Below are 60,948 nucleotides of genomic sequence, written 5' to 3'. Positions count from 1 at the left end.
TCTTGCAACAAGGGCCATTTGGAAGGCACAAAGGTGCTAATATTGATCAAGCCCTGAGGGGCCAAGATGGGTGTACATCGGGGGTCTACAAATGGTCACACCTTTAGTACAGTGGGGGGAAGTTTTAATCTTCTGATTGGTCAGTTTGAATGTCTCACATTTGGGTTTAAGTCACATGGTCAAGGAAGGGATAAAAGAAGATTGTAACTGTAACTCTGGTCATTTTTTTATGCTCTTCTTTTCTTGGGCCCTCTCTGGTCCTCCTTCTGTCTCTCTCTCTCTTCCTCTTTCACTCTCTCTTTAACTATCTCTTAGGTAACTTTTTCATACGTGCGGTGTACAATTAATGGTATATGATTTTATCATCTCATACATCTATTTTGTAATTATTTTAAGTGTAACCATAATCAGATATTGTCATTAAACCCTTTCAATTACAAATGATGTGCTAACTAGTTTTGATTTAGTATTAACATTAATGTGCTCCCTATTGCAATACAATATTGTCACACTATAGCAATGCTCTCCCACATATTTTGCTATTATAACTGCGCTTATTTCTGTCGTTGGTATAAGTTGCAGTGGGTGGTAATATACAAGAAATGTACAGCTTTCTACCATCTTACTGATAAAGTTTCTTTAGTTGCTCGGCAAACCTTACAGTCTGAACCACTGTAGGAGTTCCACCCTTACAATATCTTTTCATGTGACAACACTGAAGAAATTACACATTGCTACAATGTAAAGTAGTGAGTGTACAGCTTGTATAACAGTGGTCAATAAGTGCTTGTAATCCTTAGTAACAATCCTTTTAAAGAACCCTTAGGCTGTTGATGCCTGAAAGGCCCAGCAGAGGGTGTTTATTGACTGTATTCTACAACTGCAAAACACTTCGTTACAGCTTTGGAACAACACAAGGGTGAGTAAATGACATTTTTATTTTTGGGTGAACTATTGGCCTCTAAGAGTCACCACACTGTTTATTTCAAATGATGTAAAACTGAATTTTTATTTAAAACATGTAATGCTGATGAGAGGAAACTATTCACAATAACCACTAAAATAGTTTTCATGCATCATACATCAAAAAGGCAATACACTTTTCAAAACAAAACAAAAAACACCTAAAACAAGCTAATTAATGAACATTTTTCACTAATTACAAATCACAAGAATTTATCTGCAGGTCATTTATTTCATTTTAGAGAGCTCTAATTTCAGAATAAGTGTAGTAATGTAGCTCAGGCAATGTATTAATTCAGTTTCAAATGAATTCATATTACTTGAAAATATTTCCTTGGATTTTTTTAAATGCCTTGTGTATATATATATATATCAGATCGCAGGAGGCCTCATGCACACTGTCAGTGAATATTCAAAGAAAGCTGGTGACTTTGGGTGACGTGAGTGACCGCGACCAACCGATACACAGCAACTGACCACATTTAGAGACAAAACTGCTGACAGTGTGAATGAGGCGTAAGGAGTGAATTCACTAAGCAAGTTGGACCACTTAAGTATGTAGAATTTCACTGCAAAAATCATCTTATTCACTAAGCATCCAGTTTCCAGGCGCTAAATGTACTGAATAATGCTGTGCAGTAAATTATTTAAATTAAGTCACTGTCATTCTTCTCAGAGCAAACATGCCTTATAGCATGTCAAACAGGGTCAATGTACACTCTTTCTTTTCATGAATCATTTTCTACTAATTTGATCTTGATGTGAATTCCATTGAGTGATCTGAGCACTACTTGAGGGATCATCTTCGGGGTGTGTTTGGGGTCTTTAATGAGGCGATATTTCTTCAGAGTCAGCGCCACCGCTACTTTCATCTCATTCATGGCAAAGTTCTGTCCAATGCAGTTTCTGTAATCAGATATACATCAGAAGCTTTATTAGCTGTTTATCTGTACCATTTCTTTCTTTTAATAAACACCATATCTTTTTTCTATCTGAAGCAAATATTTTTGTATTAGTACGAAATGTATAAATTCAGAACAATCTGTTTACAAGTCAGACAACACCGTTTTGGCAGAGTTTCCCAAAAGCATCGTAAGCTTAAGTCCACCAATGGAGCAATGATCAACTTAGGCTTACGATGCTTTTGGGAAACTCTGCCCTGGACGGTTTTAACGTAGTTTATTCAATCACAATCATAGGAGTTCAGAAATAATTTTAATTCAAAGTTAAATCAAGTCATCCAAGAGCAACCTGAAATTAGTTTTCTAATAATAAGGTTTCTAAAATACTTACTGAGGAAATCAAATTCTAAAAACATTTTGTGTCAGTGCTATGAACGCCAATGCAAGCATATCCTTATAAAAAATGAAGAACACTTTAGCAAAATGTTTAAAATGAGTACTTATTAGAGAAATAAAAAATATTTTGAAATATACCTAAGTGCTGAATGTAATGTTTTTCAGACACTTAGGGCCAGATTTACTAACAGCTTGCACCAGCTCAAACCCTTTTTTGGTGTTAAATTAGCAAAGAAAAGATGTGGACAGAGTTATTTTTGTGGCTGACCTTACCAGAGTTGGGGGTAATGCATTAAAAGTGATGTGAGATATGTAATCAGATTACTTTTTTCAAGTAACCAAAGTAACTCATTACTTTTAAATCAATAGGTTTTTTTAGAGCAAGATATCTGAGTTACTTTTTTCAACAAGTAACGCAAGTTGCTTTGTTTTCCCATTTATTGACCGACAGCTCTCTTGTATCCATGTTGAGAGAAATCGTAAGTGCAGAGGCATTGTGTGTGCTGTGTGAACATGATTATTGTAGTTCTAAACTAATTTGAGCAGGCATTTACTCATTTCACTCAGTATTCCTCAATATGAAATGAATAAAAACAGTGAAATGAAAACTCAGAATATTATGCAAACCACCAATAATTAATTACTTTATGCCAGTGGTTCTCAAATTTTTGTCATGCCTTGTCAAACCTTTAAAACACTCCACCCCTTATGTGTGTGAATTACATGTGCATACATATGCTTCTTTAAGGCACGCCATTAAAACATTCTAATTTAAAATGCACGTTAAAGAAAAAAATGTATTTGATATTTTTACAACGTGTGCTTTTAAAGTACATTTAAGTTTGTTAAGAAACAGTCATGAAAGTCCACTTAGCCTTTATTGTGTCCTTTATTTATTAATATTATGTTATCTGCAAGTAAATATGCAAATTCAATACAACTGTTTTTCCCAAGTAGCTAAGCCAACTTAGTAAATCTTTTCAAACAAAATCACTGCTAAAATGACCGCCATTATCAATTGCTTTATTGCTGTTTATCAGTTGCTGTATTGCTCTCATCAGGGATGAACTGAGGTCATTTGAAGGAAAAGTTCACATAGGAAAAGTTCAGTTCTTTATGCAGTTCTTTTCCAAACAACAACAGTTCATAGTGATGTGTGTCAAGCTGCATTTATCATAAATGTAGTCCAAAAGTTTTTATTAGGGAACATTTTAATTCACTGAAAATCTTCCTAACTTCCATTTGCATCTGCGTTCAGATTCCAAAACAGTGTGCTTTGTGTCAGGATAGGACAGCACTGATTGCAAAATGCTATTTATATATGCAGAATGGAGAATGACATTAAAAGGCTGCAGCAGAAGGTACGATTTTTAATGAATAATGAGTTAAATTTCTGTTTGTTCATCTACTATGCATACGAGTTCAGAAATCTTGAAATAAAGTATTGTGACAATTATAGCATAGCAAGTATAGGCTACTTGTATGGTAATTTGATGTTTTTTGAAGCATGACAAACGTGATTACTATGAATTGTCATTGTACAGAAAAGAGCTCCTTGACGAATCTTACTTTTCTGTTGGATAGCAAAAACTGCATGCAGGTTTGAACTTAAATTTTCTTTTTTGAGTGAACCACTCTATATTTTTCGAAGAATCAGCATTACTAAGCACCTCACTGCTATTTGCTCTCATGAGGGTTGAACTGAGGTTAGAGACATTCTACACTCTAAACTCCAAGCCAAAGAACAGCTCTATTCTGTGTGACTGAAATGTGAGTGAATGACCCACTTGCTAAACCGTTCATGTCTCTTCAGCACTCGCCGGCTTACAAACCTGGGTCCAGCAGAGAAGGGCACAAAAGCATGAGGTGACCTCTTAGCAGAGTTCTCAGGCAGAAACCTCAATGGATCATACACCTGTGGACAACATAACATTTTAAATACACTTACTGACTATAAATACAGACTTTAGAAATGAATGAATCTCTGTTTTACTTGTTTTGTTCTCTTATAATATTTTCTTCTGGTGAAGTAAATTTTACAAACATAAAATTATTAAGATTAAAATAATGGTTTTGTTCTGAGTGAGGGTGTTTTGATGATATTATAGTGGGGTCCGATAGTATGAGACTGAAGTCTGTGATTTAAATCCGTGACTCTTTGTTTTCACACAAGATGCATCTCAAATCATGCTGGAGAACATGATCATCAGGTTTTGTTCATGTAGCTCCAGTGCTGCTTTCATTAAAGCAAAAGACAGACATTTTTCAACAAATCAGGTTATGCTGAAATAATGTAGGCCTATTAAAAAAATAAAAATGCAAATAGAGCACTTTCACAATTTGCCTCCGGCATTTGGACCCCATTGTATACTTTTTTTTGTTATTTAATTTTTCATTCAAGATTCTGTTGTGACTTATTTGCGTGATGTTATGTAATGAGCCATGCATTGCATATTTCAGATGTAAAGAAAGCACTCATACATATGGATTCTCCCACACTGTGGCATTCAAGTGGATCCCATAAATGCTAACTCCAATGGTACTACCTATGGAAGAGAAACAGTGTTTTACGGCATGCAGTTATGTATTCGTTCAGTGTCATCCTGGATAAGACAAGTAACTGAACAACAAGCAGCTAGGTTAATGTTTGAACAGATGTTCTCTGAGTTAGAGGTCATTGTGTTTGTTTATAAGGGTTGAACAGGGTTTAAAGCAGTAGGCATTATTTCAAACGTCATACTTACTAGTTGCCAAAACAATGAAAACATTAAGCAATATATTATATGAAGGACTGCCTTTGCAAGTTTGTCCATGTTGTCTAATGCTGTTCGTTCTTCTCATAAAATGCTGTAGTTTTGCGTCTGTTGCATTTGGCTTAAGTTTTTGGACCATTAATGAAATCGAGCAAAAATGTAAACTCTGTCATCAACTCATTTTTATTTTGCTCATTAAATATCTGGTCCTACTATATATTAAGGGTTACTTGATATACGTTTTACTTATTAACCACCATTTACTACTACTAATTACTTATTAACTACTTTGTACTAAGATTTAAATGAATAATTTGATGCCACGCACTTATTTTTTTAAAAATACCTGCATGTAATAATATTACTACATCTATAAAAAACTTCTGTAATTGACCCTTCACAAAGACAAGCCGTGACGCTGTCAGGCCACACGCAGTGAAAAATACATCGCGGAGCAAAGAGGACACTGACAACACATCAACAGACAAGACAGAGCAGGTTATTTATGATATTAATCAAAGTCCCATCTTTCAAATTGTGTAATTTTTTAAGAAATTCAAACAATAAAAACCGTTTTGTGGCTCTTTAATGTGTCGTGACAGATTGCTGTACCGCCTCGGCTCAAGCGGCTCGTGAACCGATCATCTCTTCTCACTAGTTAATTTATAGCATCAAATAAACATGAATGAACATCAGAAGGAATGCCGTTTCAAACGCAGAAAGACGTCAGTACACACCATTTTTCAAGTTCAAGTCCACCGAGGTTAATCTACTACTGACTGCTTTGTCTGACAAAATGGCGGATTTGGCGTTATGATTGGTTAGATCGCCTGTCAATCAAACTCCCGGCGAAGGGTCAATTGCATCTATAATTATACATTTGACCCATTTGACCTCAATAGCAGCAAAATTATTTTGCAATACAAGAAGTACATTGTACCAAACTTTTTTTTGGACCTAAATACATAGTTAAAGACACCTAATATAAAGTGGAACCAAATGTCTTCTTGCATTGAAACTAGAAGATGACCAAGTGACTGTCATGTGTCAAAACGTTAAAAAAGTACTATAAAGTGCCATAAAAGTACTATAAAAGTAGGATATGATTTGTGCACTTGTCTTCTTTAGTCTTCTGATAGCAATTGTGTGAGGAACAGCCTGAAATATCAGCCATTATTCATTCAAAATCACAGTACTTGCACACTGCCAGAAAAGCCTTGTTCAGACTGTCAGTTTTGGAGTTTGAGAGTCACTGGATGATCAAAGAATTACCTTCAGGTACAGTCCGTCCATCAAAAAAAGTCAAGGGTTTAGTCAACTTTCGTGATATTCCCGGCACAGGAGGGCAAAGCCGCAGAGATTCTTTAATGCACATTGTGGTATAAGGGATTTTATTGAGGTCTTCCCTGAAACAGAAGGAGAAACAGGCATTACCAATGACAGCAAGGCATAATGAGGAAATGCATAGTGGGATTTGAGTTGTTTGCTATCAATATAGCATAGCTGAGCCAAAACGGCTAATATAGTATTTGTATTGTATATTTTTAAAGGTCCCGTTCTTTGTGATCCCATGTTTCAAACGTTAGTTAGTGTGTAATGTTGTTGTTAGAGTATAAATAAAATATGTAAAATTTTAAAGCTCAAAGTTCAATGCCAAGCGAGATATTTTATTTAACAGAAGTCGCCTACATCGAACGGCCAGTTTGGACTACATCTCTCTACTTCCTTCTTTAATGACGTCACTAAAACAGTTTGACTAACCTCCGCCCACAGGAATACACAAGAGTTGCGTTTGTAGAGTGTGTTTGTCGCCATGTCGTCGAAATGCTGTTATTTTCATCCCGCAGTCCAATCACCTTTGTTTGGCCTTCCCAGGAACGCTGTACTTAGAGATCAATGGTTACAATTTATGTTTGACTCGGTTCCCGAAAATTATAATTGTGGTATCCTTACTGCAATAGTTAATGTTGGACTGCAGTGCACATAATGGCCACAAGAAGGGACTATGTTGATGTATATGGCTGTTTTCCGTATGATGTACTCTTCTGAGTGAGTGCTAACGTTGTACATTTTCTGTCGCTGCTTGTGGAGATTAAAGAGTTCAGTCTCTCGCAAATTATTGTCTTTTGTGTTCATTCGGCACAACACCACAATAATCCACATGTAAAACTATGTGCAGCACACGTTATGGTAAGAGGCGTGACCTTTCTGGGCAAGGAGCGCTAAGCTGCTGTCGAATCACAACACAGGAACCGCTGGCACAATCAGAACTTGTTACGTATTTCTGAAGGAGGGACTTTATAGAACAAGGAAGTCATCAGTCCGTTTTTATGACAGTGGAAACAGCGGTATACAGATAAGTAAATTATGTGAAAAATACTGTGTTTTGCACGCGAAACATGAACACATGTTATATTGCACACTATAAACACAATCAAAGCTTCAAAAAAAACACAAAAAACGGGACCTTTAAGATAAAAAAGAGACAAAAATACACATTGTGTCAGTGATTGTTGCTATAAAATGCTAAAATAAAATGTCATACAGTACCTGCCAATTGTAAAGTATTATAATTCATTATATTATTCAAAAATGCTTAAAGATTTATTTTCATTGAATTTCCAGCAAAATATCTTGATATATTTGTTACTAGGACTGTGCAATTAAGTGAATTTATGTTTTGATTTTGGCTTCCAATGATTATGAAAACATAACTGAGATAAAATGGACATTCAGTGAAGACTATGTAGTGTTTTCTTTTTACATTTGATTACTTTATTTAACTTATGTTGCAGACTAGCTGAACACTATACCATTAGATAGACTTGCATTAAGAACTTTAAGCATTGTTTATCTTTTTTCTACTGTATTTGTCATATTTTTATATATTTTTATATGTCAGATTTTTATTGTATGAGTGACTATTTACTTGTCTTTGAAAATAGTTTGAGGACTTTTTTTCTTGCATTAGTTGACCTAGTATTAGTATCTGCTGTGGTATAGAAATTGGTAGGGGGAATTGTGAAATTTCCAATGTATCTAAAATTTTGTTATAGCAACCTTATATACTGAAATCAGCACATACACTGCTGGGTTAAAAACAACCCAAGTTGGGTTGAAAATGGACAAATCCAGCAAATGTGTTGTTTTTTGATTCAGCGAATGGGTTAAATGTTTGCCCAACCTCCTGGGTAGTTTTATTTAACTCAACTATTGTTTAAATGGTTACACTTTACAATAAGGTTTATTATTTAACATTAGTTATCTACATTAGTTAACTGCACTTATACAGCATTTATTAATCTTTGTTAATGTTAATTTCAAAATCTTGTTAACAGTTCATGCACAGTTAATGCACTGTGAACTAACATGAACAAACAATGAACAACTGTATTTTCATTAACTAACGTTAGCGAAGATTAGTAAATACAGTAACAAATGTATTGCTCATGGTTAGTTCATGATAGTTAATACATTAACTTATGTTTAACTAATGAACCTTATTGTAAAGTGTTACCGTTTAAATATTACTGTATTGCTTGCTTAAAATGAACCCAAAGAATGTTGGAAATTAACGCTTATTAATAAGATTTATGAATAATAATTAAACAAACATTAAATTGCTTATTAATAAATGTTCACCTTATAATTATTAGTGCTGCTTCTAGTAATTATGTGTCTGTTTTTTTAATTTCCAACCTATTTTGGGTTCATTTTAAGCCAGCCATATAGTCATTTTTAAACAAGAGTTGAGTTAAATAAAACTGGCCAGAATGTTGGGCAAACATTTAACCCAACCACTGGGTTTGTCCATTTTCAACCCAACTTGGGTTGTTTTTTACACAGCATTGCATAATGCGTAATGTCAAAGATGAACAAAAACAGCTAGTGCTCACAAAAGGGCATTCACCGGTCTATCTGGGTTCAGAGCATGGTGAGTACCATTGTATGTACACAGAGAGACATCATAAATTTTAGCAAAGTTGTTGATGGCTAAAATTAACTTCTCGTCTATCTTGCCGCCAACACTCCTGTACAAGATGTAGTGACGGATTACGCGCACTTCACTGACTTCACTCCTATAGGTTGTCGCTCTCGAAACTCACACTTAATTTGCATCAAGTTAAGCATATCTCAACTTTGTCGCGTCACTGGACACGCCTACATCCTGTTGTGGCCAATGGTCACTAGCTGCGTCCCAATTCAGAGGCTGCATCCTTCAAAGGCCACAGAAGGTGTGGGACGGTCAGTTTTGCCAACTATTTTCTAAAGAAAGTAGCTAAAGCCTGCCTGAAATGTTGCTAAATGGCTAGATGACGTCACACATCAGTTAGCATATTCATGATGTCATTTTTTGCATTCTGCTTAATGTCAGCACGTCACATCTGTTTTCTCTCCTAATCCGCGCTTGGGGACAGTCTAGCCTACGGAAGATTGTTCTTGTTGCCTACTAACTGTGACAGCTGTTATTGACGAGCAGCAGTAACGACTTTTTATATTCAACTTTCTGAAAACAAAACATGGTTCACAACTTGTCTAAATATGTTCACCATGTTCACACAATTGGCCTTAGAATGCCGCCTTTGAAGGATGCAGCCGCTGAGTTGGGATGCAGCTCTCCATTAAAATGAAAGGGATCAAGTCGCTTTGTATCACTGGCGGTGTGAACTGGGCTTTAATTGTGTTACATAATTGTGATTACAATATTGACCAAAATAACTGTGAATATGATTTTTGCTATTTTGGAGCAGCCCTATGTTACTGTGACAGACCTACCTTTCCCATCATACCACTATTAACAAACCAGGATCCTACACTTGACACTCTCAACTGTCCAACACAACGTCACATGAGTCGAGTGATGACAGTAATGACAGTACCAATCCAGCATGTCTTTTCCATCCAAAACTTGCAAGATCTCCTCCCTGCATTTCTCCTGGTGCTCAGGGTTACATGCCAGATTGTAGAAGATCCAAGATATTCCACTAGCTGTAGTATCATGGCCTTCAAACATGAATGTGTCCACTTCAGCCCTGATATCCTCATCTGACAAACCCTGCTGATTCTCGTCCTGAGACCGACACACAAAACCGCAATCTGTGACATCAATAATAATACAATTGCACTGTGTAATAGGTAACAAAATGTTAGCTATAAAGGATTTTCATTAAGTAAAAATATTGTGTAAGTGCTTGGGAAAATCATACTCGGGCGGACAGAAGAATATCCAGAAAGTCCAAATATCGTTTGTTTTTAACAATGCCCTGTTCCTTCTCAATCCTCAAGACTTCCTTCCTCTTTCTGATAACTTCCGCTGAAAAATATTAAGAAATTGAGATGACATGATAGCTTTGCTTGTTTTTCACTACCATTCAAAAGTTTGGGGTTGGTGAGGGTTTAAGTCTCTTATGCTCACTAAGGCTGCATTTATTTGATCAAAAATATAGTAAAAACAGTAATGTTGTGAAATAGATGCACAATTTAAAATAACTTTTTAATTTGAATATATTTTAAATGATCAAAGCTGAATTTTCAGCATCATTACTCCAGTCTTCAGTGTCACATGATCCTTCAGAAATCGTTCTAATATGCCAATTTGCTGCTCATTTCTTATTATTATCAATGTTGAAAGCAGTTTTGCTGCTTATATTTTAGTGGAAACTGTGATACCTTTTTTTTTCAGAATTATTTGACAAACAGAAAGTTCAAAAGAACAGGATTTGAAATGGAAATCTTTTGTAACATTATAAATGTTTTTACTGTCACTTTTGATCAATTGAATGCATCCTTGCAGCATAAAAGTATTGATTTCTTTCAAAAGCAAAACATAACCTTTTGTTTGAACGGTAAGGCCCCAATATACTTTAAGCGAAATTGAAGTCAAACTGGTGTGAGGTAATTTCGGACAAAATCTTTCCGGAAAAGTTTGAACTAGCACTGGTCCATGGCTGTTATATAATAAGTAGGTGTGTCTCTAAAGTTCAAAGTGAAGAACAAAAACGAACTTAGCCATGAGTATATCGGGGCCTGTAGTGTATATTCAGGTTAGCTAAGATGTATACAGTAGCACGTATGGATAAAACAACCGCCCGATGAGCAGACCCAGATATAATCTTTCACAAAATGTGCAGAATTCTGAGAAATGGATTTGTCAATTTTGGCATCAGCAATCATTGTTTTAAACAGGCTTCCTGAACATTACCAGGTCTTTCATTGGTCGGCCAAACTGATGGACTGGTGAGGCTGCTCAAATCAAATGCATAGTTTTTTTTTCTTATACACTGCCATATTACACAATTTCGAGAGCCTCATGCAATTCAGAGGCTCAAAATCACAGTTAATCTAATTGTTTTCAGATTACATTTACAAAGATTACATTATATCCGCTGTGTTTCTGTGGGGTTCTGCGAGTGTGGGCTGCTCATGAGGTGCATGACTGTGGCTTGTCAAAGAAACAACACCTGTATGACTTTGTGCTATGTTGGTTGCCTTCCTGAATTTGTATCCATGTGGACTAAGATGAAATATGGCCTTGCTGTGATATGGAAAAACTCTGAACCTGAGGTTCACCAGGTGGCAGAGGTCATACACTGCCTGGATGTATGGGTTGGTTCCACTGCAATGAGATCAGGGAGATTTTACTAAAAGGAGATGAATACGTACAAACAGACTAGATAACAGAGTATTAACTGACCTGTCTGTCTGACAGTTGCTGTTACAGCTGAATGCGCATTTCATGATGCTGTCCAGGGTCATGAGACTTACATGCTTAAACAGTTCAAATGACTCTTCTGATTTAGCATAAACTTCCCACTTATCCTTAAAGACAGAAAAATAAACTTAAAGTGTATCATATGTCACCAACATTACCCCACAATAAGGAATTTCAAACAGGTTTCTCAACCCAGCCAACAAAAATATATTCTAAGAACATTTTGCTATATTCCCCATTATGTTCTCTGAATGTTTAAAATGTCCAACGTTTTTGATTATGTGGAGCATTAGGGAAACATTCCATTTTAGCATTTTAAAAACATTCTGAGAATGTTACTTTTGAATGTTCTCTGTAACATTTAAAAAAACCTTAGATGAATGTATAAATAATCTTTAGTGCAATCGTTTTGAAAACATTATTAAAGATGAGATAACTTTGAACACGTCCTCTGGAAGAAAGTTTATTCAGAAGTTTAAAAGAACCTTACTAGAATGTTAGCCAAAGTTCTGAGAATATTCCCTGTTAGCTGGGAAAAAATGCTTTCGTCTACTGTTGTTTGACAGTCCCACCCCAAAGTTACATAATTGGTTGTGCCAATGCTGCTGCTTCAGGTTGTTTGAGATCAGTGTTGCCAAGTTAGTTTACTTTAACACTGTTGCAGGGGTTGTTTTTCATATCCGCGGGTTGAAGTGACCCCAAATAACATGATATTTAACCCCTGGAATGCAAATTTTACCAAGGGAACCCAACCAAAAATTGGATTTGACCCCCCGAAATGCGATTGGGCTAGTTTTGAGTAGCAATTGGGTGGGTTTTGTTGTGAAAACCTGGCAACCCTAGTGGAGATGCTCAAACGAACAGAGAAATGATAGTGCCACAGAGACAGTGCTGACAATTTTTTGGGCAAACTTACTAATGACTTACTAACAGTTGTGTACATTATGCTGGGAAAAGATAAAGAGACATACATACTTCAACAAAGCTTAAATTTTGGTTAACAATTTAGATTTTTGGGTGAACTATGCCTTAAACCTACAAGCATGACTTTGGTTGAATCAGAAATAAGTTTCACATAAGGCTTCAAAACATCATAATGGAAACCAGGAGTGAGGAGTCGTCTATGCCGAAACCATTTCTGTCCAGTAGACACAAGCAAGCCATCGCCTGAGGAGACAGTGAAGAGTTAGCTGCAGTGATTACTAACAGGGTGTTTCTTTAACCACAGCCACTTTTATGTCCCATGGGTAGATTTTTATTGGAACTGTTTTTACACTACATTTCAAATGCTGTTTATGTATAGATTTCATTGTTTTACTTTGGTTTCCTAGAGATTTGGAACCCAGAGATAAAATGCAAAAAACAATCAGCTTTTTAGTTGAATTACAACTGTCCTTTAGATGTCGTCATTTTTGCAACAAGCAACATTTTAGTTAGTTCGTTTATTTGTTTGCCAAGGTGACAACAGTGAAGAGTGAAGAGATTGATGTGAAAAATTGTGTGAAAAATGTGTGATGTATGAAAAATCAATGTAAAAGTCACAGAACAGAACATCTTTAATTTTTCCACATATGCTGAATGCTGAAAAAATATTACTTAACCCACTGGTATATTTCACTTGGGGGTCACACTTGTGTTGTTTGTGGTAAAAAAGTGGCCAAACACCTGAAATTAACTTTTTTTAATTTTCAGTAAAATCAATGTAACATATTTTTGTTCAATAATATTTTTTTAGTTTGCATTTCGAGAGAATTACAACTTAATATATTTTATTTTTTTAACTAATTAATATTTTAAATTATTAATTTATTATTATTATTCAATTAAAGCAGTATTTCATATTAAAATAGAGACATTACCATTAAAATCCAATTTTTTAAAGTAGATTAGTGCCATCTGGGGGAGTAAAAAAAGAAAAACATATCTGCCATGGTGTCACTAGATTCCTATATAGCTCTATATAAAAAAGGCTTATAAATTCTCTAGTTGTTTATAGACTTAAATATTTATTTTTAAGTTGTGGATTTGGATAGATATTTAGACATTCTAACTACTTTTTTGTCAAGGTTTAGTTTTTTAGTTTTATTTATTTATTTATTTATTTGAAATGTTGATTTGAAGTGTCAGTTTTTGCATTATTTTTACTAGTCAAACCTGAACACAGAAGAAGACATGTTGTAACACATAACATCAACATTCAATGAAAATGTAACAAAATGCTTTATCAGAGCATAATCAACCTGATTTCAACCTCAAATCAACCTGATTTCAACCTATTTAAATCTTCTGGCTCGATTTTTTCCATATGGTTACAGCCAAACCAGATAATTTGTGTGTATAATATTGTGTTGTGTGTGTATCTGTGAGTGTGTCTAAGTAAGTCTGTTGGTGTGTCTGTTTTGTACTCTTGATGTTTTAGAGTCTAACCTTTCCCTTGCTGTCCATTTTTTTACTGATTTGTGGCTGAATAATTGATTTTATTTCATGCATTTTAAAAAACTCGTTTTGTGTTACAATCACACCAGTTCATTTATGTGAGTATATGTGTGTCTAAGTGTGACTATATATATATATATATATATATATATATATATATATATATATATATATATACATAGTGACTTCCAAAAAAAAGTAATTATCTTTCTTACCGTTCCGGTGAAGTAGCAATTTTTTTAAAATTTCAAAACATTTTTTTTGTTGTTTAAAATGACAGAACAACACCAGATCGTTAATTTTGTGAATTTTAGGATACATAAAATGGTTAAAATACAAAAATAAATTTTTAATGAGACTGCCATTTTATTATAAAATTAAAATGTCTATTTACATAAAGTGCAAATAACCTGTTGGCAGAGACTATTAACACTAACTCTGCCCACCAGTGTCTGATTGAGCCAGAGAAAATTACAAAAGAAACCTGTCTGATAACAGGATCAGTGACTCGGAGAGTAAGATGGGTAGCCTTAGCTTTTGATGCAGCAGAACTCATTCTTCTCCCTTGGCTTTTTTTCATTGCATATCAGCTCTGAGAGGCGTTTATTTTAAATAAAATTAATATTCAAAAAGTGGAAATAAAGTGCCTAACATGTATTTAGTGAGAATAAAGTGTTTAACGGGTAGGGTTAGGTGTAGGGGAGGGCTTTAGGGACAGTAATGTCACAATAAGCCTGCATCCGTTTATGATTTAAATAAATATAATTATACACACTGAATATGTTGCTATTACTGCATACTGTTTTATAGTATACTACAATACACTGATGAGCAAATAGTAAGCCTATCTGCCACAATTTACACTAAGTATAAATAGCATCTAACAACTGTTTACACTTAGTGCAAAGAAAATACTGCTATTTTCATTTAGTGCAAATGGCCGCTGCCGAAATAGTCACCTCTGCCACAGAATGAATGATGACTTGAGATGGTGGAAATGACATTTATGACAGTTCAGAAAAATGAACAAAAACAGAATTCTCCCATGGTGTTTGTATATAGACCGCTGGACACTGTTAGTCAATAAAGTAAACTAGTGAGGGTATGAGTGTGTTTGTGTTTTAAGGACATTTATTTTCTAAAAATTCCCATAGTTGAAGAAACACCCAATAATAAACCATTAAATAATAGTCTGATTAATGTATATAGGCTTAGAGAGAGAGAGAGAGAGAAAGAGAGTGTAATCTTACCTAACCAAGGGATGAAAAACTTATATGCATAGTCATCTTTGGGTTCTGTGAATGAAGCAAAATACTCATTTTTAAAATGCTTGTTTTGGTTATTAATGTTCAGGAAAGAATTAGTGTATACTATAAATCTAAAAAGTGTCATTCAAACAATCAGAGATCAGCACCTGTGGTAGTGAGAATGGTCTTCACATAAGATGGGTGGTGGATATTCAAAATGGACAATGATGGGCCAAACCACAGTGGAAAGGCAAATTGATACTGTTCAGTCCACTTCATAATCTTTTCCAAATCGTGTCCATCCTGGTGAAACTATAAATGTAAAAAAAACAGATTGTGCAATTGTTATCAACATGTTTCAAGAATAAATTATGCTCTAAAATTATTAATTTCACGTGAATTCTTCCAATTGCTGCTGAAGAATGTGAGTGCAATGTAAGGCTCTTCTGTTTATTGCCTTACAAGTGAACTGTGTAATTGTTGAGTTGCAGTGAATAGACAACGGCTCATGAGGTTACTGGCCTCGGAGATAAGGAGGTCAAATACAGGGGGATTTTTATTCATATATTTTGTAGTAGGCCTACTCGTGAATTGGCAACAAAAAACATGCGACAACTTGCAGCATCATTTATGTCATGTACATCAGGAGTTATCCAATAGATATTAAAATATAATGATATAAAATATATTATGATATTTTAATTTTTAGGAGTCTAAAACTCACAAAAATTATTATTAAAAGTTATTCAAAAGGTGTTTGAAACCAACATAAAAATCACTAGTAAAAATGCATGACTGAACTTCAGGTTTAGCTTATACACAACTAACAGGGAAAGTTGGCTAATGTTCTGACAAGATTCTCTCAAAGTTATGAGCAAACATTCTTCCAGGAACATTAATAACATGTTATCTGGTCTTAATAATGTTCTCAACACGTTATCACAAAAACATTATTTTATTTACAGGCTACATTGTTCATTGATCTTTTTTCCTGAAATGTTTTAGTTGGATTCAGAATGTTCAGAGAACATAACGTTCATATAATGTTTGCAAAATGATCAAATGTAATGTTCGTATAACCAGGGGGGAAAAAAGGTGTTTTAAACATGTAATGACGCTTTGAACGTTCAGAGAACATTCAGAAATAAAGTTTTAATATCTTAGAACATATTTTTGTTAGCTGGGCAGTTGCTGAGACACAGGTATTCATTCATATCTGTAGTTGTTTACCTCCTTAACGTGTCCGAAGAGCCAGTGTGCAGGTGGTCCTGGAAACGGCTCCATAGTTCGCATCCCCCTCCTCCTCATAATCAGTAATCTAACCACTGTCACCAAACACACAAGAAACGCGAGTGTGAAGACATGACTCATGGAGAGCGCTTCCAAATTCACCGGGAAAATCCCGTAAAGCTGCATGGCACGAGCTGTCAGTCCCGCTCGGGTTCTGTTCTGTCATTGATCCTGATGTGGGAAAGAGGAAGTGGTAAAGAGAGAGAGGGGCGGACTTTCTGCTGGACATAACAAACAACCTTTTATACAACAAATAAAGAATTTCATCAGGTTTCCTGATAGCAAGTTGCTGTGAATACACTGTAAAAAAAAAAAAAAAAAAAATCAGGTAACCAATCAGGAAATATTATGTTGTAGGCTATTAGGCCAAGGTCAGGAAATGGTTCCTATTTGCACTTGACAATTATATTCTTATCTCTGAATGTTTTTAAATAACTTTTGTTGTTGAATGCTGTTAGCCTCTGCAGGCTACTTTACATAATCGTGTTTATACTGAGGTGTAAAGAGTACCTAAACCATACTTGAGTAAATGTACTGATACCTTACATTGAAAATGACTCCACTACAAGTTACAAGTAACCAATTCAAATACGACTTGAGTAAAAGTCTTAAGTACTGATAAAATCAGATACTTTAAGTATTTTACTCATGCTGAATGTAGGCTCAGAGATGCACTAGGCCTGAGAGACATGCCAGTGAAAATAAGAAACAATTGATTTGTAAGATGAGAAATCAAGTTTATTTTCTAAAATCAAAATAAAACTGAACACCTCAATGTTTGCAATAAATCAAGGTCGACACAACAACCTTTTAAATGTCTACAGACTCTCAAGTCTCAGTTAAGCTCAAGTGCACAAAAAGGTCATAAGTAAACCAATATCCTTCAAAATGGTCTTGTCAATTTAGCGGATAAATTATACAATGTTAAGTAAAAGTAGTCAAAGTCTACTGCAGGGATGGACAACTCCGGTCCTGGAGGGCCAGTGTCCAGCAGAGTTTAGCTCCAACCCTAATCAAACACACCTGAACCAGCTAATCAAGGTATTTAGGATTAGTAGAAAGTTATTGGCAAGTGAGTTTTTATCAGGGATGGAGATAAACTCTGCAGGACACTGGCCCTCCAGGACCGGAGTTGTCCATCCCTGGTCTACTGTATGTGTTGGTTTGAGCCTCATCACCAGCTGCAGTCATTTCCTCTTCTAATAAATCAAACACCTGTGATCAGAAACCTCCTGCTAATGCACTAATACAAAGTAGCCAAAAAGATACTTAAAGGTGCTAAAGAGGATGTTTTGTTTTATATATTTTTGCAATATTACTTGAAACTGTCTTTACTAACTGATAAAAGACTATTTATTAGGTGCACTGAAAGGAATAATATTAATATACATCATATGTGCACGAGGTAGGGCCTTAAAAACATCAGCCGATCGCATAAACGATTGGCCCTCTGGCTTGTCAATCACTGCCATGACGTTCCTTGTGAGAGACGAGCGCGGCTTGGAACACAACTTCTTTAGATTTATGGCTTTGACTTTTCTCACAGTTTTAGAGTAAGACATACTATTTTTGTGCATTTTTTAATAAACTTAAACATCTATAACTATTTTTTTCCCATTTCTCTTTTTTTTTTTTTTTTTTTTAACAATAATCTGCCAAGTGTCGTAAAAAGAGACCAAAGTTTGAAAAAAAGTCTGTTCTTCAAAGCAGTCAAGATTTATGACAGTTTATGTTGGAAATGTCATTTTCAGGTCTATGAACAAAAAGTGATTAACAGGTAATAAATGCATCATAATTATTCCATAAATATAATTTAGTTCCATAAAATGTCATAAAAAAACCTAAATATTAAATAAAACATATTATCAAACTAAAAGAGTAAATATAGTAATAGTAAAAATAGTAAAACACTAAAATAAATCATTTTTGACCACCGGCCAAGCAGCACCAGAAGGTTAAGCCATCAACAATATACAACGCTTCTCACATCAGTTCTTCTTTCAAATATTATATAACCATAGTTAATGATATTTTTATCTGTGTGTTACACATTGTACAATGTTATAATGTTTGATAAAGTTACTGATTAAAATGGTAAAGTGTTATCAGAATGAATTGGCAGGATTTTATATACACAGGATATAAAGATCAAGAGCTTAACAGCGGTGCAAAGAGTAATATGATATTAAACATTTCGGCTGATAAAAAAGGCTGCTAGGAGTGTGTGGTATGGTTTCAGCTGACTCAAAATATTTCTGTAAATGTGTAATATTTTAAACACCCAATAAATCATCATTTCTGCATGAAAACATTTGTGCAAATGCTTTACATGACAAGAGGGAAGGGCCTAATGATGACAGAATGATCTTTTTTTGATGAATCACTTATAAAAAAGAAGTGTGCTTGAGTGTGCATTTGTAGTTTACTTACAATGTTAAAAGTATATTTTTTAAAAAGAAACTACTTGCAGATAATATAATATTAATTAAATAAAAGGCAATTTAAGTTAATTTAAAGAGAGTAGGCTACACTTTAATGACTATGTTTCTTAACACACTTAAGTACACTTTCAAAAAGTGTAAGCATGTCAAATTTGAGATTTTACTTTAAAGTACATTTTAAATCATTGTTTAATAATCTTGGTCCCACTTTACATTAAGTGGCCTTAACTACTATGTACTTACATTTAAATTAATCATTTGATACAATGCACTTATTGTGTAAATCCATGTTTTTACATTGTACTTATATTTTAAAAACACCTGCATGTACTTACATCTGTAATTAATTTCTGTAATTAAATGTATAATTACACTGTTGACCCATCCCTTACACCTTACCCCTACCCTTAAACCTACCCATACCACCAAAGCTGTTCAATTCAATATGAACCCAATAAGTAAACTGTACTTATTTTTTGATGCAAGTACATAGCAGTTAAGGCCACTTAAAGTGGGACCATAATCTTTTGTCATGCTTTAAAAATGAATAAAAATTACGTAAAGTACTTGATTATAATTTTATTAATATTGATATTAAAATTAGGTTTACATTACATTTAAAGTTAATATATTTTAAATGTACTAAATTGTGACTTCATCTTTTACAAATGTATTATTATAAATATATTTGAATATATTACATACAAGTTTCAATAGAAATGACAAAGTATATTTTAGTTTATCATAAATGCTTGTCAGTACATTCAGCAGTACACCATATTTCAAAGACATTAGAGGTAATGATGAAATTCCATGTAAAGATCTAATAAGAGTCCTAGATAAGTGGGTCATAAAACACACTTTAGTTTAACTAATTGTGTTTAATATGAATTTAAATTATAATATTTTCAGTTAACTGTAAATAACATGCAATTAAGTGTCTGAAAGCATCACACATACAGTACTTCGCACTTAAGTAATTCTTAAGTATATTATTCCAGTAATAATTACTCTTTTTAAAAATATATTAATGTTTACTTATTTTTCATGAACGATCTCTTTAAAAGACAAATTTAAAACAGATAACAATACTTTATTCAGCCTTCAAATAAACATTTCCCCTCTGTCTCATCTGTCCACTGTCTTCATTTCTTGTTCTCTGTTAAGAAAAGAATAGTGTGAGTTTGTGCATTATCTGACACACAAGCAAATTCAGAAACCTCCAATACGGCAGAGAATTCAGCTGAACTGTTCAGTTGACGTCCACTCACATGATGTAGCACTGAAGTTATCCTCTCTTCTCTCCTTCCAGCTGATGATTTTCTTGATGTTCTGGCATCCAGGGGTCACCATGAGCGCGTGATACGTTTGCATCATACGGAGCGCTCGGGCACTGCCTGCACACACCTGAGCCTTCTGCAGCCTGGGCACTGATGCCAGATTACATGCAATCTCATATGCACGTTCAAAATGTACACAAGCTCCATCATATTGCTTCTGTGTACACAAATAAGCACAGAGACACACTTAAAGTTAAAGAATGCTTGTATGCTAGGTGTTATGACAGAGACACCGGAGACAGGAATAAAAGCAGTTAAGATGTTTATTTGGCAATCAGCAGAGCAAAACGGGTGATGAATGAGGTGGTGGAAGATCTCAGAGGTGGAATGAGTGATAATACTGTCCTTGTTGAAGTTGCAGATGAATGAGGATGGAGACGCTGGAGAAGGCTGATGGAAACACTCACACACACTGGCAGGTAGACACACGAGGAGACTGGAGACAATGGAGACGAAGGAGATGATGAGGCTGGGTAAGTATCGCTTAGGGAGTCCTTGAGGTAGGTTTACAATTGGTGTAACACAAACGAGACCGGACAGTGAGTGTGTGTGAGTGTGGGGTTTAAGTGCTGGTGTTGATGACTGATGTGATGAGCTTCAGGTGGCGGTGATTAGTATGCTGGTGATTGGGTGCGCGGGTACTGAAGTGAGGTGGAACCTGACGTGTCTGTGACAGTACCCCCCCTCCCACGGCCCGCTCCTGAGGGCCGAGGACCCCGACATCGTGGTGGTCGTCATCGAGGTCGTGGGGCAGGTCTGTCCGGGTGGTTGGTGTGAAAAGCCTGTAACAGAGCAGGATCAAGGATATCATTCTTGGGGACCCATGAGCGTTCTTCGGGACCGTAGCCTTCCCAGTCCACCAGGTATTCCAAGAGACCACCACGGCGCCGGGAGTCCAGGATCTCTCGTACCACGTAAGCAGTTCCATCGTCCAGGATAAGTGGAAGGGGGGGCTCGACGGCTGCCACGTCAGGTTCTGTGGAGGGAAGAACAGAAGGGTGGTGAGGTTTTAATAGTGACACGTGGAAGGTGGGATGAATTCTTTTGTATTGTGCAGGGAGTTGTAACCGGTAGGTGACGGGGTTGATCTGTCGCAGGATAGTGAATGGGCCAATGAAGCGGGGACTCAGCTTCTTGCAGTGCAGGCGCATCCTGATGTCCCTGGTGGACAGCCAGACCTTCTGCCCCGGTTGGTAGGTTGGAGCGTGGGAGCGCCGAAGGTCGGCTGTCATCTTGCGCCTGCGCAGGGCTCTCTGCAGCTGGTGGTGAGCTGAGTCCCATACCCTCTCGCTCTCCCGAAACCAGTAGTCGACGGCAGGAACGTTGGAGGGTTCCCCGTTCCAGGGGAACAGTGGGGGTTGGAAACCGAGTACGCATTGGAAAGGTGTTAATCCAGTGGTGGCTTGACGGGAGGGAGTTCTGGGCGTACTCGGCCCAACCCAGGTACTGGTTCCAGGAGTTCTGGTGGCCGTGACAGAAGGTACGCAGGAAGCGGCCGATCTCCTGGATCTTCCGTTCCGTCTGCCCGTTCGACTGAGGGTGGTATCCAGACGATAGGCTGACGGTCACACCCAGGAGCGAGAAGAAAGCCTTCCAGACTCGGGAGATAAATTGAGGTCCTCTATCAGAGACAATGTCCTCGGGGATTCCATAATGACGGAAGACATGGTTGAACATTAACTCGGCTGTGGTCATGGCTGTGGGTAGACCCTCCAGAGGAATGAGTCGGCAGGCCTTTGAGAAACGATCTACGACGACTAGAATGCATGTGTTACCCTCAGACTCTGGGAGGTCGGTGACGAAGTCGACTCCCAGGTGTGACCAGGGCCTCTCAGGAACGGGCAGAGGATGGAGCTTGCCGGTGGGAAGATGGCGTGGGCTCTTGGAGATGGCGCACTCCCTGCAGCCCTGCACGTACCTCCTGACGTCGTTGGCCATGTTTGGCCACCAGAAGCGCTGTTTGAGCAGCGAGAGGGTCTCATTGACCCCCGGGTGACCAGTGCCAAGTGAAGAGTGAACGGAGTGCAGGAGTGGAGTGCGTCGTGTCCGGGTGATGTAATGCAAGCCCTGGGGGCAACCCGGCGGAGTTTGTGAGGAGGCATTGGAGGAGGGGAGAGTCTCTTCTGACCACTCTATGGGGCTCATGAATATGGATTCGGGCAGGATGGTGTCGGGGTCTTCGTTCCTTTCTTCGGGTGCATGGAGACGTGAGAGAGCGTCAGCTTTGAGATTTTTGGAGCCTGGACGGTAGGAAATTGTAAAGTTGAATCTTGAAAAGAACATCGCCCATCTGGCTTGGCGAGGGTTGAGTCGTTTGGCAGCCTTTAGGTACTCGAGATTTTTGTGGTCAGTGAGTACCTGGAACGGATGGTTAGCTCCCTCCAGCCAATGCCTCCATTCTTCAAGGGCGAGCTTGACAGCCAGGAGTTCCCGGTCCCCGATGTCGTAATTAACTTCCGCCGGGTTGAGCTTGCGCGAGAAGAAGGCACATGGATGGAGCCTACTTGGATTCCCCTGCTGCTGTGATAGGACCGCTCCCACTCCGGTGGTGGAGGCGTCCACCTCAACGACGAATGGCAGGTCTGGATTGGGGTGGACGAGGAGGGGAGCGGTGGTGAAGGCTTTCTTGAGGTGCTCAAAAGCTTCGTTGGCAGGTTGGGACCAGGACAGAGACTTGGGCTGATGACGGAGTAGGTTGGTGAGTGGACTGACGATAGTGCTGTAGTTCTTGATGAAACGGCGGTAAAAGTTGGAGAAACCTAGGAAGCGTTGGAGTTCTTTTATGGTACTTGGGGTTGGCCAGTTCTGGATGGCGGAAACCTTCCCCTCGTCCATCCGGATGCCACTGTGATCGATCACGTATCCCAGGAAGTGGACAGAGGGCTGATGGAATGAGCACTTCTCTGCTTTCAGGAATAGATGGAACTGCCGTAAGCATTGGAGGACCTCCGCAACGTGGTGGCGATGTTCGGCCAGGCTCCGGGAGTAAATAAGGATGTCATCTATATACACTAGGACGGACTTGTGGAGGAACTCCCGGAGCACCTCATGGATGAAATCCTGGAATACGGAGGGCGTTGACCAGGCCATACGGCATAACGAGGTACTCGTAGTGGCCGGTGGGCGTGACGAAGGCGGTCTTCCACTCGTCCCCTCGCGTATCCGGATGAGGTTATACGCGCTGCGGAGGTCCAGCTTCGTGAACACAGTGGCACCACGGAGGTGTTCCAGGGCCGCTGGGACGAGGGGAAGTGGGTACCTGAATTTGACGGTTATCTTGTTTAAGGAGCGATAATCGATGCAGGGCCGCAAGCCTCCGTCCTTCTTGGCCACGAAGAAGAAGCTTGAAGCAGCAGGGGAAGTAGACGGGCGGATGTATCCTTGGTTAAGGGCCTCTTTGATGTATTCCTCCATGGCCTTCTCCTCCGGTACTGACAGGGGGTATATGCGTCCCCTAGGCACTGGTTCACCCGGCAACAGATCGATGGCGCAGTCCCATGGCCGGTGTGGAGGAAGCTTGGAGGCGCGTTGCGGGCAGAAGACGTCACTGAAGTGGGCATAATCGGGTGGAATGTCGACGGACGTTTATCCACAGGGCTTTCGATGGAGGTTGCGTTAATGGAGAGGTCTTTGGAGAGAGGAGATCTTGGAGTAGGAAGGTCTGGGAAGCAGCTGTAGAAGCAGTGGTCGCCCCACTTCAGGACTTCGCCCGTGCGCCAGGAGATGGTGGGGTTGTGTTGTTCCAACCACGGACGCCCTAGAACCACGTCAGCGGTGGATTCCTCCAGAACCAGCAGATGGATGTTCTCAGTGTGGAAGATACCCACTTGCAGCTGAAGCGGTCCAGTCATCCGTCGGATCATCCTTCGGCTCAGGGGTTTGCCCGTGATGGAGTGGACCTTGTAAACATTCGGAGAAGGCGAGGTCTTGAGCCCGAGGTGTCGACAGAGGGCGCCGGAGATGAAATTTCCTGCTGACCCTGAATCGAGGAGCGCCACCACTGAAATAGAAGCATTAGCCGCAGTAAGGTTTACTACAGTAGTGAGTGGTTTCATTTTTTGGATTTAGGGAATGATGGCACTCACCACGGGTCGAGGAGGACGAATTGGGCATGTGGAGATTACATGCCCAGGGGAACCACAATATAGACATAGATTCAGGGTCAGCCGTCTCTGTCTTTCTGTAGAAGACAAGCGGGAGTTATCCACTTGCATTGGTTCACTTGCTGGTTCTGGGGAGCTGACGGGTTCGAACCGACGGAGGAGTGTGGTGGTTGGTAGCTGGCTCTGGTGCTCTAGGAGGCACGACTGCATACGAGAACCCACTCGGATGGCGAGTTGGATGAAGCGTTCGAGTCCTAGGGAGTCCTCGTATGCAGCGAGATGCAACCGCACGTTGGGCTCCAGCCCTTGTCGAAAGGTGGTGATGAGAGCTTGTTCGTTCCAACCACTGGTTGCGGCTAGCGTTCGAAACTGCAAGGCATAATCATTAACACTCTTATTTCCTTTTTTAAGGTTATACAATTTCTCACCAGTGGACGAGTCGGTTAGGGGTTTTCCGAAGACTTCTCTGAAGTGAGAGACGAATGCAGGGTATGATTTAACGACAGAGCTTCTTTGAGTCCAGAGAGAATCCGCCCATAGAAGGGCCTTACCTTGCAGTTGTGATATTATAAACGCTATTTTAGCCGTGTCGGTGGGGTAGAGGTGCGGTTGCATCTCCAGAACCAACTCACACTGCAGTAGGAATCCGCTGTATTCCTCCGCCGATCCAGAGTAGGGCGCCGGTTTGGCCATGGGACTGGCGGTGAAGACTGGAGAAGCAGCCGCGGCGGTGGATGCGGAAGCGGCAGCGGCGGTGGGTGCTGGTGATGGTGATGGTGATTGTGAGGTGAGTGCTCGACGTAAAACGTCCACGAGCTCCTGAAAGGGGTCCTGTTGGCTCATGCTGATGCTTAGCTGTTATGGTCCGGTCTTCTGTTATGACAGAGACACCGGAGACAGGAATAAAAGCAGTTAAGATGTTTATTTGGCAATCAGCAGAGCAAAACGGGTGATGAATGAGGTGGTGGAAGATCTCAGAGGTGGAATGAGTGATAATACTGTCCTTGTTGAAGTTGCAGATGAATGAGGATGGAGACGCTGCAAGGCTGATGGAAACACTCACACACACTGGCAGGTAGACACACGAGGAGACTGGAGACAATGGAGACGAAGGAGATGATGAGGCTGGGTAAGTATCGCTTAGGGAGTCCTTGAGGTAAGTTTACAATTGGTGTAACACAAACGAGACCGGACAGTGAGTGTGTGTGAGTGTGGGGTTTAAGAGCTGGTGCTGATGATTGATGTGATGAGCTTCAGGTGGCGGTGATTAGTATGCTGGTGATTGGGTGCGCGGGTACTGAAGTGAGGTGGAACCTGACGTGTCTGTGACACTAGGATCTCGACACAATACAAACACTCTGAATGTGCACAAAGATCTCATACAACATATGCTTGTGTATGCTAATGTCTCCATTCCAAAACTTAGTGAGAAAGAAGCATGCTTATTCCTACCTTTTCACACAGGATTTACATCAGGAGCAAACTTACAATGCCTTAAAATGCTGTCTAGATAGAAAGCTCACTAAGTTTTAGAACAGAGTTTATGACTTCTTAACTCACATGTAGATTTAAGCAATTTTACTACAAAATAATCCTTAGTTTTTCTCTTACTCCAGAGTTGAGGATGGTTCCGAGGCACATGTAGGCTTTCTCGAGGTTTCTGTCCTGTTTGCTGTTTAGAGAAATCTCAGCAAACTTTTCCAAATATTCTGTTGCTTCTGTTAGTTTGCCTTCACTGGAACATACAAACACACGTAAGTCACAGAAAGAAATGGGTGCTGATTACACGTTCAGAAAGCAAGATTATCAGTGCAATGCAAGCAGCAATTATTAGGGTCCAAATGCCATTATACCCCATTTTAATTGACTTAAATGACAATGACTAACAATTCAATCTATTAAAACCAACTTATTAACATTCACCATGCAGTAACATACAGGTTTATCCCTCTTTATCACTGTTATACTGCCACCTTCTGGCTAAAGTCCATGCCTTACATATACAGTACTAGCAGTCAAAAGCATAGACACTTTCTCATTCAAAATTGTAAAAAATAATAGTCATTTTTTTTTTTAAGTCACATTTAAAAGATAATAAGTCTTGGTATGAAAGTATTATGTGGTGACCAAAAGTGCAAATGAAAACTGTATTGTTTTTTTGTTTTTTTTGCTTTGTCTACATTCCAGGTCTGTCCACTCTGAACACATTGTTCACATGTATGCTGAGCACTCAATGATGCTTTTCCTTCAATATCCAGCCCAAGTTTGGTAAATACAATTTTAATCTATCTGCATCTGCACCTTTAGATCCAAAGCTTTTTAATACGGAAGAGGATTAGGGCCAAGCAATAATAAAAAAATAAAACCATCTCGAGATTAAAGTTGTTAAATTTCGAGAAAAAAGTCTATATAAAATGTTGAGAATAAACTTGTTAAATTACGAGAAAAACTCGTTAAATTTCGAGAAAAAGGTCGAGATAAAACGTTGAGAATAAACTCGTAAAAATTACAAGAAAAAAAACTCGTTAAATTTTGAGAAAAAAGTCGAGATAAAATGTTGAGAATAAACATTAAATTACGAGAAAAAAACTTGTTAAATTTCGAGAAAAAGAGTCGAGATAAAATGTTGAGAATAAAGTCATTAAATTACAAGAATAAAGTCATTAAATTACGAAAAAAAAGTCGTTAAATTACGAGAACAAATTAGTTAAATTACAAAAATAAATTCGTTAATTTAACAAGTTTATTCTCAATGTTTTATCTAGACTTTTTTCTTGAAATTCAACAACTTTAATCTAAAGATGGTTTTATTTTTTTATTATTGCTTGGCCCTAATCCTCTTCCGTATTTTAATGTCGTGAGAAACATACATTCAGTCAAGTGTGTCCAAAGTTTAGACAAGTAATGTATGTACCAAAATTAATGTTAAGACAAACTAGTTCCGGAAAAAAAAAAGTAGTTGTTTATAATATTTATTTATTTAAGTCTAATATGATGGAAATAAATATGTATATGATAGATACGTAGACTAGGACATGCACCAGTGAATCTGGATATAAGACATTTGTTTCTATGGCCGCATTTACATTACATTGTTCAAGTGACCCAGTTCCGATTTTTTCCTCCCATGTGGCACAGATCGGATATGACGCACAAACGTGTAAGCAGGATGGATTCCGATATTCTCAGATCGGTTTCAGGCCTCATTCATATGTGGAAATGAATCTGGTATGAATTGGATACGTGCATTTGCATCTGCCATGTAAGTGGACAGATTGGATATTCCCATCAATGCAAGTTCCCATTGCAAATCGTGCCATTTTTACTTCCTTTTCGGCCTAAGCTTTTCCGGGTCAGTATGTCTACTTTGGGTTGTTTCGCCAATTGTATAGTGTAAATGCAGATATTGGATATGATCACTTTTAAAAGAAGAAGTAAGCTGGCCATAAAAAAAAAAAAAAAAGAAAAAAAAAAGATATAGTCAACAAATCAGAATTGGGCATCAAGACCTGCAGTGTAAATGCGGCCTATGACCCATGGTTCATATAATCATAAAAGTCAACATATCTTATTGTCTGCTCTATCACATTCTTCATTTAGGAATTTTCACCATTTACATTTATGCATTTGACTTTTATCCACAGTAAATTTCATTCCATTCAATGTATACATTAGTTTCATTCATGTATTCCCAGGAAATGGAACTTTGACATGCTAAAGCCATGTTCTACTGGGCATTTACTTCTTTAAAGCACAACAAAAGTCTGTTTAAAAGTGTACTCTCTTTTATTCGCCTTTTAATTCATTAATATTATATTATATTATATTATATTATATTATATTATATTATATTATATTATATTATATTACATTATATTATATTATATTATATTATATTATATTATATTATATTATATTATATTATATTATATTATATTATTTTATCTGCAAGTACAATTTATAAAAATATACTTTCAAGATTTGAAGTACACATTCAATACAATTAGGCTCAATTAGTGGTGCAGAAATTACACACTTGCGTGCGATTGTGTATGACTACATGTGAAATTGTGTGCATCTACCTCTCCAGAGATTTGGCAATGGCTTCATATGCTCTACCCAGGCTGTCTGTATTTTCAAGTGTTGTGGAGATCTCCAAATGCATGCTGAAAAACTGACACAAGCCACAAAAACCTCAAAGAACAAATAACTGCAGAATGAACAAAGAGAGTTTGTGAGAGCTGTAGTCTATACAGACCTGTTTAGCGGTCTTCTGGTCTCCTGTGCTCCGATACGCCAGGCCCAGTTGATAGGCTGCCTCTCCTTCTGATCCTCGGTCCTCCGCTAGAAGTCAGATCAATAACACACAACAAGAATCGAAACAAAGGGTGTGAAAGAGAGTACACTGTGCTTTAAGGGATGTGTGGTTTTATTGCTGGAGGTCTGAAGTGACTGTATTGTTGGTTGAAGTGGAAATGAGTTCTGCTTCCCTAAGTTAAGGCTGTTTTAAACTTCTGCGTCGAGTGTATGCCGTAGCTAAGGTGTAAGCTGTTTGTATGCATAACCTCTATGATGTAGCCTGACGTGCACCTCTTCAAAACTGTAACAACGCGTCAATTCTACGCGGACTGCAAGCGCTGTGATTGGTCTGCTAGAACACCTCCCTCAGGTCAAAAAACTGGCGTGGAGCAATAGGAGAAGAGCAAGCGTTTTCAACTTCCATAGGAATGAAATATGCTCTGTTTCAGGGGACACATGCAGTCATACTGCAACAAAAGTCGTTTTTTTTAAGCCTATTTATCGCTTCTCTGCCGCTTCTATTTGTATTCTGGACTGCACAACTGGCTAAACACGTAAATCTGATCACGAATGGATTGTATTGTCAAGAAATAAATAAAAAATGTCATTCTAATTTGAAAAGGAATCGCTAATATGAACATTCAGAAGGGGGTGTGAACTGGGTGTGCATACACTCTTTAGCCATCTCATAGGCCTTGGTGAGGATCTTAATGGCGTCTGCATAGTGTTGGTCCTGAAGCAGTCTCTGTGCCAGCCGTGTATACACCCTCTGGAGCTCCTCACATGAGCGTGAGTGATGCATGCGGCCGCTGGTGTCCTGCCATGACCGGCCCATGGTCAGGTGGTAAAACGCCTCAAAATGCTCTTGTGCTAGCTCAAGCTGACCTGCAACACACATGCACAGCATTGCTACGTTTATTTAGTTAAAGGTGCCATAGAATGGAAAATTGAATTTACCTTGGCATAGTTGAACAACAAGAGTTCAGTACATGGAAATGACATACAGTGAGTCTCAAACTCCATTGTTTCCTCCTTATGTAAATCTCATTTGTTTAAAAGACCTCCGAAAAACAGGCGAATCTCAACATAACACCGACTGTTACGTAACAGTTGGAATAATTAATATGTACACCCCCAATATTTGCATATGCCAGCCCATGTTCAAGGCATTACACAAGAGCAGAACGTCTGGATCTGTGCACAGCTGAATCATCAGACTAGGTAAGCAAGCAAGAACAATAGCGAAAAATGGCAGATGGATCAATAATAACTGACATGATCCATGATAACATGATATTTTTAGTGATATTTGTAAATTGTCTTTCTAAATGTTTCATTAGCATGTTGCTAATGTATTGTTAAATGTGGTTAAAATTACCATCGTTTCTTACTGTATTCACGGAGACAAGACTGTCGTTATTTTCATTTTTTAAACACTTACAGTTTGTATAATGCATAAACACAACTTCATTCTTTATAAATCTCTCCAAGTACTATCAAACTCATTGAGAATCAAATGTAAACATCCAAATAAATACTATACTCACATGATCCGAAGCATGCATGCAGCATGCATGATGAACACTTTGTAAAGATCCATTTTGAGTAGCTGTGTGAACTTTATTTATGCAATGTATTACAGTCGCATGCTCGGGGGCGCGGAGCGTGAGCAATTAAAGGGGAAGCAGCCTGAATCGGCGCTTTTATAATGATGCCCCAAAATAGGCAGTTAAAAAAAATTATTAAAAAAAATCAATGGGGTATTTTTAGCTAAACTTCACAGACACATTCAGGGGACACCTTAGACTTATATTACATCTTGTAAAAAAAATGTTCTAGGGCACCTTTAAACATTTATGAATCAGTCATTTTTATATGCTCAGCATTTCCTCTCTTTTTTTCTTCTGTTTGGGTGAATTTTACAAAGATGGTCATTTCTCTCTCCACTGATCAGGTTGCAGCAATAGGATCAGTATGATTTGTTTGCAGTGTGATTTGTAATATTACGTTCATTACAATTTGAAACATTTCCCCCCAAATTCTAATTGAATTGAAATTTATATAACTGTTTGACAAGACAAACTTTGAAAAAAAGTATTGAAAAAGTAAAAAAAAAAAAAAAAAAACTTGTTTGAAGGATTATAGATAGATAGATGTGAAAAAGCTCATAACATAATTCATTGACTGCCATATATTGAAGGACTGTTAATGTGTGTTACCCTTCTCTAAATAAACTTGGCCCAGGTGTAAGTTGGCCTCAGCCTCTCTTTTGCCACAGTCCATTTTGAATTTGCGAGCTGAATGGAGGGCCAGCTGAAAGAAATGATGCTTCAACCATCTGTCTTCTGGCTCAGCGAAATACCTGGCCAAAAACAAGTGGTTCTCATACGCCTCTCCATACTGTCCTGGAGCAGGAGAGACAGAGATGTAGAGGATTTAATATACCAGTCTTAAGAGGAAGAGAGACTATATTTACTTATAAACTGTGATATATTTAGATAAGCATGTACAGGATGAAAATCCAATATATTATTTTAGCAACTGTTTAGTTGTAAATATTGTTTTAAAATTAATAAAAAAAGATTTAGTAAACTGCCAGCTGTCATCAGATTTTTTTTTAGAATAGGCCAATATAAAGTACATCTGATTGATGTTTCCATTTTTTATTATTATATTTAGAATTCCATATCTTACACCACAGTAGTAACTACTCCCTTGACCCAATCAAAATATGAATTTCTGTGCCCACAAATCCCAAATTTAATGTAATATTTTATTCAAACGGCGTAATGTGCAGTGATAGGAAATCACCGGCTCTTTCTGCAGTCTCAGCCTGGGTGAGGTGCTGCTGTAGCGTCTGCAGTTTGTGTGGATGTTCCTCCGCTTCCTCCCAACGCTGCAGCAGCGCAAAAAGCTCCGCAAACGAGCGGTGAAAGCCCTCGCTCAGCATCCCCACACAGACATTATGACGGAAAGTCTTCCTGAATCTCAAGGGATAAGGCAAACATGAAATCATAAATGAATATGTGAATGAAACATGCAGCTGATTATTACTTAAAGGGTTAGTTCACCCTAAAATGAAAATTCTGCCATTTATTACTCACCCTCATGCCGTTCCACACCTAGAAGACCTTCGTTCATCTTTGGAACACAAATTAAGATATTTTAGTTGAAATCCGATGACTCAGTGAGGCCTGCATAGGGAGAAATGACATTTCCTCTCTCAAGATCCATTAATGTACTAAAAACATATTTAAATCAGTTTGTGTGAGTACTGTGGCTCAATATTAATATTATAAAGTGACGAGAATATTTTTGGTGCGCCAAAAAAAAACAAAATAATGACTTATATAGTGATGGTTGATTTCAAAACACTGCTTCAGGAAGCTTCAGTGTTATGAATCAGAGAGTCAAATCAGCGGTTCGAAGCGCCAAAGTCACGTGATTTCAGCAGTTTGGCGGTTTGACACGCGATCCGTATCATGATTCGACACGCTGATTCATAACGCTCCGAATCTTCCTGAAGCAGTGTTTTGAAATCGGCCATCACTAAATAAGTCGTTATTTTGTTTTTTTTTTGGCGCTCCAAAAATATTCTCGTCGCTTTATAATATTGATATTGAACCACTGTTCTCACATTACTGATTTAAATTTTTTTAGTACATTAATGGATCTTGAGAGAGGAAATGTCATTGCTCCCTATGCAGGCCTCACTGAGCCATCGGATTTCAACAAATATATCTTAATTTGTGTTCTGAAGATTAACGAAGGTCTTACGGGTGTGGAACAACATGAGGGTGAGTAATAAATGACATTATTTAAATTTTTGGGTGAACTAACCCTTTAAAACTAAAACAATTGTATGTTCATAACCACTATAAGGATCCCATTTAAGCCACATAAGAAAAAAACATGTATTGGTAAATCTTTAATTAATTAATTTGACATAAACATTTAAAATCTGCCATAAAAAAAATGACAATCATGACCAAAAGAAAATTATGAAATTTTCAGTAATGATTTAGACTTAGTATGTCATAATATACATTATAATATACAATATACGTATATTATAATATCTAATAATGTCATAATTTCGATTATGTCATAATTATGATTTGATAAATGTTTTTTTTCTTGTTTTTTTGTAATGTTGCAGAAATGGGCTTAAAACACAGATGACTTCTTACTGTGCTATTTCGTGCTCGGAGGGAATTTGTGTTTTCTCTCCAGCAGGATAGATGATGGGATCCTTTATCCATTCCCGGGAGGACCTAAACTTAATTAAAAACAGTCTGCATCTTGATGGAAGACAAAACGTTTGAGTGTTTTTGAGTTAATAATCAGCGCTTACTTAACGTTAGATGTTGGCGTTTTCCTGTGTTTTTGGGGATTATGAATGTCTGGGAGGAGAGGAGTCCTCGAGCCACTCACTGCTGAAGACATGCTGCGGATTATTAAACATGCGAAAAGTTACATTTCGCCGTTGACAACAATTGTGTGACAACAAATGATTTAAAACAGAGATGAAGAAGTTCACTATAGGTGTAGACAAAAAGTTAGCTGCGATTTACCTGTTTGTCAGATTTGTTTCTTCTGTAACTTGTTAACAGAATGGAGCTTCGTTGTCATAGCGACCAACTGACTACTTCCGCTCAACTGTGCGTTGCATTCGAGCTCTATCTATCTATCTATCTATCTATCTATCTATCTATCTATCTATCTATCTATCTATCTATCTATCTATCTATCTATCTATCTATCTATCTATCTATCATTTTTATTTTGTGAGGTTTTTTTTTCTTTTTCTTTTTTTTTTTTTTTTAGAACTGAGCATAATTAGATCAATATTGACGTTGTAGTCAAGAAGCCACAATTTACTTTAGAAAATTCCCAAGTTATTTCCAGGTTCTTCATGAGCGTAAGAATCATGTAAATAATTAAATATTTATTCTTCTTATTAAAATTACATAATACACTTAAATAGCATAATAACTAGATGTAAATGAATATAGTTCTTGAAATTTCCAGAAAAGCGCTAAATAAATGTTTAAAAGATGGAATGATTTGTGGTCGTGAAATGTAAGCGTAAATACAGCTATATGTCCATAACTCTGGAGACTTCTGTTATAGAAGTGCATCATCCACCGCCATGAGCCACATTAACAGTTTTGGACCACACAGTGTCGCTGTTTACTATGTAATGCGTGTTCGTTTATTACACTTTTGATTTAATTTTTTTTTTTTTTTTTGCTGCCATGTTAACATATCTCAGTAATATATTATTAATAGTAATATATTATAATAAATATTGGGGGCGTCTCGCCCTCTTCATCACCGGATGTCTATTTTTGGCGCAGAATGACTGGAATTCACCTCAGAATTAAGCTCATGTTTATTTCTGATTATTCAGGTATGGATCAGTATACAAACACACGTATATGAATATATATGATTAACAGTTACCATATATGATTAAATTATTAGCCTACATATTATAATTTTATATTGGTGCCATTAACAGGCTAATTGGCTTGCTTTTTTTTATCAACAAAGCTAACGATTCTTGCTCTCAGTAGAGATGTTTTCATGTCGATATGAAATTAAACAACACTGTATGGCAGTGATTTTAGCAACACAACACTAAGCAACACAATACCGCAGTGATTTTAATGTGTCTTTATAGTCATTACACTTGGTTGGTAACACTTTACAATAACAGTACATGAATAACCATGAACTAATACATAAATTAATAGTTACTTCAACATGAACTCATGATTAGTTAAGATATGAACTAATGAAGAGTGATCCTTAACTACGACAGGAGTCATAAGGATTCATGCATGAAAACAGCAACCTTAACTACGCGTTAATACATGTTTGTTAATTAATGCATTAATTAACATTTAGGGTAAACTAAATAAATCAGCCTCCATAAGAGTAAACAAGAAGTACTCTGAATTTGAATTAAACGTGATTTAATACTGTCATAATTTACACTGTAATATCATAATCTGCCATCTGCAGCTTTGTGACAAATAATTGCAATGGCACATGATTATTTAGCCATTAATTACATAGATCTGTCTAATCAAATGTGGAAAATAGACTAACTACCACTAATAAATTTAATTTGATCTAAACTGTTTTCTGATTTTTATAGTTCATTTACATTTAGTCATAGCTAAATAGACATAGGCCTAGTTTATTCCCGGAACTAAAGTATGTAGGGTTTGTTTCTGGCGGGACCCTCATTAGTGGCGCACGCTAGGTGTTCTCTTCTCTTGGCGCGTTTGTTGTGTTGCTGGCATTTTAAACTAATAAATGTTGACTGCTTTGGTAAGCCGAATTAATAATTAAAGACATATTTACATGTATGTTTTATTGGGGTTTTCAGGAGGTTATGTGCAGTTATTAACTGTATTTGTATTTTTGTCGTTTAAATGTATATGCTTTGATTAGCATTAGCTTGTGGACGCTCGCGATTTTACATGTAAATGTGCCTTATGTGTGTCTTTACAGGTATGTTTATGGCTTGCTTTCAAGTCCATATATGTTTAATTATATAAATAAAAGTAAAATACAAATACTTTTTATTTTAGTTTTTTTTTTTGTACCGGGGTGTAAAGGAATAAGGATGGCACTCTATAGTGTTTATTCATGTATTAGTTAATGATGTGTGATATGTGCATCATGTCATGACTTTACTTGAGGGGGCACAATCATAATTAACTCATTATTAACTAAGCATATACTAACATCAACTAATGGTTTGTTAATGTATACTTATGTCATGACTTTACTTGAGGGGGCACAATCATAATTAATTCACTGTTAACTACTTACCAAATTCAGCTCATGATTATCATTAACTTACTATCAAATGCACTTGTGCTAACACAACTATATAAGTATTCAGCCCAGTTAAGTGATGTTGTGTGACTTTTCAAAAAGTCAGAGAATGGAGGTACAGTATATGATCACGGCCTGCGTCTGGATGGAGAGTGAACTTCTGAATCTGATCCCAGCAAATGCTCCCTGACCTTAGTTCATGTTTCCTGTTTGGTTATTTTTTTGGGAACCGATTCCTCAGGAACTGATGTAAGTCACAGTAGTTTAGTTTGATAGGAAAGAATATCACAAAAAATGTTAAGACCTTTTAAGATAAATAGTGTATTTAGTATTTTATATGTTTGATAAGGAGGATAAGTGAAAATAATGGCAAACTAATCCTGTGCCTTTCAGTGATGTTTATAATGAAGCTGTTGATGTCAGTAGTTTAAATTCTGACAATAATAAATTGTTTAAATTTATTTCAAAGTCCAAATATGTATTATTCCTTCTTATAGAGACTGTTTGATTTAGTTTACCCTAAATGTTAATTAATGCATTAATTATCAAACATGTATTAACGCATAGTTAAGGCTTCTGTTTTCATGCATGAATCCCTATGACTCCTGTCATAGTTAAGGATCACTCTTCATTAGTTCATATCTTAACTAATCTTGAGTTCATGTTGAAGTAACTATTAACTCAGGTATTAGTTCATGGTTATTCATGTACTGTTATTGTAAAGTGTTACCACTTGGTTACTTTCTTGTATCACAACTTGACAGTACAACATTTATGCGTTTTAGATTTAAACAGAAGTAGAATTGGTAAGCATTTCTATGAATCAAAAATACTTTTTCAAATTTTTTTTATTTTTTTTTAATACTAAGTATTAGTAGTATTAACATGTTTAATACTATTATTTGTAGTTCAGTGTTGCCGTTTATTACTGAGTTCTGTTATATTGGTGGTGCATATAAATTAAAATTATTAAATCTCCTTATTCCTTGGGTTAATTTTAGTAAATGACACAGCAGAAAACAAAATTTAATTATTTTAGATTTTCAAGGAATTTTACTTTTTGCCTTAAAACATTATTGAACTATTTACAATAGCAATATGAGTAAGTTAGCTAATACATAATGAATTATTGTAGTCCATGTCATAAAACAAAGCATATTTCTGGAAAATAGCACAATTCACTGTGTCACTCATAGCTTCTTAAATGTGATTAGTTAGTCTTCATCTCTCAGTGAAACTACATCTGTCACAAAAACATGAGGATCATGAAAGATCACATTTTTTATATATATATATGAGGCAGCTTCTGTGAGGAATATTCCACATACGTTGCCACCTAGATAAGCCGATGGAAAAATGTGGCGTTAATAGTTACTTGAAGATGAGTGGCAGTCAAAGACAGTTTTGTACTGTGATCTGAAGCATGTGCAGTTCCTAAACAATGTACTGGCCAGCTTATTTACTCATCAAAGCCACTTTTTACCTTGTAGCTATTTAATGCTTGTGAAATGTTAATTTTGGATGCTCCTTCTACATAGATGATTTCTGATATGATTGTTTAAAGGGTGGTATAATGCTATTTCATGTATCCTGACTTATTTACACTGTTAAAGAGTTGGATTATCATGCTAAACATGACCAAATACGGAGTATTTCTGTTACAAAAATTATCTTCCAAATCGTCACAGGATTCTGATTTTTTTTCCGAATGTCGGCCTGAGTGATGTAAACGGGGGCGGAATTCCATGTACGGGCACTTCTCCCTGAAGGGCGCGCGCGCACATGTCAACCAGAGCGAGAGAGCAAAAGCACGCCTATCAATGCGCGTTCGGCTTTACGGACGTCGTTGGCAGCGCTGCACAGGTCACAGGACTTCACGAAATCAACAATGTCACCAAAGAAGTGTGTTTTTGGTTATGAGGGAAAGATAACCTTGCTTCCCAAAGAACCCAGTGTTCAGTGGAGCTGAGAGATTTGTGCTCATGCGTTACATTGATGCGTCTTGATATTTGTTATTAAAATAACCATAGAAACTGATAGTTACAATCACTTTTTTATTGGTTAAAATGAACGGAGAATATCTTGTGTTTTTCCGTGACTGCTCGAGCCCTCATGATTGGCAGTGCTCGTTCACGGAAGTTTGTGCTTGAAGAAAGCTTGTCCACTGACAGCAAAATGGAAACATTTTCTCGACTTTTCTAACATTTACAGATATTGGATGTCACTTCAGCTTAAAGATTATTAATAGAGGTATATTTGTCTGAAAACCAGTCAGTATCTGGTGTGACCACCATTTGCCTCAGGCAGTGCAACTCATCTCCTTCACATAGAGTTGATCAGGTTTTTGATTGTGGCCTGTGGGATGTTGGTCCACTCCTCTTCAATGGCTGTGCGAAGTTGCTGTATATTGGCAGGAACTGGAACACGCTGTCATATATGTCGATCTAGAGCATACCAAACAGGCGCATAGGGTGACTTGTCTGGTAAGTATTTTCATTATCTTTAGTTAGATGCATTTTCATTGTGACTGTGCCTCAGATGCAATCAACCCTGTGTTTGTAAAGGTGTGAACCAAATGGCCCTACAGACATATGGCCCACAGTAACTGATGGGTGTGAATGACAAAGAAACAGCATTGCTCAGAGCAGATCACAGGGTAGATCGATCTCCTGTGGGAGGTCCTAACAGTGTTCTATTGTTTGTAACCCTTTTGTCTTCATGTATACAGTTCTGTCCTACAGACAGAACTTTGGGTTAAGGTATTTTGAAGGCTGACGCTAACATCGCCGCTAAAGAACTGTGTTACACTACTACCTTCAATAAATTCTTCTCCCCACAAGAACTCTGGTCGAGCTTACTTATTTTATGTATTAGAGAAATCTAATACATTGACAAGCCACCCAAACGACTGCACAGCCAAATACAGCAAAATCTAACAATTTGGCGAGCCAGCCAGGAGAGACTGACAAGAAGAGAACTCACCAACTGCAACAAGTGAACACAAAAGTCTTGGAGATTCTACAGTTTTTATGTTGAAGATCAACAGACTGCATCTGTGGATACAGTTTATTTGAATCAACTGGATTCTGTCTCAAATATCCTAATTTGGTGAGTGAAACTTGTCAGCTCTCTTAAAAGAACTTTAAAAAAAAAAGAGGGATGGATAGCAGTAGTGTTTATCAGAGTCCAGAAATTACGGGACTAGGGTTTTTAGGCTCTAGCTTGTCGCCTGAGGACGAAGACATAAACATACATCCACTGATAAACACAGTAGTGTCCTGCCAATATTAAATAGGGACAGTTTTAGGAGCAGTTAAATGTTATTTGATTAAAATATTTTCTTTGGCAAGATACGTTTCCCTTTTCTCTTTTGTGTGATTGCAGGTGTTTCAGCACTCCAGATGATGACCAAAGACGTCCAACGCCTAGACCGCACTGCACTGGCCACCTAGCTGAACGTGCCTGAACGTCCACCGAAAACAACACTATCCGCCACTTCCTCAAGACCACAATGTCAAAATAAGAAAGGACTCAAGCATTCAGGAGGATGCAGTCTTCATCATAAACACTTACTCTGTCATTACATTAAGTAATGAAACCTGTATGCAGCAAGCTGTATACATGATTTATGGAAGTTTGTTTTGTGATCAAAAATGATCAGAGGAGGGATTGAAAGATTATGTGTATTTTCATTATCTTTAGTTAGATGCATTTACATTGTGACTGTGCCTCAGATGCAATCAACCCTGTGTTTGTAAAGGTGTGAACCAAATGGCCCTACAGCCATATGGCCCACAGTAACTGATGGGTGTGAATGACAAAGAGACAGCATTGCTCAGAGCAGATCACAGGGTAGATCGATCTCCTGTGGAAGGTCCTAACAGTGTTCAATTGTTTGTACCCCTTTTGTCCTCATGTATAAAGTTCTGTCCCACAGATAGAACTTTGGGTTAAGATATTTTGAAGGCTGACGCTAACATCGCCGCTGAAGAACTGTGCTACACTACTACCTTCAATAAATTCCCCACAAGAACTCTGGTCGAGCTTACTTATTTTATGTATTAGAGAAATCTAATACATTTGCGAGCCACCCAAATGACTGCACGGCCAAATACAGCAAAATCTAACGTGTAATCAGCATCTTGATATGCCACACCTGTGAGGTGGATGGATTATCTCGGCAAAGGAGAAGTGCTCACTAACATAGATGTATGGTGCGCCTCAATCAGCTCCCTAGTTCAGTAATCAGGGCACTGATCAGGGAGTCTGCCACATTCATTTACTTGATATACTGATTCACGACCTAGGGAGCTAGGGAGCTGATTGAGGACAGGGCCAGACAGATTTGTTAACAATATCTGAGAGAAAATTGGCCTTTTGTGTACATAGAAAAAGTCTTAGAACTTTTCTGAGTTAAGCTCATGAAAAATGGGGGCAAAAACCAAAGTGTTGCGTTTATAATTTTGTTCAGTGTAATTATTCCCTGCAGAGTTATGCACTGTAAACAGAACTTCACAGGTTAAATTATTGATAGCTAGGCAGCATAAAAACATTCACAAATTACAAGAATATTTAATCCCTGTTTAGTCAAAATCAGTTTTTATCATTAATGGATATACATTTTAATGGTTATGTTTCAGGCTGAATTTAGTCAATTAATGGTTAATTTAAAATTAGCTCGCTCTCCGCCCTTGTCACCCTGGGAACAAATCAGAGACCTGAAAGCATCACTTCCCTTTTTGTTGTTCAGATTTAATTCCAAAAACTCCAGTTCCAAGAACCATGTGATTTATGCAATTTGGTATGTGTGTTCGAGTGTGAGGGTGGGTTGAGTGCAAAGAGGGCCACGATTTCACCCCTTTGGTCACCTGTGGAGAATGGCCCAGGGTGAGGAAATAAAGACTATTCGTGGATTGGCTGTGCGTTAGTGAACCCACTATGTGACCACTTTCAGAAGCTCCACCCACCATGCCACCCTAGAAGGTCTTTCAGTGCATGAGCTCTGCAGCCATTGAATGGTCCGATGGCTGAATAATGTGGTGAAAAAGAGGATTACCATTGCTGAATATGCACCATTTTGGTTGTAAAATGTATGTAAAGACATGCTTGCAGAGATGAGCATCCCTGACTACATTCAGTGCACACAAAAGGTTTCCATTTTAAGGCAAAGGGTAAATACTGTTAAACAATTATTTTTAAAAAATGTAAATAAAATATTGGATGAAGTTTTACAAAAAAATCTTTAAACATTTCGTGTTTAATTTAATTTGTTTCTTTGTAATTATTTGTGAAGGAATTTCTGAGTGAAAATAGTTTTAAAAGTAAATCATGCACAAATGTTAAATGTAGAAAGCCAAGAAAATGTTTATAAAAATGAATTATATTTCAGGGCATTCTATCGCAAAAACATTATATACAGTTTATATAAGCAGGAAATTATACAACCACATTATAACTCCATGAAGGTTATAACTTCATAAATACATTGGCATATGATCATTTGTTTCCACTCACAAAAATATCGACAACCGTTATCATGTTAACCATAACTTTAGGGTATCTTGGTGATTTTAGCTAAATCAGCATAATTTGCAACAACATTTGATACATCACAGAAAAACAATGTTAAAAAAGCATTTGTAAGTCCCAAAGACATGATCAACAAATGAAATATGTAGTAACGGGACTGACAGGCTGTATCGTCAACTGGCTCTAAACTCTCTCACACTGACCTGGGCCATCCTTATTTTTCATCCCTCCATTTTCATTCACCCTTCTGTCTGCGAAGAATTTATTGTGTCTGATCTCCCACAAAATCTAAGTGTACAAAAGCATACAGAATGAATTAGTCAAAAGTTTTGGGCCGACCTCCTCTTTGTTTCAGAGTCCAGGTGTCATTTCATGAGTGATTCTGGGTGCCGCTTTTGTTCAGGGGTTCCAGTGAGTGCCAAGAAGACTGGGTAGATTTCCATAGGCAGCTGACCCATGAGCATGGGGCCCAATACAAAGCAGGATTTATGAGGCCATGGAGAGGAGAGGGGACAGAGCAAGTCCTGGATGAACAGAGGGCTCACTTGCAGATTATTATAAAAAAAAAAAAAAAAAAAGCCGACAGATAAAATTAAACTTAATCAAGTTGAATAAATTGTATTATCGGAAGAAAATGCTACATTGTTCATAAAAACAATGTTTTGATGCAATATATATTAAAGGGTTAGTTCACCCAAAAATGAAAATTCTGTCATGTATTACTCACCCTCATGCCGTTCTACACCCTTAAGACCTTCTCTCATCTTAGGAACACTAATTGAGATATTTTTGATGAAATTCAAGAGCTCTCTGACTCCTCCATAGACAGCAATTTAATTAACACTGTCAAGGCCCAGAAAGGTACTAAAGACATCATTAAAATTGTACATGTGACTACAGTTGTTCAACCTTAAAGCAGAACTAAGTAACTTTTTTTACCTTCATAAATAGTTTTGTAAGTCCTTCTGATGGTTAATTGACTTGTAGTGGTGTGTTTGAGGCGTGCGCTAACCCCCTCTGGCACGTCTACGCCAAATAACAGCTCTTTCAAGTTGAGCTGCGTCGACCCGACACAATCTCGCCTCAAGTTCATGTTCACGCGAGAGTGACAAAATGCTTTACGGTAATTCAAAAACAATGTATATATTATTACTTTATAAGACAATTTCGAAAATTACCCACCTCCATCGAGATTTCTTGTACTGTATTTGTAAAACTACTGCGCTGGTGAGTGCTGTAGTCGTTGTAGTCCAGAGCTGCGCATTCTGATGACGGAAGTGATGTCTCGCCCTTTGATTCAACACTGTGTATGTTTTTTTGACTCTTATAGATGGAATTCCCATTGACACACATTATATGACTGACAGACGGCAACGGTTGGAGTTAAAAATCATAATTTGTGTTATACTGAGGAAACAAAGTCACCTACATCTTGGATGCCCTGGGGGTAAGCAGATAAATATCAAATTTTCATTTTTGGGTGAACTATCTCTTTAAAATCAGAGGAAAATGATAGGTGAATAACGCTGCATCTAACCCTAGTTGCAAACCTAAACTTGACATCTGATTGGTTCATTGGAATGTTGTTTCAGGATCAAAAAAGATGTTGATCCAGGATTATGTTGTAGCTACTTGGTGAAATCACATTCACTTTGATGTAGCATATGCATGAAATGTATTGTGATCAAGTGCACAGTGATCATAGTTATCTAAATCATATATTGCTATTATTTTATGTAACCATGACTGGTCTAGTACGTGCTAACTTTAACTTTTAATCTCAGTGCTTTTTTAAGCTGTAAATCCAATTTTGTGCCACAACAAAGCATATGAACTAAAGTTATGTTCCAGCATATCCCTAAATAAACAACCGATTCAGTATTAACTGTGATACTTTTTCTTTCAGGACATTGAACACTGAAGGTGCCTTCATAGACACTGTAAACCATTAGGGGGAGACGTTAGCCTGTTAGATGTAAGATGCTAGTCAGCTTAAGCTTTTAACCCTAACTTTTACAGTACTTTGTTTGTACAGTAAATGTATACATTTTATACCACTTTACACTGTAAAAGCATACTTTAACTTTTTATACAGTGTGATTTTAAAAAGTTAGTTTTAAAAATGTAGTTTACAGTGGATCCACTAAACTTTACTGGACATTAAAGAGGTCAATATTTGATTACATGCTAGAGATACAACATTACAAGAGCTGTCATGTTCTTATATCAGCACAGAAAAGAGCATACACTTTTTCCTAGCTATTGCTGTGCTTTTACACCTGGCTGAGCTGTATTCATTACAGCTGTATCATTTTAACTAGCACAGCACAAATGCTGGCATCATCCTTTTCCACATGTGCGGAAGATTTTACTACAAAGTGCCCCATTTGCATAATATGCTTTTAACCTCTGTTTTTCTTAAGTCAGCATGACATAACAGCATTTTTGAGTTTACAGTTGACTGTTAAAACAAATTGAATTGGCTTTTCAGCTAATTAGATTGGTGATTTGTATCTCTTAACATAATTAAGTTTTTCTCTCGTGGACCGTGACTAAGGAATAATATGATCTAGTGTTTCTCAATCCTGCTCCTCTGACCCTTCCCATTACAGCCGACAAAATGCCCAGTGCTGCAGGGCTGCTGGGAACAGATTAGATAAAGTCAAATATTTTTTATTTATTCAGTGACCCCAAAAAGTGTCTGGACATTTAACACACACGTATAAAAATCAAAACTATATAAAGTATTTATCCGTGCACATCATTATTTTTATTTTTTTTAATTCACGTGCCCTCGTAATCTTTAATCACAATAACGTCCCCACCCTCTCTTGCAGCAACATATCTTCTCTAATGATGTGTTTACTGGCACAAGGCGGGGAACCTGTCACTCACATGAGATCATAGTAATAGCAAACCACAACCATTCAATTAATTCCCCATGGACATAATCAAGTCCCTCCCTACATTTTTTCTTGTTCCAGAAGCCATTTTACTCAGATATACGTCACAATAAGGAAGAAAAGACTATCACAATTTAATTTTCACTCCGACGTTAAAGAAGGTAGCACAAGCACAACTGTCAAGCAAAAAACAGTTCCTTTTAAATGGGATTTCTCTTAACGGCACAATATGTAAGATTTTTGGATTAAAATATCTAAAAATCACTAGCACAGTGTTATATATTTTGTTGACTTGTGTACTTACATTATTCCAGATGTTTCCAAGAATGTTTAAATCCAGAGAAATAAGACATTTTAACCAGAACACGAACCGTGTCCGTGCGTCGCCTACAAATGTCATCATACTCGCGTCTCGGTTTCCGGTTTTATTTTGTAGAAACCATGAAAACACCAAAGATGCTTTAATAAATTGTGTTTTATTAGACAGATGAGCAACTGTTTTGATACATTCATCAACAGAAAATGAATCATGTGATATAGCTACAGTACCATGTTTTACCATGCCTAATATCGATAACTGATAGATATCTGCAGTGAGCATTAAATGTCTCATAGCAGCCACCGAGCGAAAACACAGCGTAGCATTATAACAACTTTCAACACACAATTCTATCTAATATGATAAACAGTGCTGCTTTGCCTCACATACGCTTGAAGAGAAGAAGTGGAGACTAAGGCATAATAATAGCTCCGCTGCTCTAGAGATGTGTGTCATGCTCGTCTTTCATTAGCAATCGCTCCAGCGGCCTCGTTTCTGCTCACACATCACTCGCCCTGATGTGCTTCATACTACAGTAACGTTAATAATCTCATGCATGAATATAATTTCTGCCCGAGTCCATTCAGCCCATCTCCGGGTCTGGCGGTACCGCTCAACATGTAACTTTTGCTACTCACTCCAGGGGTCATATATTGGATCTTATATGTACATCTGGCTTATATAATATTCTTGTTAGTGGAATTTTGCTTTTTCAGATCACAAACTCCTAAACTTTAGTTTTGGTTTTCCTACATCTATATCGCCTTTGAAAAAAATGCTCACTTATTGTAAAATCTGTGGATCCATCTGCTTTCTCTGATTCAATAAGGTCTTCTACCTTATCAGATTGTTTACTATCCAACTGTCCATCAGAAATATGCAGCATCTATAATAATTCCATTTCCCAAATACTTGAGAAACATGCTCCTGTTAAAACTAGACTGGTTCCATCTGCACATGTTTCGCCCTATTCACTCCGGAACTTCGAGCAATGAAAGCTATGGGACGTCGCTTGGAAAGATTTTACAGGAAAACTGGACTCATTGTGCACTCTTTGGCTTTGAAAGAACATTTGCTCAACTACCGTACAGCCCTCAATGCTGCAAGATCCTCATATGTCTCTTCTACTATTAAGAATTCTATGTGCAGGCCCAAATCTCTGTTTGCTATGGTCAACAAACTCACTAACCTTCCACAACATGTAATTTCTGGCTCTGAGGTGCTTGTGAATAATTTTTCTCATTACTTTTCAGACAAATTGAAGTTAATCACTGAATCCATTTCCAAAGACACCCCTCATACAACTGACTCAAATGTTCACTTGATGTCAGCTGACTCGGCTCACTCAACAAACAAACACTTTCTCTGCTTTTACTCTCATTACTTCTGCTGCCATAAGTCTAATTCCGCATCCTGCCAGCTTGATCCTACACCTACTGTTTTGCTTATGTTCCTGAGGTTGAACCTTTCATAACACATATGATAAACTGTAGTTTAGCATCTGCCATTGTTTCAGCAGAATTAAAAATGGCTGCAGTAACCCCCATTCTTAAAAAAAACGGGCCTTGACCATCTAAACATGAATAATTACAGGCCAATCTCAAATTTACCATTCTTAAGTAAAATTCTTGAAAAAGTTGTGGCTTCATGATTGAGATCTTACATAAACGCTAATGGACTTTTTGAACCTTTTTAGTCAGGATTTCGATCTTTACATAGCACTGAACCTGCTCTTCTTCGTGTGGTTAATGACATTCTTCTGTTCATGGATTCTGGGTTAATAAACATCCTGATTCTTCTCGATTTAAGCTCTGCATTTGACACAGTATGCCATGAAATACTTATCTCTTGCCTTTATGATATTGGTATCACTGGTTCAGCTCTTTCCTGGCTCATTTCAGTGACAGAAAATATTATATCACCATACAAGGGTATAAATCTGCCACTGCTCCGGTCTCACAGGGTGTTCTTCAAGGTTCAGTTCTGGGTCCACTTCTGTTTATCATTTATATTTCTCCACTTGGTGACATCGTACGTATATGCATGGACTTCAATTTCATTGCTATGCAGATGACATTCAAATCAACATTACCACCAGTTCTGATAGGCCATCCTTGCCTGACTCACTTACTGCATGCATCAGGGATATCAAGCATTGGATGTCCTTGAATTTTCTCTGAAATATTGATGACTGGCTACTACCTCAGTCAAAAGGATGGACCCGTCCTTTGAAGTTGACAGGGTTAAGCCTTCCTCATCTGTCTGTATTCTTGGTGTCTTATTGGTGTCTATCTTTTGCCTCTCATATTTATTTTGTCATTAAAATCTCTTTTTTCCATCTTCGTAATATTGTCTTCGATCTTCTCTCACTCTAGCTGATGCTGAAATCTTAATTCATGCATTAATCACATCATGTCTGGATTATTGCAATGCTCCATTTCTTGGTCTGCCTAAAAAACTAGCAAGGTTACAGTATGTTCAAAACTCAGCAGCAAGAATTCTCACCTCTACCAGGCATTCTACTCACATTACTCCTCTACTGCATGATCTTCACTGGCTACCTGTGGCATCACATATTCACTTTAAGATAAAACATTTAAGGCATTAAATGGACTTGCACCTCTATATCTGTCTGACCTACTCTACTCCTGCTCTCCTGCGTGGTCCCTCGGAGCATCTGAGCTTGGTCTTTTGTCCATTCCTCGTTTTCGGCTGTCCACTGTAGGTGGTAGGTCATTTAGTATTAATGATCCTAAATTATGGAATTCGCTACCCCTTATACTTCGTAATATATCCTCTTTGCCTACCTTCTAGACTAAATCATATCTTTTCAATATGTATTTTGGATAAATGTGGCTAAATCTGGCCATATGTGTTTGTATTGTGTATGTGGATGTGCAAATATATTGTATAGCACTATGTGAAGCGACTTTGAGCTATGGAAAGGCGCTATATAAATAAAACTTCTTCTTGAGTTGCACAGATAACTTATTGAGCAAATTGTGAATGTTTGTCAGGGGTGTGATGTACATGAGGCTGCTGATTGGACTGTCTGTTGTGACTGACAGTTTCAAGTAGATGGGGATTTGCTTGCACAATGGGTTTTGGACTGAAACAATAAACACATAATAAAGGTTGAGCAACTGCGCAGTAAGCTGTGTTCTCATGAAACTCTGTCCATCACACAGCCTTTTAGTTCCTCTGAGATGCCCCCTGCACCTATTGCTGAGTCATCATCTCTGGTCAGTCCAAGACTCTGTCATCACTATGATGTTTTGAAGACTATAAAGAAAACAGGCTGATCTCTCGATGATTGCACATGGTGGGGTAATTAAAGGTTTAAAGGCTTTTTCATGTTCCAGTGATGTACTGAAAGGCTTGACATTGCACGGCTGTCATGTGAATATGAAAAGCTGCCTGTTATTGTACACTTTCAGATAATATCTGTTTAAACCCAGATAATGGTAGTTTTGTAAAATTTGAGTAAAAATTTTGCTTTTTTTTTTAAACAAACCTTTTTTTGGTGCCAATGGTTCTACGATCTACTTACTGTTCTTATCTTCTCTCTTCAGCTCTTTACATTTTGCGTGCTGGTTAGCTCCCTGTCACATGACAACGGAGCATAGTGAAAGGGAGTGATTGATGGCTAATATTAACCAACCTAAAATCTACTTTAAACTTAAGAACTAAAGAGGAAGTTTAATTGGTTATGTGATAGATCGGTGGACTGGTTACTGTATCAGCTCACAGCAGGCACATACTGTGCAGTAATTAGCCAACGTTTTGTAGAGAAATGAAAACAGGTTGCACCTCAACAATTATTTGCACTCGCACAAATGCTCCCAAATATTTTGAGGTCCTGCACATTAAATTTAGGAAGCATATGTGACCAAAATGGTCACAATTTTGAGCCTTGGAAATATTAAGCAGGTGGGCAAAAAGGAGTAAATGCAACTTGATTGTATATGATCATGTGTGAACAGAACTGCGTTTGTAATTCATACAGATTTATTGTACAAAGCAGTTGTACAAGTGGTTTACAAAAACACTGCCTATTACCCCTGGTGTATATCTTCATTCACATGGTGAAGTATACCTCAGTGCACTACAAATCAATGACATCAGCGGTATACCACTCCCCCCACCTTCATCAACAGAGCCGATAAGAATGACTGTGTATAATTGATTAGTCCCTGCAGTGCGTGTCCGCACCTATCCGCTCTCCGCATGGAGCTCACATGAAGATGGAGTCAGTTTGTTCTTGGAAGCAGATGTGATGTTCTTTCCTGGGGAGGAGACAGCATGAGCTCTGGCTGGGCTCCAGGAACACCTCACAGTGTTTCGGTCCCATGTCCTTGCCCTCTGTGCATAGCTCCACTCTGAATGTGTCATGGTTTTGTTTTCACCTTTACACTTCAGGTAGAATAAAAATGAATGCTCCTGAAGCAGTGTATATGTTGCATTTACTCTTGACAGATGCCATGTCAAGTTGTTCAGCTTTGAAAAAACATCTCTTAGACCTGTGTGAGAACTGTTTTTTTAGTAATTATTGCAAATCAACTGTAATATTTTAGCTTCTGCAAAGTAACACATTTAGTCTAGATTACTAGATTAATCTGGACATTTAAATGTATGGTGCATTCAGGGATGCTTTTAAATAGTATTGAAGATCTACTGTATTTTGAACACTTGGTTGCTTTTCCTTCACTATCTGTTTTAAAAAATAAATGCTTTTCAGGGTCTTCCACTCTCACTAGTACCCTTGATGGGCTGCCAGGGAATACTCACATGTCCCCCAGGTTGAGTGGGTGATTGTGGTGCACCTATGCCCCCAAAATGCCACCCAGAGGAAGCGTCCAAGACTCCCATACAAAACATGTAAGTTCATGTCATCCATGACAGCAAGAATTTGCAATGCTGCTGGACAGGCTGCCTTCACCCTGCATGCCACGGACATACACAAGGGTGGTCCCCACCCAGCGCTCATGCAGAAACTGTGCTTAGGGACTGATTTCACCCTATGGGCATTGAAGGTCACAGCACAGGCATTCAGTTGGGCAATGTCCACCTTAGTGGTTCAGGAGTGCTACTTATGGCTCAACCTTGCAGAGATGAGGGATGCTGAAAAAGGAAGCTTGCACACGGAAATGGTGCGAAAATGGTGCACACGGAAATAGAAAGAAAAGGCTAAAGGCTAACCACACCAAACCTGCCATCACATTGCTGTTCTTATCCAACGTGAGAGTCCTGGTTCGCTTAGCATCCACGCTGTAATTGTTAACACGAACCTAAAGATAAAAAATGATGAAAAAACAAATGCTTTTTATGATGAATATTTTGTGACAGAACTTGTCGAACATCCAAAACAATGCAGTGTGCTGGGCTAAATTGTTACGGTATGCTGGTGTAGAGATGAGGCAGATCACGGATTTCCACAAATAGACAATACTTTAATGAACATAAGCAAGGAGACATCAAACATACGCTTAACACAACAGAGAACGGACAAGGAGTGAAGGGAGTGAGTGCAGTATATAGGAGTGCTAACAATAGAGTCCAGGTGCAGGTGATCCGTGATGATGAGGAACTGACGAGGGAAGTGTGTGCAGGTGAGGAGAACAGGAGGATAATGGGAAATGGAGTCCAGGGGAACAAGGGATCTGTAACAGTACCTCCCCCTCCCAGTAGGCGCGTCCTCGCGCCGTAGATGTAACAACCGGGAGGGGGGCGGGCGCCCTGGAGACCTCAAACCGAAGCAGGGGGAGGAGTAGACTGGAGTGGAGGTCTCCAGGGCAGGCTCAAAAGCCATGGCGGGTCAGGAGCCGAAGGCAGCCATGGTGGGTCAGGAGCCGAGGGCAGCCATGGCGGGTCAGGAGCCGTGGGCAGCCATGGTGGGTCAGGAGCAGCGGGCAGACATGCAGCGGGCAGACATGGCGGGTCAGGTGCAGCGAGCAGACATGGCGGGTCAGGTGCAGCGGGCCGACATGGCGGGTCAGGTGCAGCGGGCCGACATGGCGGGTCAGGTGCAGCGGCCTGCCGAAGAGGCCTGGAGTCCAAGTGATGCCGCAGGTCTGTAGCACCATGGCGACACCAACGGCTTCGCCGACTGAGGCGTAGGCAGGGTTCCAGAAGGCCGCAGCGTAACCAAGACGACAGACGACACAGGGAAAGCAGGAGGGAGAGAAGAAGCCAAGTGAACAGAGGGACGAAGGGATGGAGTGAAAACGGAGGAGTGCAGTCCTGAGGTGAGGGTGGGCTGATGAGGGACCAATGTTTGACCGGAGGAAGGATGGAGGCTGGTGAAGCTGGTGGACTGATGGGCCATGGTAGAGATGAGGGAGGTTGGAGCCAAGGTGGAGGTAATGGGGCAGAGGGCCGAGGTGGAGTGCTGGATGAAGGGGCTTGAGATGGAAAAGCAATGTAGACACAAATGGATGGAGGTGGGAGAGGGAGGCAGGGAGGGTAAACAGTCTTAGGGCTGGAGGGTTCAAAGACACAGTTCATAGGAGAGACTGGCTCGGCGGCGGCTGGAGCTGAGGGCTCGTAGGCGGCGGAGACTGGAGAACTTTGCTCGGCGGAGACTGGAGAACTTGGCTCGGCGGAGACTGGAGAACTTGGCTCGGCGGAGACTGGAGAACTTGGCTCGGCGGAGACTGGAGAACTTGGCTCGGCGGAGACTGGAGAACTTGGCTCGGCGGAGACTGGAGAACTTGGCTCGGCGGAGACTGGAGAACTTGGCTCGGCGGAGACTGGAGAACTTGGCTCGGCGGAGACTGGAGAACTTGGCTCGGCGGAGACTGGAGAACTTGGCTCGGCGGAGACTGGAGAACTTGGCTCGGCGGAGACTGGAGAACTTGGCTCGGCGGAGACTGGAGAACTTGGCTCGGCGGAGACTGGAGAACTTGGCTCGGCGGAGACTGGAGAACTTGGCTCGGTCCAAAAGTCTATAAGCCAGTTCATCCCCTCAAATACAATTAAAATCCCCACAGGCACTGGAGCTGGCTCTGTGGGGACTGGAGCGGGCTCTGGAGATACTGGAGCGGGCTCTGGAGATATTGGAGCCGGCTCTGGAGACACTGGAGCCGGCTCTGGAGATACTGGAGCCGGCTCTGGAGATATTGGGGCCGCTTTCTTCCTCCTCCTCCGCTTACTGGGTCCAGTAGAGGAATATGGGTCCAGCCTGGGGCAGGCAGGGAGTTCGCTGGAAAGGTGTGCGGAGGAAGCCGGAGGTTGACTGACTGGCCCGGCCAACCGTGTTTCCGGATGGACTGGACGACAACACTGATCCTGAACCTCTTCCACAAAGAATTTGGAGCCATTCAACCACAAAATTAAATTGATAGTATCGCTTAAGGAGAAACAAAAAACAGGTTCATCAAAACGGATAGTGTCGTCATCCAATCCATCCAAAAACAGGGAGATCAACTGAGCGTCGGGCCAGTTAGTCAAGTAAGCAAGCTCAACGAACTCCTCCACATACCTCTCCAGCGAACGTCCTACCTGCAGGAGCCCGATAAGGCGTTCGCTGGCTGTTAGGGTGAGAGGTGATGGAGGAGCTGGATCCAGGGAGCTGGGGAAAGTCTCCATTTTTTTTTTCTGTGGAAATCCCAAGTTTAGGTCCGTTCTTCTGTTACGGTATGCTGGTGTAGAGATGAGGCAGATCACGGATTTCCACAAATAGACAATACTTTAATGAACATAAGCAAGGAGACATCAAACATACGCTTAACACAACAGAGAACGGACAAGGAGTGAAGGGAGTGAGTGCAATATATAGGAGTGCTAACAATAGAGTCCAGGTGCAGGTGATCCGTGATGATGAGGAACTGACGAGGGAAGTGTGTGCAGGTGAGGAGAACAGGAGGATAATGGGAAATGGAGTCCAGGGGAACAAGGGATCTGTAACATAAATGAGCTTGCTGTATGTGCGTACTTATGTACATATACCCATATGTCTGGGGGAATGGCGTGTAAATTACACTCACCAATTCTCATTGGCCTTTTCTTTAGTATCAGAGGTATTTAGGGCTTCCCAAGTGTGAGCCCTAGTGTCACTACACTGACACAATGTTTTGTTTCCTCCATCAGGGAAAGGAGGTTACAACATCAATCAAGACATTTTCACAACTTTAAGCAGCAAAAACGTTAAAGGTGCCAAAGAATGCTTTTTCACAAGATGTAATATAAGTCTAAGGTGTCCCCTGAATGTGTCTGTGAAGTTTCAGCTCAAAATACCCCATAGATTTTTTAATTATTAATTGTGCGTCGATTCAGCACGCTTCTCCTTTAAATGCTCACGCTCCCCGCCCCAAGCTCGTAACTCTATAATACATTGCATAAACAAAGTTCACACAGCTAATATAACCCTCAAAATGGATCTTTACAAAGTGTTCGTCATGCAGCATCAGATCATGTAAGTATAGTATTTATTTGGATGTTTACATTTGATTCTGGATGAGTTTGATAGTAGCCTATGTGCGGCTAATGGGCTAAAGCTAACATTACACACTGTTGGAGAGATTTATAAAGAATGAAGTTGTGTTTATGAATTATACAGACTGCAAGAGTATAATAATGAAAATAACGGCGGCTCTTGTCTCCGTGAATACTGTAAGAAACAATGGTAACTTTAACCACATTTAACAGTACATTAGCAACATGCTAACGAAGCATTTAGAAAGACAATTTACAAATATCACTAAAAATATCATGATATCATGGATCATGTCAGTTATTAATGCTCCATCTGCCATTTTTCCTTATTGTCCTTGCTTGCTTACCTAGTCTGATGATTCAGCTGTGCTGCTCCAGCCTTAATAATGGCTGACCTTGTGTAATGCCTTGAACATGAGCTGGCATATGCAAATATTGGGGGCGTACATATTAATGATCCCGACTGTTGCATCACAGTTGGTGTTATGTTGAGATTCGCCTGTTCTTCGGCGGTCTTTTAAACAAATGAGATTTAAATAAGAAGGAGGGAACAATGGAGTTTGAGACTCACTGTATGTCATTTCCATGTACTGAACTCTTGTTATTCAACTATGCCGAGATAAATTCAATTTTCAATTCTATGGCACCTTTAATCAGTTTTCAAAATTGATAATAAGAAATGTTTCTTGAGAAGCAAGTTAGCATATTAGAATGAAGGATCATGTAATACTGAATACTGAATGAGTAATGATGCTACAAAAATTCAGCATTGACATCCCAAGAATAAATTAAATTTAAAAAATATTTTAAAATATATGCAAAACCCAACAGTGAAAATAAGTCTCAAGATGCCAAGGTCTCAGAGCTCAGTTCCAGCAGCTCTCAAGGGACTTTGCTCAACAAGTTGTGAAGTGCAGAGTCTGAAAGGAAGGCTGATCTCGGTGAAGAGGCTACAGAGATTGGCAAAGAAACAGTCATGCAAGTCAAGTGTGAAGCAAGAAGTATACTATTTGGTGAAGACTTGGCCCACATCACTCATTGCAGGGAAGATAAGGTTCAAAGCCTTGCTATCAGAAAGCAGACTGCTGAGAGGAAAAACAGCCCGCAACCTCTCTCCACGCTCTCCAGAGGAAACACAGTCAGACACGCTGCTTCTGTAGAGAGGGCAAACAACCATCCATAAGGATGTTGAGAGAACTTCCTGTTTACCAGAGTTGCGCACCATTTAGATTTGAACCAAGAATGGCTTTTAAACACAACTGCAATTCAAAAGTGAATGTAAGGAGGTCAGAGTGGAAAAAACGCTTGCATTACCTGTGTTGAATTTCTCTGAATTATAATTGAGTAAATTCTTTTTCCTGTCATACTGTACCATTTTATATTCCAGTACAAGTACTTGTGTGTTGTGGCCAGTTTGATTCTGGATTTTGCACAGCCCTGCTGCTTACTATGACAAAATAAGTTCAAATGATATTTCACTTTATTGTTTTCACTTTTTGTTTATGGATAGATGTAGAGATAAGGTCAATCCTAACAAATGCAAAGTTTGGCATTGGTGCAAAAACAATAGCTTCACATTATTTGAAATCTAAAAAAGATTTTATTACATTTTACATTTATTCATTTTGAAGATGCTTTTATCCAAATCGAATTACAAGTGAGGAAGCGAGTCATCGTGAAGAGGCAAATAGACACAAGAAGTGCTCACAATTCAAGTTTCAGACATTGCTTAGAGTAGCATAAGATAGAATAAGAATAATATTAGATTAAAGTATATTAATTATATGTCACTGCATTAAACACTACATGCAGACAACCTACACCAGACAGAAGTAAAGTGTTGTGATGTGGAAAATCATTACATTTATGTATATGAAACACAACTTGCAGATCTGTTTGGCATCACGGATATACAGTACCTAGGGTTGAACAATATAGCAGAATTAACCAGGTTACACATTTCTACCATCACATGATATATGCTGTATCTTACCTGGCCCAAAGTTCATTGATTTATTAAAAGAAACTGTGGGACGTGCTGGTGTTTGTTGGTAGAATTAATACACATCATGTGAACCATGACCCTTTGGGTGGGTTTGCATGAAAAGACATCTCCCTCCTGCGGTTACACTAATGAATTGTTTAAGCAACGTGAACAAAGAAAATGAAAACAAAATTAAGCTCTATTTAGGGGAAAGATGCCGATACATTAGGAAAGATCAAACAAACCTTGGAAAGCATGCGGGCACTTTGAAAGTCAGCTTGACGCATCTTACTAGTGCAGGAGACACTAAAGCCTTATAGTGGAGCTATCTGCTCAAGTGATTTTCTCAAGAGGCCTTCAGAAAGTTTTATGTTTAATAAAGTTTAAAACTGCTTTATTTAAAATTCATCTGAAAAAATCTGGATTACTTGTGCTGTAACCTGCTTGTTAGTGTTGGGGTGAAACTGTTTGCTTGCCTTTCTTTTGCTTTCAACCACAGCTAAAATTGATTCCATTTCTTCCCTCAAACTTCCTCATATAAGACAATAACAGTTTGTGAAGCTGTACACTTTAAACACAGTGATGCTGTATCTATGTAAATAACTGGACCTGGGGTGCTTTTTCCAAAAGCAACTTCAACGATTTAGTGTTTCCTGAAACCATAGTTCCAACAGATATTCGCAAACAGCATTGCAAATTTGTGTGGTTGGAGCTAGCCATAGTCTCTTTTTTCTATGACATACATATGGACATGCATAGATCTGCTCTTGGGCAATAATACTCAAAATACAATAATAAAGTCAAAATTTAAATATTGAGTCAACACAAAATATCGCCTTGCACATACTTCCACTTTCCGCATTCTTCAAAATGCTGTATGTCCTATGCCTTTCCTATTCTACTTATGAAACGAACGCGGCGCCAGTTTCGTTTTTTTCCGTAAGTAGAATTGGGAAGGAGTAGGACATACAGCCTAAACGTTTTGACGAATGCGGAAAGCGGAAGCACGTGCAAGGCGATATTTTGTGTTCATAAATCATATACAGCTATATTTTTTTCGAAAATGACAGATCGTTTCACAAGATAAGACCCTTATTCCTCGTCTGGTATCATTTAAAGCCCTTTGAAGCTGCACTGAAACTGTAATTTTGACCTTCAACCGTTTGGAGGCCACTGAATTCCACTATAAGGAGAAAAATCCTGTAATGTTTTCATCAAAAACCTTTATTTCTTTTCGACTGAAGAAAGAAAGACATGAACATCTTGGATGACATGGGGGTGAGTAAATTATCAGGAAAATTGTATTTGAAAGTGGACTAATCCTTTAAGGTTGAACCACTGTAGTCACATGTATCCTCAGAGCCACGCCTACCTATTTCGTAATCGTAAGCTATTTAGAACTCCCGATACAAACAACATTGGCCTGATTTTGTTTGAAATAACACTACACCAGTTCTTTCTCCGATATGTAAGTATATTGGGGCCTTTAGGGTCCATTCTCATAGGACAGTGCACTGTGGGAGGGGCCACTGATCCTGTAGCTGTGCTGAAAGTTTCATTAAAAACACAAGTTAGTGACTCCTCAGAATTAATAACATCATAAATGTCTTATTGTCTAAGATAAAGTTTCCTTGTTTAACCCCTAGAGGGAAATGTATCTTAATGTCATGTTTTGGTTTGTTTTTATAGATTAGTGTCATTCATAAGAGGACTCCCTCCTTCAGTTGACACAGCGGCAGAGACAAAACAACCTGCTTTGTAGATGAGTATTGTCAGGGAGCTTATAAATTATCTAATGTATATAAGCCCTGAAAGCCCACCAGTCTCTTGCGTCATTGTTACTCAATTACAATAATGATCTTTACACGTGAATCATAAAGACTCTAACATTACTCATGGCATGCAGTCATCCAAGTTAAATCTTATTCAATCTTCATTATTTTGCTAAATCATTGTACTTATGTTTTTTTCCCCCAAAGAGTCAGTACCATAAAGCTGCTTATCTTTGAAATGCTCCCTTCTGATTACTCTCGAAAGGCTTCCAATGTATGCTTGCTGTAATAAGCTCTGAAAAGTGTCAAACACAACCCTAGGGTGTTTGAACTGCTTTATATGCTCTGTCGAGTATGAACTGTAAACTAGAACTCAGTTCACTCTAAAAAAGAGTGATAGACAGTGTAGTGTGGTAATACATTACAGAACATTTTGCTGCAACATGAGTGAAGGCCATCAACACTGTGTTAACGACTGTAGCGAAACTGCACTGATATAATTTTGCCTTGGGAAAACTCATACAATCATATATGCAGGAATTAGGTTAGACGGGAAGATCACAAAACACAGTCAACGTCTTGTGGATTGCAATTGTGGATTACTCTTAATAAACTTCTGCATCTGGATCCTCAACCTTGTGTCTTGGGCAGTTCATGACAATAAGATCTCAAGGCCACAGCATAAGGATGTCATTATCTCGACAAGATGTGGCCACAACATATTATCATGTTCCCACTAATTAATATCTTTTCGCCACGACAAAACCGCCTATGTCCCCTCCTGGGCCCTCTTTTATCGACGGTGCGTATGGACAGATTTGTGCATAAGAACTGTTAGAAGCAAATTGTGGGATTCACCAACATGTACTTATATGTAGAAATACAGTGTGTAAATATAAGCACACCTCTGAGCATGCTTACACAGAGAATCTAGTGGTAGAATAGAGTGCACATAAAAAGCATTTAAAGGGTTAGTTCACCCAAAACGTAAAATTCTGTCATTTATTACTCACCCTCATGCCGTTCCACACCCTTAAGACCTTCATTCATCTTCGGAACACAAATTAAGATATTTTTGTTGAAATCCGATAGCTCAGTGAGGCCTGCATAGGGAGCAATGACATTTCCTCTCTCAAGATCCATAAAGGTACTAAAAACATATTTAAATCAGTTCATGTGAGTACAGTGGTTCAATATTAATATTAAGCCGGGCACACATTTAACGACTAGCTAAAACATTCTAAGACTGTGCTCAACATACAAGCGATTGTTTCCTGCGACTGAAGCCGATTTAAATACTTACACATGGAATTTGAACACCAACTGCAATCGCAGACTGGACGCAACTGGCTCTGACTGGACGCGTTGGAGCACGATCAGTCATAAGTATCAATTTACATTCATTATCGGACTTACAATCGTTAAGTGTGTGCGTGGCTTTAAAAAGCAACGAGAATATTTTTGGTGCGCAAAAAAAATTAAAATAACGACTCATATAGTGATGGCCTATTTCAAAACACTGCTTAAGGAAGCTTCGGAGCATTAGGAATCAGCGTGTCGAATCAGCGGTTCGGAGCGTCAAAGTCACATGATTTCAGCAGCTTGGCGGTTTGACACACGATCCGAATCATGATTCGACACAGAAGAATTATAACACTTGAAGCAGTGTTTTGAAATCGGCCATCACTATATAAGTCATTATTTTGTTTTGTTTTTTGGCGCACCAAAAATATTCTCATCGCTTTATAATATTAATATTGAGCCACAGTACTCACATGAACTGATTTAAATATGTTTTTAGTACATTAATGGATCTTGAGAGAGGAAATGTCATTGCTGGCTATGCAGGCCTCACTGAGCCATCGGATTTCAACAAAAATATCTTACTTTGTGTAACGAAGATTAACGAAGGACTTACGGGTGTGGAACGGCATGAGGGTGAGTAATAAATTACAGAATTTTCATTTTTGGGTGAACTAACCCTTTAAGAGTGTCACAGTATGCATTAAGCAATCCACAAATGTCCTGTGTTTCCTTTAGATATAAAACACTCAATTTATCATTTGTCTAGTTTTAAACATGATACATAATTGGTGTCAAACCCTATAAAAGACAGCTGTGAAAAATGTTTGTCTCAGTGCAATGGCTTATCTTGTGTTATTTGAAGGCTTGGCAAACAATGCACTCCGCAGAGAGCACGTTTTCCAAGATTGTGCTGGGGTGCATTTTCCAAAGCCAACCATGATCGCAAGTTCCGTTGTTACCAATAGAATTCAATGGAACTTGTGACCATAGTTGTCTAACGATGCTTTTGGGAAACTCACCCCTGATGTGCTTGGCGAGAGCACAGAGTGCTCTGTTTGACATTATTGCGGTGAGGAAAAACACAATCACGTGATTTTTAAAGTGATGTGTTGTCACCATATATGGTTCGTTGTAGGCATTTCCGAATGCTAATGACGGTGAACAAGCATGGTACTGACACACATGTGGGATTTATCAACAGTGATTGCTTACTCAACTGCTTAAGAACTGCATACGCACGTTTGATAAATACGGATTTTCTTGTACTTAGGCACATTCTAAATTTCATTCATAGGACAAAATATAGAACCTTTTCTACACACTGTTGATAAATGAGGGCCCTGGTCATCATACTTTTTTTAATGTCAAGCACATCCCATTTTTGCTTTTTATCCTCAAAGCTTCACAGTCATTACCTTTTTTGTGGGTTCAATATTTCAGTTGGTAACTCTAGGCAGTTTTGATGCTGTTGAATGTTTGATGATCACATTAGCTAACTTATGCGTAAGCAATCTTCTGTTCATTCCTTCTGGTTTACGCAGATCTATATAATAGTGATGTAACTATATAAAAACAGGGACTGCCAGAAAAACTTGTCAGTGGCAGAGAAGCATTGTGTCACAAATGACAGAATTGGAATTAGCTGAAATTTATAGTGCTTTTTTGTAGGGCTGGGTTGACAATATTGATTAACTGATTTTGGACTTTTCCAAACAATATTCCTTTGTGCTTTGTATATTTATGCTTAGAGTATCACCATGTTATCTTTGTAATATGTTCCAGTACAAAGTGTTGCAATGTTTTTGCAATGTGCTGCCTATATAGGAAGTAGAAAACAACTACACTAGGTTTTGGGACAGACAAGTGGTGTCTTGCATGATTTATGGCATAGGCCTAGATGGCCTAAAATGCCCTTAGCACTGAACCGAGTTACAATTGACCTGATATACACATACATACCATCTGGCAAATTCTCCTCATGGTTCTTTATTAGTTATTCCCAGCATTTTATAAAGGTCAAGTTCTTTGATGCAGTTCCTCCAATTACTTTGGAAAGGGTTTGTCTTCAAAATTATTTTCACCTGTTCTCCAGATGTATCTTAGTATATCCTCCCCCACCACTGACACAGACACATTAGCACACAAACAGAATCCTCAAACACTCATGATACACAATGCACATCATGAAATTAGATGTCTTCTACCATCATGTCATACCAGCATTGTAGACAGACAAAAGAACAAAAAAGCATTCACCTCTTCACTGTAATGACTTTATCCAGGGCATTGTAGGCAAGCACATTTGAGAGACAGCCATAATGACATGCTCTATGATTTGAGATTTGATTTGGTCTGATGGCAGACACACAGCTGATGTGACCCAGCTGGGACAAAACAGCATAGCTGTCACATTTTAAGAGGTTTTCACAATCAATAATCGTCATTGTCAAAATAATGAATGGTTTGGACGGGACGGGAAGACCTGATGCTTGATTGCAGACCTGATTGAATTTGACACCTCTGGTGCCTAGTAAATAATTCTGGAGGTTTGACCTGTATACAAATCTATGAAACTCTCATGTGAAACATTTGTCTCTGTTTATTTAGTGTAGTTTTATATCACTGCAATAAATTGTTGAGAAAGCAGTTCTATTGTAACATACTCTACATATGCAAACATGTAGGTCATTTGTTTGGTCTTATTTTGATTTGGACTCATCTAACTTGATGTTTATGCATTATGCATTGCTAGAATCATAATGAATAACTATAATACACTTGAAATACACCAATGAAAATAGTCACAGTTTGGCCAAGAAACGCACACTCACCGAAAGAAGAGAATACATTTTGTATTAAAGCCAATTGAAATGATTGGCTGTAATGAAAGACAGAGTATGTACTATTATTCTACTTTGTAAAATGTAGAAGTGCATCAGGAGCCATGTGTTTGTGAACTGGCCTGA

General features: G+C 38.4%; 2 protein-coding genes across 2 annotated transcripts; both read right to left on the bottom strand.

Annotated features, from left to right (window-relative positions):
- Positions 1-861: 861 nt before the first annotated feature.
- On the bottom strand, positions 862-16,890 carry cyp4t8 (cytochrome P450, family 4, subfamily T, polypeptide 8). The gene is made up of 12 exons (XM_067399947.1): positions 16,640-16,890; positions 15,577-15,721; positions 15,413-15,457; positions 12,766-12,893; positions 11,709-11,833; positions 11,476-11,630; positions 10,222-10,328; positions 9,895-10,085; positions 6,287-6,420; positions 4,743-4,807; positions 4,094-4,176; positions 862-1,869 (listed from the first exon to the last, which is right to left on the bottom strand). Exons 1-12 carry the CDS (start codon positions 16,823-16,825, stop codon positions 1,692-1,694), a joined length of 1,542 nt encoding a protein of 513 aa, XP_067256048.1. The 5' UTR covers positions 16,826-16,890; the 3' UTR covers positions 862-1,691.
- Positions 16,891-19,878: 2,988 nt separating this feature from the next.
- Positions 19,879-33,473, bottom strand: ttc29 (tetratricopeptide repeat domain 29). Its single transcript, XM_067391852.1, has 11 exons — positions 33,457-33,473; positions 33,237-33,329; positions 33,073-33,156; positions 31,694-31,869; positions 31,102-31,287; positions 29,555-29,767; positions 28,842-28,927; positions 28,666-28,757; positions 26,195-26,318; positions 20,412-20,637; positions 19,879-20,299 (listed from the first exon to the last, which is right to left on the bottom strand). Coding segments are annotated over exons 2-11 (1,281 nt in total). The 5' UTR covers position 33,329; positions 33,457-33,473; the 3' UTR covers positions 19,879-20,297.
- Positions 33,474-60,948: the final 27,475 nt, after the last annotated feature.

Source organism: Chanodichthys erythropterus, chromosome 2, assembly GCF_024489055.1.
Source record: "Chanodichthys erythropterus isolate Z2021 chromosome 2, ASM2448905v1, whole genome shotgun sequence".
NCBI classification, from domain to species: Eukaryota; Metazoa; Chordata; class Actinopteri; order Cypriniformes; family Xenocyprididae; genus Chanodichthys; species Chanodichthys erythropterus.
Note: the sequence above shows the minus strand (reverse complement) of the source record. Positions and strands in the feature narration are given on the sequence as shown.

What these genes read in the sequence shown, in the direction of transcription:
- ttc29 (XM_067391852.1), bottom strand. Translation starts at nt 33,328, where the DNA reads ATGTCTTCAGCAGTGAGTGGCTCGAGGACTCCTCTCCTCCCAGACATT. An exon ending in ACGCCAACATCTAACGTTAA is followed by an intron (nt 33,157 to 33,236) that starts GTAAGCGCTGAT and finishes AATTAAGTTTAG; the next exon opens with GTCCTCCCGGGAATGGATAA. An exon ending in ATTGCCAAATCTCTGGAGAG is followed by an intron (nt 26,319 to 28,665) that starts GTAGATGCACAC and finishes TGTATGTTCCAG; the next exon opens with TGAAGGCAAACTAACAGAAG.
- cyp4t8 (XM_067399947.1), bottom strand. Translation starts at nt 16,825, where the DNA reads ATGCAGCTTTACGGGATTTTCCCGGTGAATTTGGAAGCGCTCTCCATG. An exon ending in GACCATTCTCACTACCACAG is followed by an intron (nt 15,458 to 15,576) that starts GTGCTGATCTCT and finishes CTTCATTCACAG; the next exon opens with AACCCAAAGATGACTATGCA. An exon ending in ATTCAACCAAAGTCATGCTT is followed by an intron (nt 11,834 to 12,765) that starts GTAGGTTTAAGG and finishes TCTGTCTTTAAG; the next exon opens with GATAAGTGGGAAGTTTATGC.